General features: G+C 39.1%; 1 protein-coding gene across 1 annotated transcript; it reads left to right on the top strand.

Annotated features, from left to right (window-relative positions):
* The first annotated feature begins 43,729 nt into the window (after positions 1–43,729).
* LOC149297686 (nuclear receptor ROR-alpha-like) lies at positions 43,730–68,636 on the top strand. The gene is made up of 10 exons (XM_089488147.1): positions 43,730–43,769; positions 51,797–51,882; positions 62,629–62,770; positions 62,876–63,271; positions 63,776–63,897; positions 65,124–65,256; positions 66,042–66,149; positions 66,883–66,993; positions 67,372–67,484; positions 68,472–68,636. Exons 1-10 carry the CDS (start codon positions 43,745–43,747, stop codon positions 68,634–68,636), a joined length of 1,401 nt encoding a protein of 466 aa, XP_089344273.1. The 5' UTR covers positions 43,730–43,744.
* Positions 68,637–72,089: the final 3,453 nt, after the last annotated feature.

Genomic DNA, 72,089 nt, shown 5'->3' with positions numbered 1-72,089 from the left:
ACACATGATACATTACGATGGTAATTTACCGGAAGGGGCTTTATCTGTCTGGAGGAGCTACCCTACATGCTGATGTCCGTGGAACCCCCTTTTATCAGTCCAGCAAGAAGGGGAGAATTAATTGTGCCTTTGAATACTATACACATCACAGCAATGATGAGCAATGTATCACACACAGGTTAAATGAATTGTTTCCATTAGTGAACTTGGTGTTTGAAGGAGATTGTGTGCCTCTGAAAGTCACATGGAGGGTGGGGAACAGAGCACATTCACAGGGTGACAAGGCTGTGCATGGTCATATTTTATTGTCATCGTTAAGAACACCACAAAAAATGATGACTTACAGGAAAGCCGCTCAGTTTATAATGATAACAAGACCTCTGCCAGACAGAAAATTGCTCTGGCACATATTTACTAAGTAGCGTTTGGCCTAGAGGTCTTTTCTTATTACAAAAGGCACCATATAGATTGGAAAATACAGCCTTACCATATGTCAAACAGATACTGTAACGGAATCTGCATAAAAAAGAACTCTCTCTTGCATTCTCTTGATCACATGTGTCTTCTTACTGACTCAAACCTCCCAAAGCCAAAGAAGGACACTTTTGTTCTGGGGGTTGTAGTCACAAGTGGGCTAAGGTACAGGGATCTAATTAGATATTTTAGGTGACTTTGTAACCATTTGGGTAGGGCATTTGGACAAAGAAGAATAATGTAATCTATGTACACGATTTTTAAAATAGGTAATGATTAAAAATGTCTGTACAGTAAGTCTCCTTTATGAATGGAAGCCTGGCGTTAAAAATGAATGTGATGCGCCAACAAAAATAAAGCCAAAATGGAGAAGTCGTGTGTGAAATATATATATAATTTTTTTTTAAACATAGTTTAAAAACACTGACAAAAAGTCTCAGGTTTCTGTGGGCACAAAACACCCTCAGTAAACACCCTTACTGTAGTAGCCTCGACCACTTTTGCTGGAGGGATGTTACACTTATCTACCTCACTCTCAGTAAACTAAAACATTATTACATTACATCTATAGCATTCTTTGAAATAAACTTCCCTTTTATGAACATTTGACAACGTATGTACTATTGTATATTATGCATAAAGCTTATAGTCTAAATCAACCAATTTTTGCCATACAAACATATACCATATCTCAAACACAGGTATGTCCACAGTAGGCCCAATAAAATGTAAGACAAACTTGATTTGTTTATTCTGAACCAAAATAAATTTTAATGCTTTGAACCTGAATATAGCAGCTAACATTACATGATTTCGATGCTAATGTCAGAACAACCACATTGTTTTCCACTGAGGCATTACATTAAGCCAAACCACTCTTTGTGTAGGCTTTGGGTGATGGAAATAGGAAAATATATATATGACGATAATTCACTATTAATTATATAAGCCTGTATCTTGTGCCATAAAATGACACATACAGTACATTCACAATGTGAGAATGAAAAGCTGTATTTCAAGAATGAGAAGTGGACATCGATGTGTACAAGTCCCTTATAAATATAAATTTTACAACATAGAGTCTACTATAAGGGTAAAAAAATTGCTTGTTAAGAGAAATAGCTTCTATATTTAAACATCTTTTTAGAATTCTGGGACAAATTGCTAATTGTGACTGACTTGAATATAAAATCTAAGTGTTATAAAGGCTTATTATCACATTCAATGGGCAGTCATGCCTAGTTTTATTTCAAGCAATCTTGATCTCTGTCTCTCAGTCAAAAGTAATGCTTCATTGAGAAATCGTGTTTTTATTTTCTAAATGGCACCTCCACACTTATTCACTGAAGAAGGAGTTGTCAGGGTTTCCTCCCATAATGGATTGATGGCCCTGTATAAAGCCTCTTCACTGATTGAACAATGCATTTTGCCGGCCTAGCTCTGCTCTTCTTGCATCTGTCGGACAAAGCCATGGTGAACTGAGTTGACAACACAACTCTCACTTTAGCGAATAAACATCAGGACGCATCACTTTGACTATTGCAATACACAGAAGCAAACACAGAATATGTGACAAGCAATCATGTGCTTCAATGCATTTTCTCTTAGTATAAGGTTTCAAGCAGTGGTGTCGCTACAGGGGGGCAATTGCCCCCCCCAGGTTATTCCTTGCCCCCCCTGTTGCCCCCCCGCCGAATTTGTAACCACCCAGGACTTGCCGTCAGTAGCACTACCTTACCTTGATGGAGGTCTGTGGACCTCCATCACCACCTACCCCGGCGATCTGCCCCTCAAACTGAAGGGCATCACCGGGGCCACCCGATCCGCCCAGTGCCGTCTTGCGCAATGACGCGATGACGTCACCGCGCAACTTTATTAACAACTGACAATTGTCAGTTAAAGAGGTATGGGGGCATTCTGCTTAGATGCCTGTATCTCAGGCATCTAAGCAGCTACATACCCCCAACATATACCGTTGGAAAGGTAATCGCCTCACCTTTCCAACGGTATATAGAATGTAAAAAAAGAATAACAAATATTAAGTTAAAAAAATAAAAATTTAAAAAAAATGGATTTGGGGGTCTCTAAAGGCAGATAAAAAAAGATCAAAATTGCCTAGAGACCCCCAAATTATTTAAACATAAAGTAGTTTAACTTTAAAAAAAAAAGTTTAAGTATTCTAGCTAAATGATCACTGTGGTAGCCAATGTTACCACAGTGATCATATAGCTATAAAAAGTTACATTCCCTTTTTAAAAATGGCCGATACTAATTTTAAATCCTATTATGCCTTTGATCATGGGGTTAAATTTAGCCAACGGTAGAGGGAGGCAATTTTTGAAATCCTGATGAACTGCAAATATTATTAAAATCAGCCATTTAGCCCGTGCGGTACGTGAGTAACCATCTCATCCCTGGAGCGCCTTGCATTTTTACTGCAAAACTTATTTTTGCTGTAAAAGTGATTTTTTTTTTCTCCCTTTACCATCATTTCTTTGGGATTGTAACGGGAAAGAATGGTGTGTGCTTCTGCGAGTGAATGGAGATATGAAAGGCGTGTGAATGGTCAGTAATTAGGGTTAAAGCCTTGACGTGGCATTACTGCTCACGTAGGAAGTTAAATTATGGCACAAAAAGTACACATTTGCAAAAACGACATCCCTTGGCGCATCAAATGAGGGGCTGCATGTGTTTCTAGTACAAACCTGGAGCGCGCAAGACAAAAATGAACATGTCGCTATGGTTAGAAAAAACATATTTTCTAGCCAAAGCGACATATTCCATCATTATTTGTGCACTCAACTTTTGTCCTAGAAATACATGTAGCCCCTCGTTTGAAGCTCCAAGGGGTGTAGTTTCTTAAAATGGATGAATTGCCTGAATGAGGGAGAACATGAGTTAATATGTGGATGAGTTGTCTGAATGAGGGAGAGCATGAGTTAATGTGTTTGTGTGTATCATAGATGTATAATTGTGGAAGGGCAAAGATGGCACTAGCAGGATGTTTAAGCCTTGGGGACCAAGATGGCACAGGCAGGGTGTATATGGGACAAAGATGGCAAATCTTATGTGTGTTATCTGGGTGCTGACCAGGTTCTATGTGGGCAGCATGGTTGGGGTGTGCAACCTGTGATCTATCCCTGTAATTTAGGGGTTTTAAATATACCTTTAATGCTGTGTTTTTATGTGAATTCCAATTGATCTGTACCTGCAAAGCTGGGTTTGTGTGTTCTTCTGTAGATCCATATCTGCTATGCTATGTTTCCATACATTATTTATGTATACCTGCAAATACAGGGTTTGTATGTCTTTTTCAGTTGATTAATACCTGCAATGCTGTTTCCATGTATTTGTTTGATCTATACCTGCAATGCTACATTTCATATATTATTATTGTATACCTGCAAATACAGGATTTGTATGTCTGATTCAGTTTATTTGATATATACCTTCAGTGCTGAGATCACAAGTGAATTTCAATTGATCTATACATGCAAAGCTGGGTTTGTGTGTTAATGTGTTGATCTATACCTGCTATCGGCAGCAGGGTCTAATATTTATATATATATTTATATATATATCGACAGCAGGGACTAATATTAATATATATATTGGCAACTGGGGCTAATATTAATATATATGGGCAGCAGGGGCTAATATATATATATATCAGCAGCAGGATCTAATATTAGGCCCTGAAATCATTTAATGCAAAAGTTAAGGTATTGTGTTGTTTAAAGGATTTCAAGGATTAGTCTTACTAAATTGTGGCTTCAGGCTTCCCATGTTGAATGTACAAGTATTGTATTGGCCAATAACAAAAGTATCATTCCATAGCACATTACTTTTGGCAATATATATATATATATATATATGTGTGTGTTTTTTCAGTGGTATGATTTAATGGTGGAAATTATTAATGCCCCCCCAGTTTGACTGTGGTATCTTGTGTGCCCCCCCTATATATTGTTTCTAGAGTCGCCACTGAGTAGTCATGACTCAAGCATGTCAATGGCACAGTAGTGGGGCTTCCAAAAAAGCCACGTCAAAAGGCAGTTTAGGTAATAAAACTCAGTGGCCTTGAACATGGGCATATACAAATGAGATTGTTGTTTTCGAGGTCTTAAAGTTTATGTGCATATGTTATGCTACATCCCACTTAATGTATATGCTGGGCTTCTATGAGGTATCACACTTCTACTGACTCATTGGCGAACTATGGATGGATTTTTTTTCTTGGACTTGTAATACTCTGATTTGGCAGAGTGAACAGTTTGCACACCATATCTCTGCAAATATGTAGAGCTGTCAACATGAATGATATCACAGAGTTTGGGGTAAAGCAAACATTAAATTACTTCCAAACATCTAATCTTTGTCCATTCAAATGGCATTCATGGTTTTAAGAAATTTTAGTAGTTTTGTTGTCTTGTTCTTGAAATATATACTGATCTGTCAGTAGAAAATAGATTGATCAGGTGTTCTTCTTAAGTTGGTTTAATGTATGTCTAAAGCTTTTGGTATACAGTTTACTAGCCCCAGACTATATAGCAAGACACTGCTTTTCTCACTTGTCGCCTTTCATCAACCGGCTGGTAAACAGTTAAGTGATTTTACCTTTAGTGCTCAGAGGACTGAGTGAATCACACCAACAAGCTTGGATATGTCCAGCTTTTCTTGTCCTTGCCCCACTCTGTGATTTATGTCTCTTCATGAACATTACAGCTCCATTAACAATTTGTGAAACCAAACGCTTGAATTACTCAAAGCACTTGCAATAACAGACTCTGATTATCATTAATAGTCCCATCGTCCTACACAAGGACGCACTCACAGCAGGTCTGCTCCTGCCCATTCTCCTAAATCAATTGCCATTAATGAGACCCTTGCTCTTAAGATGACCAACTTAGTTGTCTGGGACTTTTGAAATTGAAACTATTTAATAACTGCACGGTTTAGCTATTTCAACATTTCCTGGTAATTATTTACTGGATTATTTGTTTATTGTTGAGTCAACTTTAAATTTATTTGTGCAGGTTTTTTACCCACTCACAAATAGTGTTAGACCACATTTAATGCCCACAAGGGCTTTCACTATTGCACTTTGTGATATGAAAACTGTCATGACATCTCACTACCTCTTCATTTAAGTGTGAATCTCTTGTGACTCATTCTGTGCATAGATGACAAAGTATATGATGATATTAGCCGCATGCTCATATGAAGACACCAAGGCAAACTCATGAGATTTAGTTCAGATGGGTCAGACTGCTCTCAACTGAGTTTTCATAATAGGTTTAAATGAGGGATCTGGATGTTTGTAAAGTGGAGACCAATAATGATTAAGATTTATAATCGTACACAACTGATGCATTGAATGTTAGCCTCCTATATATACACTTCATGGTGGACAACATTTTTGTACAGATTGAACAGGTGAAATGCATAGCAAACAGATCATCATCCAGAAATATGTGGACGGGAGGTTCTCATTAGCCTACCACATGATTTTTTATCGCCTGTAGATTTACTACAATTTGTAGTATTTGTAGGCTGATACATGAAATGGAAGTGAATGAGCCAGAAAGTTATGATGATGAGAAATACCCTTCCCATGACCATCCATATTGTTAGCTGCTAGCAGTTGTGCTCTGTTTTTAATGACTCCCACTAGTTTTAATTGTCTCCAAATATTAATGGTGAACCAAAATAAAAAAAAAATAGGATGCGTATTTTAAAGGAATATGTGTAGTCTGCTTGTCACCATTACCTGCATTAATGGCAATTCTGTTAACGGTGAAAGTAATGCAGTTGCCATTTCAACCAATGGAATGTTTGTCACGGTAACTCCCTGAGACTGGGGACATACTTAGACAAACCTAGAAGGACTGTGGAACTGCCGAGCAGATAGGAACTTTGCCCCTGTATGTTCGTCAATTGTTCCCACCCTGTCCTTATCCTTATTTCACATCCCTTATTTCACATCTGCTGGCGGGAAGTGCAAAACACTGCAACTTACAATTGACCAAACTGGGGTTTGGGGTTGCCCAATTAGGTTGACAGCTGATCTATTTAAGGTTAAGGTTAAATTCAATGTGTTTTCTTTTGGGGTTCTAGGACCTATGTCTTGTTAGGATTGTTAGGATTTAGTTCCAAATTAATTGGTGGTTGTATTTATTCTTTTTTTCTGCCTTATTCTCATGCAAGATCAAAGTGAAAAGAGACTGCAAGATGTACTTCTTGCAGTCCTTTTTCCCTTTGATCTCCCTTTATTCTGTCTCTTTGATTCTTGTACGGTTTCTTTTCCATCTCAGTTAATTACATTTGTGCCTCTTTTTTCTGTGTTTTTCAAATCCCTCCCCCCCTTTTAGTCTTGCTAAACTCGGCTGCATCCGGCAGTCTCATTTTCCTGCAGTCTCTTTTTCTCTTTTTCTGTCTCTTCGATTCCTTATACGAGAATTAGGCAGAAAAAAATGGCTTATAATAATACGGTACATGCAAGCTTTAAGTAATCCTAAACAGCATTTTATTTTACTGATTTATTTCATTTTTCGAGATGTGACAAAATGTTATATTTCCGCACTGATTTTTTTTATTATTCACATTTAATACTCATGTTTAAAAACTCCCAAAAGGTGATATATTAAATCATGTTAATATTTTGGTTTTGGACCTTTATAAAGTGAATAGAGTGATTCTATTATAAACACATGGTTAATTAACACATCTTTCATCAAGGGAAACTATATTGTGTCCTCCACTGTTCAAGTTGGTTTGATGTCCGCCATGAAACTTGTTTGTGCCCATCTCTGATAGTATACAACATTTGACATCTTTACCTATGCTCTTTCTAGGTCTCTCCATTACCAAGAAGACACATACATGTGAGTAACATTTTATTTTCTGTCCAAAAGTAACACTAGAGTTGAAAATGTAAGTGTCTGGCACATATCTCTCTTGCCAGGGAATTGTATGAACATTCAGAATATGTAATATAATCTTAACAAAAGTGCTTGTGAAATAAATATGGAAATTATGGTTTAGTCTCCTGTAAGATTGGGTGACCACATGTCCCAGATTGGCTGGGACAGTATCGCAATCCTACTTTAAAGTCCCAGGCAGCCTGAATCCGGGACAATGTATTGTCCTGGAATGAGAATGAAGGAGGTTTCTCAACTCTCCTGATTGGCTGAGAGTTTAGAAGCCTCCCCTGATAGGCTAAGTCCCATCTTCACACCAAGCTCAGTGTCAGATGCAGCCAGCACCAGGTATATGTATGACTGTGTTTGTCTGTGTGATGGCTGGTTATCTAAGAGTTAATTCCCTGAAACTGCTCATGTCTGGTAATGATTGTATGTACATTAAAATATAAATATATTTTTAAATCTGACTTCCTAATAATGTATGTATTTTATGTGTACGTGAATCAGTGTGATATCGATAATATATGCCGAAGTGTGTAATCTCATCCACTTCATACTGTGTCTCTGAATGGCAGAAATAAAATGTGGTCACCATACTGTAAGAGGGTAAGCGAGAAATATTTTTGGAGCAATCCACTTATGCAAGGCCTGATTAAAGAGTTTTAGGCCCTTGAGCAATTATACAGGAAGCAGTCCATGTCTAGAGTTCCAGCACTTAGCAAGCTCTTTTTTTTAACATTTTTTTCTGCTTTCGACCTCTTGTGATCTTTTTTTGCCCCCTTTTTGGCAATTTCTTTTGCAGTATCACGCCACACACATATTAATTATAAATATACTGTATACCTGATTATAAGATGGCACCCCAAAATGTGGAGAAAAAAAAAGAAAAAGCCTGAATATAAGACTACCCTATAGGCAGTGGCGACTCTAGAAACAATATATAGGGGGGCACACAAGATACCACAGTCAAACTGGGGGGGCATTAATAATTTCCACCATTAAATCATACCACTGAAAAAACACACACACACACATATATATATATATATATATATATATATATATATTGTCAAAAGTAATGTGCTATGGAATGATACTTTTGTTATTGGACAATACTTGATCATTCAACATGGGAAGCCTGAAGCTTAGTACGACTAATCCTTGAAATCCTTTAAACAACACAATACCTTAACTTTTCCACTAAATGATTTCAGGGCCTAATATTAGTCCCTGCTGCCGATATATATATAAATATATATATAAATATTAGACCCTGCTGCCGATAGCAGGTATAGATCAACACATTAACACACAAATCCAGCTTTGCATGTATAGATCAATTGAAATTCACTTGTGATCTCAGCACTGAAGATATATATCAAATAAACAGAATCAGACATACAAATCCTGTATTTGCAGGTATACAATAATAATATATGAAATGTAGCATTGCAGGTATAGATCAAATCAATACATGGAAACAGCATTGCAGGTATTAATCAACTGAACAAGACAAGACAAACCCTGTATTTGCAGGTATACATAAATAATGTATGGAAACATAGCACAGCAGATATGGATCTACAGAAGAACACACAAACCAAGCTTTGCAAGTACAGATCAATTGGAATTCACATAAAAACACGGCATTAAAGGTATATTTAAAACCCCCTAAATTACAGGGATAGATCACAGGTTGCACACCCCAATCACGCTGCCCACATAGAACCTGGCCAGCACCCAGATAACACACATAAGATTTGCCATCTTTGTCCCATATACACCCTGCCTGTGCCATCTTTTTCCCCAAGGCTCAAACATCCTGCTAGTGCCATCTTTGCCCTTCCACAATTATACATCTATGATACACACAATCACATTAACTCATGCTCTCCCTCATTCAGACAAATCATCCACATATTAACTCATGCTCTCCCTCATTCAGACAATTCATCCATTTTAAGAAACTACACCCCTTGGAGCTTCAAATGAGGGGCTACATGTATTTCTAGGACAAAAGTTGAGTGCACAAATAATGATGGAATATGTCGCTTTGGCTTGAAAATATGTTTTTTCTAACCATAACGACATGTTCATTTGTGTCTTGCGCACTCCAGGTTTGTACTAGAAACACATGCAGCCCCTCATTTGATGCGCCAAGGGATGTCGTTTTTGCAAATGTGTACTTTTTGTGCCATAATTTAACTTCCCACGTGAGCAGTAATGCCACGTCAAGGCTTCAACCCTAATTACTGATCATTCACACGCCTTTCATATCTCCATTCACTCACAGAAGCACACGCCATTCTTTCCATACATTTACTCACAGTAGCACACACCATTCTTTTCCCTTACAATCCCAAAGAAATGATGGTAAAGGGAGAAAAAAAAAATCACTTTTACAGCAAAAATAAGTTTTGCAGTAAAAATGCAAGGCGCTCCAGGGATGAGATGGTTACTCACGTACCGCACAGGCTAAATGGCTGATTTTAATAATATTTGCAGTTCATCAGGATTTCAAAAATTGCCTCCCTCTACCGTTGGCTAAATTTAACCCCATGATCAAAGGGATCATAGGATTAAAAATTAGTATCGGCCATTTTTAAAAAGGGAATGTGACTTTTTATAGCTATATGATCGCTGTGGTAACATTGGCTACCACAGTGATCATTTAGCTAGAATACTTAAACTTTTTTTTTTTTTTTAAAGTTAAAGTAGTTTATGTTTAAATAATTTAATTTGGGGGTCTCTAGGCAATTTTGATCTTTTTTTATCTGCCTTTAGAGACGCCCAAATCCACAGACCTCCATCAAGGTAAGATAGTGCTAGTGACGGCATGGTGCCGTCGTTAGCACCTGACTGGGACTGCTAGCGACGGCACCATGCCGTCGTTAGCAGTCAAGAACTGTCCTGGGTGATTACAAATTTGGCGGGGGGGCAAGGAATAACCTAGGGGGGGCAATTGCCCCCCCTTGCCCCCCTGTAGCGACGCCACTGCCTATAGGAAAAAAGTTTTACTAGTAAAGATGAATTCACATGTAAACTATTTTTTCATATTTAATAAAAACTATGATTGAAAAAAAATATTTTTTTATTTTTATTTCCTTTTATTTGCCAACCTGCCCCCAGTTATGCACATCTACCCACCAGATATGCCTTATATGCCACTCTGCCTCCCGGATATGCCTTATACACCCATATATGCCACTCTGCCTCTCTGACATGCATTTTAACCCATATTTGCCTTCCCCCCTAGGTATGCCTTATATCTCCTATCTGCCACTCTGCCTCCCTGATATGCCTTTTAACCCCCTATATGCCACTCTCCCTCCAGAAAACCCTTGAACACCCCGTGACACTCTTAACCCCCCTCTCCGACTTACCAGTGCATCCCTTTACTTGTGACCCGCGCTTCAGACTCCCTGGTGTCATATCAGTCTTTGCACTTGTGGCAAAGCCCAAGAGATCTCCAAAGGGTGAAATGCCATACAGAAAGAATATGGACAGACAGCTGCTTCATAGCCTGCCCTACGGTGCTTCCACACTTGGGAACGTCTTAAATTTTAGCTCTCTTGTGTCATTACAGAGGAAAAATCTTTATCTACATATCAGTCTTATCCCACCCAATAGGGCAGTCCAGAACCGAAGTGAGAGGAAAATGCCATCTGCACAAGGAAACTAACAACTCCAGACATACATTCTAGCTTTTGTTGCCCTTGTCAGTGGAGTATGGTTGGTATCCCTTTAAGCACAAGAGAGCAAGCAGGTCAATGTCTGCACTCACCTTTACACTTGGGGTGAACCCCTAGAGGTCTCCGAAGGGTGAAATGCCATACAAAAAGATTATGAGATGCTAACCAAGAACAGCTGCTTCATAGCTTGCCCTACGGTGCTTCCACGCTTTCAGCATCTAACATTTTAGCTCTCTTGTGCCATTACAGAGGAAAAATCTCCATCTACATATCAGTCTTCTCCCACCCAAATGGGGAGTCTAGAACCAAAGTGAGAGGCAAATGTCCTGTGCACAAGGGAACCAACAACCCAAGACGTACGCTTTTGCCTTTGTTGGTCTCGTCAGTGGGGTACAGTTGGTATCCGTTTAGGCACAAGAGAGCAAGGAACACCTAGCCAACCCTGGATCCCAGTGATATGCATGTACAATCAACTACACCCCAGAATCTAATCTCCAAAACATTAACCGCCTCAGTGCCCTGCTCTGCTAATAATTAACAACTCTTGTTGTCCTCCACAGACTGCAAGGATAAATTCATACCTACATACCTGCCTTAACTCGCTTGGGAGAACTGTCAGAAGATGCCACTGGGGTGCAAAATGAAGGTTTACATATAGTCTCACAATTAATCCTTCACCTGTGGGCCAGCATTCACTGACAGAGACTTACCCAATTACAATGGGTCAGAGTAGGAAACTGCAAGTGCAAAAAGTCAGATCAAAAGGAAGCCACTGCCTAATTCCCATCCCAAACCAAATCAAAGCCGTATGAAAGTCAGAACTCTCCAGACAGCCCTATCAGAAATGTCCTATACAATGCAAGATCAATAAGGAACAAAACTTTTAATTGCCGACCTCATTAGGTCAGTAGATCTTGTTTGTATTACTGAAGCATGCCTATAAAAATGCAGGCACCATCTTGGAAGTAGCTGTTCCAAGCATTTATTCAGTGCACCACTGTTCTAGACCCAACCACAAGGGAGGAGTAGCAATCTGCATCAAATAATTTTTAAATTAATATACCAAGATATTTTAAATGCATAACTGCCATCATTTCCACAGTCAAAGTTTTCATAAAGGTCTGGTGACCTGGAGCACCAAAGACGGCTAATTCTGGTTGACGTCATTGCCCGGATTGATAACACCCTTTCACAACTTGTCCATTGCCTACTCTGCTTGATGGGCACTGTCACCTCTGCCACTCACAAAAGAGGCCACACACTCGACCTAGTGCCCTAACAGAATGTTGAAGAAAAAAAGGCTGTAAGCTTTAAATAAGATGGCGTAAAACACATAATTTACATGGAAAACCTAGCTTAATAGAGCAAATCACTGATTACCAACCCACAATAACTAAGAAAAAATCTACATTCCTGTGTCGTGAAATCAACCTTGCACAAAGCAGTGTCATGTTGCTTGCATACTGTACAAACAGTCCAAATGTGAAGTTTTTGCAGCTGTCTTCTCTGATAAGGTAGCCTACATCTGGACCTCTATTACAAGAGGCATTGAAACAGCCCTGGTTCATATTCTTATTTATCTCTTGTTGGTAAGAGACAAGGGTGATTATTCAGTCCTAATTCTTCTAGATCTGTAGCTGCATTTGACACCATTGATCATTAGATTCTAACCGAGCGCTTGGTTTAAATGATTCTTCACAAGCAGGTCACAGAGAGTATAATCAGGAATGTAGTCTTTAGCTTCCACACCACTAACATGTGGCGTACCACAGGATCTACAGTAATTTATCTCCTGCTCTATCTGCCATATACATGCTATGTGGATGATGTGCAACTTCATCTTTCCTTTGCACCAGGAAATATGATCCAACATCTGCACTTAACAGATACTTAGGATATCTCCTACAATGGATGGAAACTAGCTGGTTAAAGGTATACCTAATCCCACCAGAGGATATCCCCACCCTAATCCATGCGTTTTTTGCCTCCATCACTGCAATGTACTGTACCTTTACCTGCCAGAAAAAAGAACTTCATCACCTTTAGATGGCTCAAAATGCAGCAATCTATTAAAAAATATTTATACAAGATTTTGGAGTGTTTCTGTGGGAATTTCTGCACATTCATCTAGTAGATCATTCCATTTCATCCCAAAGGTGTTCGACGGGGTTGAGGTCAGGGCTCTCCAGTCAAGTTCTTCCACACCAAACTCATCCAACCACGTCTTTATGGAGCTTGCTTTGTGTACTGTGGCACATTCATGCTGGAATAGAAAAAGGCCTTCCCCAGACTTTTCCCACAAAGTTTGAAGCATAGCATTCCGATTTCCCTTCACTGGAAGTAAGGTGCCCAACCCCTGAAAAACAGCCTCATACCATTATCCCTCCTCCACCAAACTTTACAGTAGGCACAGCGCAGTCAGGCAGGTAACGTTCTCCTGGCAACCACCAAACTCAGACTAGCCCATCAGACTGCTAAACAGAGAAGTGTGATTCCTAACTCCAAAAACATGTTTCAATTGCTCATGAGTCCAGTGGTGGCTTCCCTTACACCACTCGATCCAGCGCTTGGCATTGTATTTATTGATGCGAGGCATGTATGCAACTGCTCGCCTTGAAAACCCATTCCATGAAGCTCCCGTCACACAGTTTTGGTGAGGATATTAGTGGCAGTGGAAATTTTGGAATGTTCTTTTTTCTATAACTAGCCTGTAAAAGCACATTTACAAGGATCAATGTTATTATCCAATCTAAAGAATAAAATGTCTGACTTTGCGTTAAAAAAAGATAAATGTAAATTTCAATAATGTTTACAAAGTTATGTACAAATAATGTGATTTAATGAACATGTATGTATAGTATAAAGCATATTACTTCAAAATCAGTTTTATCAGAAAATGGATGCTCCATGTAAATTGTTTTTGCCTTTGACAAATACACATATGAGACTTCAGTTGCTGAAATTATAACTTAGGTTGGTGAGGGCTGAGGAGATAATGGGATAGAATATAACGCAAACAAAGCTGCAGCTGAATAAACTATTAAAATGGAGACAAATGAAATACCAGGAGAGCAGAACACAAAATGCCATTATTTTAAGGTGCATACTGGTTTGTACTTTGCCCATAGCTCATGAGTGGGCCTGGGGCTTATTAGGTGGTAAAAATGAATATTTTATGCAAATGGTTGATGGGCAGATTGGATGTATTGGTAAAAAAAAATTGTTAATGGTATCCACTAAACATAATACAAAAGAGAATCAGAAATCGGCCGTAATGTTGACTTGAATTGTAATTGGCTCTTTTGCTACAAAATAGATTCAATATAATGGTTTGCATGTATTCAGTATTGCACACTTGTGTCTTTTAATGTTAAAAATATTATAATTATTTAAAGGGACTCTTTGTTAATTACACATCCTTACTTGACTAAAGTTTTATGGCTTTAAAAGAGAAGCACACACTGGTGTCAAAGGCAAACCAAGGCTGCAGTGATGTGTGGTGTCAGCTGGAAGCAAGAAGAGAAAATCAGTCAGGATATAGTACTGTGTGGTGGCAGATCTGTAAGATGTGTGGTTGCTCAGATGTGACAGGGAAGTGAAAACCTGCTCAGGAATAAACATCCTTTAGTGATATCTGTTAGTGGCCAACATGTTTACTGGACAAGATGTTTTGTCACTTAATTAGACACCCAAAGCAGGAAATATTGTAAAAAAAAATGCATATCAAAGATCTCCCCTGTAACCGGCCCACTGAGCAATGGGATGCTAGAGGGCCTGATCGCCCAAGTCATCTTAAGCCAGAATATGTCATTGCTAGTAATTATGTTTTATGTTGTCCTGAACAAAACTATGTATAATCTGAGAGGGTAAATCATGATGATTTATGACATATGTTAAAAAAACAAAACTAAAAAATAATAACATAAATAGTACAAAATAATAATCTCTAGGGTATAAAAACCCCAGTTCTGAAAGGGTTAATGATTTGGATTATTACAATAGGAAGGTTTCCGTAAATATCGCTACTACAAAAATATTTTCTTGAGCACCGCAGACTTCCAAATCTTATATCAAGATATAGTTTTCCTACGGAAAGAAATCAAGTAAAGACTAAGTGTGAGTGGTATTGTCCTTGAAGAACATAGATTATTGAAGATTAACTATTTCATTTCCAAAGGAGTGATATGGGTCCTAAACTGTTTTACACAATATAGAAAAGCATATCACTAAGCAAATAGAAAATATGACAGTCATAGTCACGAGAGTCAGTTGATTTTTATTTAATAAGCTTACAGCAGGTACAATGATTTCCAGCAAGCAGATCAGGCCTCCAGTAACAAATAACATCTCCTAAGAAATCATTTTGGCATACTTTTTTATGTTGTAGAATCGCCAACACTGCCTACCTTTGTTGGCTCAGAAGAACGATTTCCTGGTGGAAGGCAAATGCCGGTTACCTATTAAAATGAAAAATCTGCTCACTGTAGTAGCTAGGCAGTTCCCATTAATTCCCATTAATAGTTTAATTGTCTCTGAGATTTCAGTGGTTTGTGATACTTTTGTCATTTGACATCATATATGTAGAGTCACATAACACATTAGATTAGATCTTAAGAGAGGATACCTAATACCTTTAATGTATATGGGTATCTTGTTATGTTAATATGTTAATCCATTAAAAAACATAAGCAAACAACAAAGAACACTGCTCTGGTTAATAGGCTGTTGCTTATAATAGATGCACATCCTAAGTGTTTAATGACAACAAACAATAAAAAGCAGCATTATCTCTTAAATACATCTACTGCTGACAACAGACAAGGTACACCACACCTTTTCTAAACCACACTTGAATGTTTTTCATTAGTAGGCCCAGCGACTGGTGAGCTTGAGATGGGTTCTTCTATCTTGGCTTTAGTGACAGTTGAAGAATTACAGGAAGTGGCCACAAACAGTATCCTGAGACATGTCGCCTTCTCCCCACAACTACTGTGCAAGAGAAAGGTAGACTGGGCTAGGACTTTGCACCCAGTACACGACAGTTGTAGACCAAAGTAGAAGCCTTGAGACCTTTAAGAAGCCATTGGAAACCATGCACTTTTGCATTTTTTATAGAAACATTACTCATATTACTACTACTTACTAGATAGTAAAGCCAACACCTCGTGAGACAGACCTTTGTTCCTTTGCAAATGAGAGCCTGTGCTTCCATTTCGTGTGTCTTTATGAACTGATTGGCTTTAACAGAAAACATTTTATGATTATTGTAAGGGAACTTGTCCGGGGCATAGCCGAACTCATCCTTCAAAATGTTTGGGCCAAAGTGGAAACTGGATCCCAACCTTCCTCTTCTGAGGCTGCACATCAGCCCCTTCCTTCTTCCCTCCCTGGCTGGAGCCTAAGGGACAATCAAATCTTCTAGGTCCCATCAGAGACATAGGTCCACTGTGTTTTTACAGTGCAAAAATAAAAACTGATTCCATATGAAAATAATATCACAAGTGCAAACTAAATTGGAAAAAGGTGAAGAAGGTATTATTCCATACCAGGACCCAACCCATGGCTGGTGTTAGAAGAAATCTTAGTCCTATCTCATCAACCATAGGCTAGGTCAGTGAGGTATATCACTTAAACATTATATATATATATATATATATATATATATATATATATATATATATTATATCAATACATATACACACGCAGCTTTCACAAGCATTATATACGTCCTACACTCCACTATACGCTCCACTACCCTCCACAAACAAACATGCAGTGAGTTAAAATTAAGCTTTCCATAAACACAGCCTGATAGGTGTTATCTTTTGACTGTTGAAATCGTATTACGCTATAAGAATTGATTTCTGAGCTTTGAAGCTTTCTATGATAAACATGGGAATTCATCCTTCTTAGACCCACCTCCTTTCATTGAAGGATCCCTGTGAAGGAGTGCTGGGTAGCAGAATATTCAGAAAAATAACTTTGTTTTTTTGGTAGCTTTTTGGGAGAAATGAGACATTTTCTATTTTATCTTCAGTGTTACATATCTATCCTAGATAGTTTTTTTAATTATATGTTTGTTTTTCAATTCTGCATTAGACGCTGTTCATTTTCAGAAGCACATATTACGGTAATGCCACCGATGAGGCTCGTGAGAAAGACATACCGTATTTACTCGATTATAAGACGACCCCCCAAAATCTGAGTATTAACTTAGGAAAAAAAGAAAAAGCCTGAATATAAGACGACCCTAAAGGAAAAAAGTTTTACCAGTAAATGTTAATTCATCTAAACTATTTTTTTAAATAAAAGCTATGATTGAGTTACGCACATCTGCCCCCAGGCTTGCCACACCAATATGGCACTGTGGCCCATGATATGCCTTTTAACCCTCTATATGCCACTGTGCCCCATGGCATGCCTTTTGACCCCCTATGTGCCACTCTGCCTCCAGAAATGCCTTATACCCCTATATCCCATTCTGGCATTTAGGGGGTTAAAAGGCATATTATGGGGCAGAGTGGCATATAGGGAGGTATAAGGCATTTCAGGAGGCAGAGTGCTCTATTAAATGCCCCCTTAACGCCACTCTGCCTCCTGAAATGCCTTATACCTCCCTATATGCCACTCTGCCCCATAATATGCATTTTAACCCCCTAAGTGCCAGAGTGGCATATAGGCGTATAAGGCATTCCAGAAATGCCCTATGCCCCCATTTAACACACACACACGCACACACACACACTTCTTGGTGCTTCCAATTTTCTTGCTGTATTGCCGGGGCAACGGGTTGACGTCTCCTTCCGCTGCAGCCGGAAGGAGGTGGAGTTGGCAGCGGGGGTTTGTCTGCGTCCGTCGCGCATACCTTCCCCGGCTGTCAGAGATCAGAGTTCCCCGCACCGGTGCGGTATGCACGACGGACGCAGACAACCCCCGCTGCTAGCCACACCTCCTTCCGGCTGCAGCGGACGTTGTCTACGCGGATCGCGTAGACGTCAACCCGCTGCCCCGGCAATACAGCAGGAAGCACCGGTAAGTGTGTGTGGGGGGGTGTTAAATGGGGGGGGGGGACAGGAGGATCCAGGTCCCCTGCAGCGGTGCGGGGGATCTGGATCTTAGTCTCATAATCAGACCTCTATTTGAGGTCTGATTAGAAGACGACCCCGATTAGAAGACGAGGGGTATTTTTCAGAGCATTTGCTCTGAAAAAAACCTCGTCTTATAATCGAGCAAATACGGTATTACTCCTATTGATGATTAATATGTAAGAAATAGACATTTTGATTATTTTGTCCTCCACACTGGACATAGCAGAATCCTTTCTTCCTTTGTGGCTTTATGATACTATCCTTGTATCATTAGCCTTCAGTACATAGTTTCTAATTTAGCCGAACAATACACTAGAATTGATATCCTCCCAATTGCTTAAAGCAAATGCATTACAATTTAACCTCTGTGTTGCCAAAAGAATTAACAATGTCCTTAATATTGGCACAGCCACTTCTAAGATTCCACACTTCCTTCTCAAGGACAACCAAGGGAGAACTCACAGCTTTATTATAGAATCATTTTTAATAAGCCTTTTTAAAGCCGCAGAGAGAAAGGAAAAGTAATTTGGCAGTTGGAAAAAGCTCCACGAGGGATCCCAAGGCTGCCCAGTTAAGACATTTATGAAGCAATACTGTTGGGACCTCCACTGCTATTTTTCCTGGGCCTCAGGGAGGGGGATGGAGAAACGAAGCTAAGCTTCAGAATATACTCTGGAGGAATCTGATTATTTCTGCTGTCTATTAGCCCCACTCCATGTGAGCCGAAATAACAGGCAGGGAGTATGTTAGTATAGTCTCAAAGTGTCTGGTTGAGAAGGCTGCCTCACTCAGATGATGGAGAAAGAACCACACATGTGACATATACTCCTATGTATTCATTGTGGTCTCTACAATGATTAGTTGTTTAGTACTGTTACTGTTTCTTTTATGATAAAAAAATTATTTTTTTTAGATTGGTTCGGGTAATGTATGAATCAGGATCTCCTTTGTTCTGCACATTAAGTGTGTTTTATATTGCCCAAATGTGACAAACAATGCCTATGTCAAACACACACATAGAGGCAGACGTTCAGTGAGGTTGTTACGTGACCCACAGTAATAGCACAACACTCACACTACGCGTGAGCGGTCAAGGTAATGGTGTGAGGTGAGTGAGATGTGAAGTGATAGAGTGAGTGTTTAGTGTGAGCATGGATAAATTAGAGTAAGTATGTATGTGTGTATGAATGTGTATCAGTGTGTGTTGGAGTGACTGTGTAAGTGTGTCTTAATGCTATACTAAGCTATTCTAGTATAGCCGTAGCAACCACATTTTGCATGACAGATTGCATTGTGGGTTTTGTAGGAATAATGTCCCGTGTTATGTGTTGATCTCTCACATGTAGCCATAGCAATGTAAGGCATAAATTACTGTATGGAGATATCCAGCATATAAAGGTGAGGGCATGGCAAGTGGATATAAGGACAAACATTATTCATAGGCTTTGTTTGGTTTGAATGGAGAGTCTTAATTAAACCAGTTTCTTAATCTTGTTTAAACTTACAGTTTATTTACACCTGGAGGAAGCTGCTGAAAAGTATCCAGCTTTGGTCTAAATTGCAGATTTTGTTATTCATCTATACCAAGTAACATAGTGTGGGCTGAAATAAAAATAGAAAAAAATGACTGATTTGCATTGACATGTGCCTATATAATGAACATGATCAACACAAATGAAAAAATGTTTGGTCATTTTGCAATGCAGATCACATGAAACAGAGCCAACTCGACAATGATATCCTGATATAGCAATATACAGGCTGTAGCAAAAGGTTTAATGTTACAATGATAAAATAAAAGATGTATGATTGAGTATAATAAAAGGATTCAGCCATGATGTGCACTATAATGCATAGCTGACCCATGATGAGGCTCAATGAGTGCATCCTGTTGGACTCTACATTTTGGAAGATGCCAAAGTGGCACTGTACTATAGATCTTTTTCATACATCAAAGGTTCCCTAGGTCCAGTAATTTTAGGCAGAGAAATACACACTTACCAAGAGGTACATTAAGCTGGAGGTCTCTTTTGCCCTCAAATTTTTGCAACCACAAAAGGCCTCACTTTGCGGTATTACAAGACCTTGTTATAGCATCTCATGGCTACATTCAACTCAGTTTTCGAAAAGGGAGCCATTCCACCTGCAAATGCTTTAAGCAACCATGTGCCTCCCAATAAAGGGAAGGATAGAGTAATTGCCCAATCTAACTGCTTTATATGTGCTAAAGATGTAGCTCTATGTCTGCACAGAGTGCTACTGGAGGCAGTTAAAAACAAACCATATATACACAGCTACGTGAACCAGAATAATTTTTAGTTCACCATGTTCTCAGCCAATACTTCTTAATGTTTAAAATCACAGTGATTTAGTAAAACACATGTCACTGGCTTAAGACTCTTCTTCATAGATGTCCGTATGAACAATACCACTTTGCAGAAGAACTGCTCTCTGTATGGATGGTTGTAGTTATATTATTGCGCATTATGGGTGCAATAGTTACAATATTAAAATGAATCCATATGGCAGTGAGAAATATACTTTATGGAATACCTAGTTGTGCACCAATCAAAGATAAAATCTTAGTAAAGGACTGGAACTTTCAAACAAATGCTACCACCCATGTATCAAGATACAGCCTCTAACTCAACTCTAGTGCAGATAATGACAGTTCTCTTGTTTTTTTTCTTGTTCTTCTGTCTTCTTTTTTAGTCCACTTCTCCCTGGTATCAGTTCTATTATCCACTACGTCAGCACAAAAAGCAGAGTCTCCATGGACTCCCTTGTCTTTGATTAGAGGAACAGGAGAGAGGATGTCCCTGTGGTGCACTTTGTGGTTCCAACCTTCAGTAGAAGTACTCCAAGGAGCCAGAAAATTGCAGATGGATTTGGGGAGAAAGAGAAGCATTTCTGCACCTCTCTTTCTCTGGAAAGCTGCTTCCATTATTCTGACCCCTAAGAGTACTTCCATAAAAGGGCGGAGTCATGGGAAAAAGCCTCTCCCCTTTCCTCCAATCGGGGGAGAGGATATGCCAGGAGTCTCTGCCTATTTGCAGAAGTGCTCCAAGAGCCGTGATTTATGGAGAAGCAAACAAATACCAAAGGGACAAGGAATGCAACAGTTTTTGTAATTAAATTGAGGACCCCTGAAACATAAGTAATTTGTGTTACTAAATATTTATTCAGGTCAGCCAATTCCCAAAGTTTCCTCTTTGGCACACAATTAAATAAAAGCCACTTGTGTGCCATCCACCACCCCTGAATGCTTACACCTATAAGTTTTTTCTCTGCTGTACATGTGATATCTGTATTGATCATATCAATTCTGTGTAGCCATGATAAACAACAAGCATGATTTCCACTAACGTGTAAGCAAATTAAGCAGCTGCATACTGGAGGTCTTCATTTATCTTAGGGCCACTAGATTACTAGAAGGCCAGGGGTGATACAGATATACAGTATCTCATCATGCTACATGACTATAATGTATTTATGGAAATACAAGACCAGGGTTGTCTTAATATCTAATGAGGCCTAGGTAAAGCTTTCCTCATGAGTCCCTTCCGTACCTAATGGTGAGGTTTAAGTCTATACAGCTGCCAGCACAAACCTTTCCAAAACACTATCTTGTTCACAATGTGTGCAACCTCCTGCCAGGTGCTGGGCCAGATTGAGGATGACTAAGCGAGCCTGACACTTTAAGCACAGCAGCCACCAAATGGCCTACGTGTGCGTGCCAGGTGGATATATACTTTTATACTCACACAATATGTGGCCATATGTATCCAGCCAGTGGCTTCACCCTGCAGGAGCTGATCTGCCACTGGAGCATTTGCCAGGTCCGTCAGATGACCACTCTGGTCATCTATGATGCCATGTCCCAGGGCTACAGACTATGGGTCTTAAGATAAGACTTGGCCCAAAGCAGCCACCCATTTCATCCAATGTTAAAGTTGACCCTACACCAGAGAGAGAGAATGTTAAAATGAAGTAATTTACTTATCCATGGCAGCCCATTTTAGCTGCAAAGTTAATTATCTCCATTCTCATTGTTTAATCATACCATACGGCTACTCAGTGGTGCTCTATGACATCTACTACAACCTTAGTACACCTTCTTTTCCATATGTAGACTAGTACCTCAGAAAGAAGGAGCTAGTCGAAATCACAAATGTGACCTGTCTTTTTTTGCCCTCTAGAGGCAAGTTAAACTATGGGTTGTTTTCTAACCCTATATCTTCAAGCAAGAATCCACGTATAGCTCTAAAAATAATGTTAACCTAAACATAGGAATAACAAGGAATAGATAAGGTGTCAGGGCTTCCTCAGAAAGGAGCAGGCTAGAGTAGGCTAAGAAGACACATTTTATCTTACCGAGAAGGAACTAAGTGAAATGCACTAAAGTGTCTTTTACGCAATCTAAATTAGGTGGCACAAAGTACCAAACCCCTACTTTTATATTAACCAGTACAGCCAATGTCATTCTATTTAGAAATCAAGAGAAGGGTTTAAAGCCTTTAATTTTGAGCTTTCTAAATAAAATAACAAAGGAGTAGGTAGGTGAACTTGGTAAAGTAACAATAAACATATTAATTGCATCTGGTTAGACTGGTTTGAAAAGAACATTATGTAACAGATTAATTAAACTATAAAACATAGAGCACAGAGGAGCATTGCTTAACATGTTTTCACACCTCCTGTAAGTTCTCTGCTCCTTTTTCTTATCACATCATAATATCATGGTCATTTTTCAGGAAATCAGATTGGGGTGCCTAGATTCTACATCAGGGTACTGTTTATAACGGAAAAGGGCAAAACATTTGCCCACTATTCCCTTCACCCACTGTATACCTAGGCATGTTTTCCTGCACTTGATGTGCAAATATTTAGGGAAGGATCAATCTTGCATGACCAAAAGTGTACAGTAACTGCTCAACATGGAGCTGAAACAGATTTGTCATTAAATGGGTTTGTTTACATTTTTTTCTAGTTTTTGTATAATATAATGTTTTATATGACAGCAGCATATTAGTCATGTAATCTAGTTGTGTTTTCCCAGGGATGGGAAACCTGTTTTCTGCCAAGGGCCATTTGGATATGTATAACATCATTTGTGGGCCATACAAAATTATCAGCTTTGCCCCACAAATTAGCCCCACATTGTATATTTATCCCACATACAGCCCTCCCTTTAGTATTGATTTATGTGATGCCCCCAGCCAGCCCCCTTGTGAATTAATGCCCCCACACCATTGCATATTTCCCCCTGCCAGCCCTAAACTTGCTAACCTTCAGATATCTATACAGAACTGTATTTTATGCTCAATTAGAAAAATATTTTCTCATATAATGTTATATCAATGCTAATGGAATATAGAATAAATTAGATTTATTTAGTACTTTGAGAAAAATGTCTAATAAAATTCCTCCATCTTGTGTTACAATTGCAACCAAGTAGTTGAATTATTATAACTATTTTTATATTCTTGTCTGTAAACTACTTTAATGTAAATGTACCTGTGGGCTTACAGTTATCCTGCAGGAAAAGGAGCAATGGCCCCCATGGTGTGCCCAGTGGTAAGCTCATTCATGGATACTTGGCTAGATGACTTGACTTGGAGCAGCAGAAAAATTAGTCGTCAAGTTACAAAGGCTAAGACACAGTCCTATGAATTTTGTGTAAATTAGAACTATTGCAGATGTAGATTGCTAGCAGCAATTTACCATATTAGCTAAAGGGTATTATCAAAACTGATCATGCCAAATTGTGCAACATAGATGTGCCCTATGAGATTTCCATTGGCATCAATACCATATTGTGGTCATTGTTGCTTTGTCTTTTTCATTTATAATGAATGAGGTTGCATAATTTATTCTTCTCACTTTACAGAAAAAAACATTTTTGGATACCTGAGGCCAGTCTAGATCAGTTTGTTTAATGGAGACAGCCCTGATTGTGGACATAGGTAGCTTGAAATCTGTCAAATCTGTCAAATTATGGCCAGTTATAGTTTCTTTATTTTGGGTATTCTGTTCTACCGGGATAACAACAAACTGAAATATACCTTTCAAACGGCAACAATTACCTATAACTATATTACATCTTTATGAACCCTCCAACTTTAGGGCTTCTAACCGCCCCGATTCCACCTCTGGAACAATACACTCAATTCAAACTGGGTTTGGGATACAGACAGTATGTTTGTGAATATATCATTTTAATAGCTTCACTGTTTCCTTTCCAGTACTTTCCTGTTGCCAGGTGGTTATGCCTGGGGCCCAAACTAAATCTTTTAGGTAAGGGAAAAAATTATTTGGCAGTTGTGGCTGAGGAACATCATCTCTGTAGACCAAAGGATCTATGGAGAGTTAAAGTACACTTGCAAAAAAATAGATTTGTGATATTTATAGAGATAGAAGTTTTATTCATGCATATGTATATATATGTATATATTTATTTAAATGTAATATAAAGTGTTCTGTCTGCTGAAGGCATGTGGATAAACTCGTAATAATCACAATAAGATTGTTTAATCTTGGCCCCTCCATCACAGCATGTTTATGGTTCGTTAGAGGTGAAGATAGACAATCTGTCTTTCAAAGTGCACCATCCCTTAATGTTGATATGCTCTTAATTGTGGGTGCTCTTTTCGTGATAGGAATTTGATGTGGTCACCCTAATTTAACATTATTGGAATTTAAAAATAAATGTGTATATTTATGTATATGTTTCATAGTTTGTTATCTTCATTAATCATTGTATCATACTCCACGTGGAATGGGACTGGATGTGTGTCTGTGCACCACATACATGACTGAGATCACCTGCAGCCTCTGTGCAAAACACATGCAAAATACATAAATCCCATGAGCCAGGTACTGTATATATATATATGAGATGCCTTTTTCATATTCCAGAGGCTCCCTATATATATGTTGCTGTGATTTAGTGGCATTGTTTCTATATTGGTTGCTACCTAGTGTGGATTACCATTTTTAAAGTATCCCTCATTTCACTCGTTGCTACCATATGTTAAATATGGGTTTTAATCCAAATGTTTCTGGCCTAGTCCTCAGAATCAGAATGCCAGCACAGTGCTTCTGTTTTTGCTGCTTTAACGGAGGTTTTCAGCCTCACGTGGTTTTGTGATGTGGCAAGTTCTAATAACTAATATGAGTGTATTAGAAATCTCCGTAAGTTGCGTGCCAAAGAGAAGAATCATCTTTCCAACTTGTCATGTGATTTCTTGAATTAGACATCCATTTATACATTTGCTAAGCATTTGATGGGACAGTGTATATTTACTCATACTACTCTTTTGTGAGGGAAAAGTCCATTTTAATGGTCTTAGTCTTATGTTTTTTAAAGCCTGGTGCACAGCTGGCATTCCACATGAGAATCCTGAAATTTATCCTGAAATGTATCCTGAAATACATTCAATTATTGCATCTCCATATATTTCCAAGAAGTGACATGGATGGTATAATAATGTGTATGTATGAAACTTTGCACCCTTCCCTAAACAGGGCGTCTTCCATCCACTTTGTTTTCTGTTCTGAAAGTACTCATTAATAAGTTGCATTCTTACAAAGCTAATAATAACTCATATTTAATTTCTTCATTATCCTCGGTTTTCTAGGGCATGATCCCTTTCTTTCAAAACATCACGTGTTCATTTTATGTGAATATTGTAAAACTTAGACGGATTTCAGTCTGGGGTTACTTTCTGTTCGTCATTCTTGTCTTTGCTTACTTTTCAACACTTTAAGTAGCCAACGAAGAACACTTTTAGTGGATTTGGCTAGATCTGTGACTACAGGGCAGGGCTTTACTTATGTGACTTTGCGACCTACTGATTTTTTAGTATGCATTTTTTCACATTTTAATTTACCAAAAATAACATTTGTATAGATTTTTTGCACACTCAGGCTTAAAAGAAACTGTGTTAGCACTCATAACCACCAAACATTAGAAGAGAAAGACATCAGGGGAGAAAAGCGGGACGGAGAGATTTAGGCCTTACCAAGGGGGTGTCCTTCCTAAACTGGGACATTGTTGGAGTCCCAGTAATGAGAGGTATAACCAGGAATAATTTTTTCTTATTCTTCTATTAAACATAATTTTATTTTATGAATTGTCACTGTATTGTAAAAAGATTTGTATTATTATTATTATTAGTAGTAGTAGTAGTATATATAGACTGGTTAATTTTATAGTTTAAAATTAAGTCAGCTGCATGAAGCAGACAATGATATAACACATATCATTTTAGTGCCAGACTGTGCTGTATGTCTTGTGCTAGATTTAATGTTTAATTAATAAAACACAGACCCTATATTTGCTTAATGGTTCTTTACACCAGCATTGACTGATTGTCTAGAACAATGCCACTTCCTTTCCTGTCCTGTGCAGTGATATGAAGAATATGTCCACGCAGATATTGTGTGGAGGTTGCCAAGCTGCCTGTGTATTCTTGTGTTTAGTTGCCAACTATTCTAAAGAGTTCCTTACATAAGATCTCTACCGCCTCCTCTTTGCGCTGCTACACCCAGTCTTCATTCCTATCACCTGGATCCATGCCACAGCAGTGATTCAGACAGACTCACCAGACAGACACTCACCCATGAACTAATTATCTCAGTGTACATATGGGATGTTCAGATATATTTTCTATAACCAAAGTATTGGTGACCGACTTTACCAACCAAGGTTCAAAATGGTTATTTCAATTAAACATGTACTTATTAGAAATATACGACATATATTTGGCTTTGGAGGAGATATGTATATAAATGTTTGTAATTAGTGTAATATATGAAAATGTATCATAAACATATTCACAATTTTATATATCACATATTATAATAGTCTGTGAGGCTGTATACCTTCATTATCTGATAATCATCAGGTGCCACCTGGGGGGTAACTGTGATCCAGAGCAGGAGATCCCCATATTAGACTACACCTTTTTCCTCCTTCTAATTATGTAACTCCTCACCTTTTACACTAACTACTTCAACACCCCCTTCTAAGCACCCAGGGGAATCACCTCCTAGGCATTTCCCAGACTGACCTAAATTCACCGTTCTTATTAGATACCTCCATCTAACTCTGCTATGACTTCAACAGTGTGATACTTGCCTTATAAGAGTTACGCTTAATATTTCACAGGGTAGTAGTTGAATTCTGTGTTCGCGTTCCCAATTCTTCCACCCAGGGTCAGACTGGCCAGCCATATACCTGTATCTGTTTTAGATTCAAATCCTTCTGTCCCTATCTGCTCCCCTTAAGCTTAGTAGTAGTTCAGAGTTTTTGCCTGGTATGAGCGCATCACAATGTTCTCCAGCCTTAAAAGTCAAGATTATGTGTAATTGGTTGATACATTAAATATGAAAATGTGTAAATAAAATCTCTTTGTAAAGTACCGTCCTCTAGCTACACTTCTAATGCCCCTCTTTGGACATTTCAAAAGTGTGCAGCTGGGAAATTGCAGAAGGCTGCTTGCCCTGAGACCAGTCCAGAAGACAACCAACCCATTTGCAGCCAGCGTCTCCAGAGATCAATCCAGAGACTCTGGTGCTGAACTATACACAAAAGCACACAAGTTGTAAAGATTGATACAGTGAAGAAATCTAAACATGCATTCGATGTATAGTAACGGAGTAAGGTTTGAGTTTTTATATAATTGAAAGGTAAACTTCTATGTATCCATGTTCAAGTAATAAAGGAGGAATCTATGAATAATGTATGCTTTACAATGAGTAAGTAAGTGTACTGTACAATTTGGGAATTGTATTTTATGTAGATTGTTTCCTTAACCCTTCAGTCAGTCAAGCATTGGCAAGAGGGGCAGTTACTGCATGGGCTACTCTGATTTAAAATCTGATTTGAGATACTGCCTTAAGCATTTTTTTAAATTCCACACAGCAGTTTGTCTAATGTTACAAGGATTAAAGGCAACATTTAAACCCTGACTGGATCCTATCTGTGATTCATGCAGGTGGTTTCTGTATAGTCCTTTAAAGTGAATGCGTGTAGAATAGTGCCCATTAAGCATGTTGTTTGCCTAACATTGTTTGAGAGATTACATTACTAGGCCACTCAGCTGGACTTGCCCCCCCCCCAATGCTGAATTGGCACATGTATATGTATTCATGTTCATACAGTTCATAATAACCATTGTACTGTTTCCAAGGATAATTATGAAAAAAATACATCACTCCTGTAATTGACCTTTTCCGTGGAAAATAATGTGCATCACTGTCTAGCGAGATTAATGCTTTGTAACACACAATCATCATGACACATTACATGAAACTTGATTTTGATCCATTTCACACATGCTGTTCTAAAAATCAAATTTAGTACCATATACAGATTAGTGTATAAAACACCAATATTTTGTCACGAATATACTAGGTCCACTGCCGTGCAGAGATGCTCTAAATGGAAATTGTGAATTACACAAGATGAAATGGCCGGACATCCCCTCATCGATCATTCTCTATGGGAGGTCTTCCGTACACATGGCTCTACCTGATCCCACAGATCCCCCATGGGGGATTCTGTTCTCGCTCAGAAAGGTCGGCTCTGCCTTTCTTATCCTGGAATAATGAGCTGCTACTTTCACTAAATTATACTGCTCCTGCACTTGGGCTGAAGACTAATGTACTCTGTGCCAGGTCTGAGTAATTAGAAATATTGTGCTTGTTTGATGCAGCACAAAGATGTCACCTATTTTATTTTTGGCCATGTTTACCAAATCGTGCTGGCCATGAGTGCCTATATTTAAGTGGAGTGTATCCTAATTAGATATTTCCACCTTATTGTCAGTGTCAAAAGAAGATGGGGAGGTTTACCTTTTTGAGAAGGTCAATGATGACCACAACTTGAAGAGGTTTGTAATACAGGAAAATAGGTACCAAAATTAGAACGAGAGTAGCACAAAAAGGCTTTGTTAAATAGTCTGCATCTCTCAGCACACTTGTGGAATGTAACAGTTGTGTGTAAAGCATTTATGGAGGTTCATGGGACAACAGGTAATGCGCTTCACTAAAGGTACACAGAAGCATGGGACATCCTTTGTCCTTTACTATGCATTTTAGTCATCAGTAGATGCTGTGTGGGTATCTGAACCTGGCACATGCCTGTAACTCAAGAGGAGAGATGAACAGTCAACTAATCAGCAAGTAGCTGAAAACCATGGACCAAGCTGCTCTTTAAAACTAACCAACAAGCCATCCCTCCAACCCCACCTTGGCAAAACAACCCAGTCTGTTTCCCAACAATGAAAATATAATAAACCAGTGCTAAAATGGAACTGGGAAAACAAATGTATTCCCTCCTGTCTACTTTCATGTAAGAACAGGCTCTTCCCCTAATGCCCTGTAAATAGGGGATATTAGTACTCAGGTTTGGACTTGCCATCTACAGGTGCTATAGTTTGCAGGACCTGCTGGATATGGCAGCATTCTACATGGGCATAAAAGGTACTAAAGTGCCAGGGCTGCCTCGGTGTCCTCAGTGTGTCCCTGTTAGTACTGGAGAACAACTTTCACCACATGTCAGAGTGATGGTTAACTGGATGTAGGTGATTGCCAGAAGGCAGCGAGAATTGTTACACATAACATGCCAATGGACCTTTTCTGAGTATTGATCTGTCATTGGGTGATTGGATTCTGCTCTCTAAATAATTCTTGAATTATATACATACACACAGAGCGATTTATACAAAGTTTAAAGTTGCATTATGAAGGTCCACTTGCTTTTAGGAGATAATGTCCTCAACTCTCCTTTTGTTATCACACTACAGTAACAATGTACCTGTCAGAAGAAAATTGGTAAAGGTTTATACAGTCATTCTCCTCCCCCGAGGATGTGAAAAAGCAGGTTAATGCTTAATGGAAACCTTTTTTTGCCAGAGGGGTTTATGAATGATTACAGTGGTGCAAGGCTGAACTGGCCTACCGAGATACCATTGTATTTGCTGGTAGGACTCATGCCCTGGGCCTGCTCTGGAGGCTGTCACCTTCTTGATGTGGCCCAGGGAGCAGTCCAGCAAAATGAGACTTGCGGGGCAGATGACTGCTCTGGGAGATGGGGGTTCCCTGGAGCTACGTAATGTGACCCCACACGTAATGTGACCCCACACACATTGTGAGAGGGACCTGGAGTGAGGCATTTTAGAAACCATAAGCTGTTTGCATTTGTGTGTGCGACTGAGTCTGGATTGTGTGGCTATGTGGTATGTACATGAGAGAGGTAAGCTCATTGCGTGTGTGGCTGGGTGTGGTGTGTCTTTGAAGCTCAGTTCACAGAACTCTAGGAGATAAGAACTCAGCTTCTTCACTAGAAATTAATACCATCTATGGTTACAATAATGTGACTTATATCATAATATGTGCACAATTTCCCATCAGTTTCTTGTTTAAAGTGAACCTTTGAGATTGTTGCTTCTATGGAATACACATACAGTGAGTTTTTAATGTAACCTAATAGGCTGCATTTTCTCCTTACATTTTCTCTTTCTTGAAAAAATAATTTCTCATTTGATGCGCCAAGGGGTGTCGTTTTTGCAAATGTGTACTTTTTGTGCCATAATTTAACTTCCTACGTGAGCAGTAATGCCACGTCAAGGCTTCAACCCTAATTACTGATCATTCACACACCTTTCATATCTCATTCACTCGCAGAAGCACACACCATACTTTCCATACATTCACTCACAGAAGCACACACACCATTCTTTCCCCTTACAATCCCAAAGAAATGAGGGTAAAGGGAGAAAAAAAAATCACTTTTACAGCAAAAATAAGTTTTGCAGTAAAAATGCAAGGCGCTCCAGGGATGAGATGGTTACTCACGTACCGCACGGGCTAAATGGCTGATTTTAATAATATTTGCAGTTCATCAGAATTTCTAAAATTGCCTCCCTCTACCGTTCATAGGATTAAAAATTAGTATCGGCCATTGTTAAAAAGGGAATGTAACTTTTTATAGCTATATGATCACTGTGGTAACATTGGCTACATTCAGCTAGAATACTTAAACTTTCTTTTTTTTTTTTTAAAGTTAAACTACTTTATGTTTAAATAATTTAATTTGGGGGTCTCTAGGCAATTTTGATCTTTTTTTATCTGCCTTTAGAGACCCCCAAATCATTTTTTTAAAAAATTTTTTAACTTAATATTTTTTATTCTTTAAAGGTGATTACCTTTCCAACGGTATATGTTGGGGGTCTGTAGCTGCTTAGATGCCTGAGATACAGGCATCTAAGCAGAATGCCCCCATACCTCTTTAACTGACAATTGTCAATTGTCAATTAATAAAGTTGCGCGGTGACGTCATCGCGTCATTACGCGAGACGTCACCAGGCGGATCGGGTGGCCCCGGTGATGCCCTTCAGTTTGAGAGGCAGATTGCCGGGGTAGGTGGTGATGGAGGTCCACAGACCTCCATCAAGGTAGGGTAGTGCTAGTGACGGCATGGTGCCGTCGTTAGCACCTGACTGGGACTGCTAGTGACGGCACCATGCCGTCGTTAGCAGTCAAGGGGTTAAAGTCCCATTGCGGGACTGTCCTGGGTGGTTCCAAATTCGGCGGGGGGGCAAAAGGGGGGGCAAGGAATAACCTGGGGGGGCAATTTCACAGAATATGTTTCACTAAAATTGTGGGTTCACAAGGGAACTATCCATATTTATGACCATTTTTTTTGTTTTATCATAATGTCCCACCCTACGTGACACATTCCTCTCATATTTCATAAATTTGTAAGCTACATTGTTAGCTGTAAAGATATTGATTGCACATCACTTGAAACAAATACAGGCTACCAGTGTGGAATACATAATGGTTATATTTATGGGGCATCAAGCAGATGCAGTATGTTACCAACTCTTTAATAATTAGTCGGTTTAGAACAAACCGTGGTGGTGTCATCTCATCTTGCACACATCTACAGCTCTACAGAATCTTTGAATCCTTTCTTAATTTGGGTATTCTCTCTATGTATTGTGATTGACATAACATACTTAGAATTCTAATGCTATTGATTGTATTTCAATCTGTTCACTTCTTAGCAAATTATTTTGGCAGTCTGATTTTTTATTATACGCATTAAGGTTAAATCCCAACATATCTGTAATAGTACTTTCTTATTGTGTTTTTTTTGTTTATTCTATATGTCTCTTACTTATGGAGGTGAATCTTAATGTTATTTGGTCTAATAAACGTGTTTCTTTGGGGGGGGTTAATCTATTTCTTAATGCTAATGCTGTTGAAATAAAACTAAAAGATAAAGTTACTTTACTGCAGTATGTTTAGCAAATCATCACATTTACCTCCTATAGGGATCATGACACAACTACTCAGGCCCAATCTAAATCGCCCTCCACAGTTGGCAGGTGCTCCTCTCCTCAGTGTCCTTGTGGCATGTTTGCAAAAGTATACACATACACTTCATTTGTGCCCAATATTGGTATAGTAATGACAAGTTCCATTGATCTAGGGGTGGACACTGCCACATAGTGGGCCAGCACTATATCTAGAATTGATGTCTTATAGACCACTATATGATCTGTGCAGTTGTCACTGATGTATTGATGATATAGCCCCTGTGCTCTCATTGTTGTCATTACAGTCACCTATATATGACGTATTGCTGTATCAGTTTGTGTGAACATGCGTTAATTTTATAGTCAAATTGTATATTTTCAACTTTAATGTTATTGGTAGATTTATATTGAATCTACAATGCAATGCAAAAAATTTTCATCTTTTAAAGGTACTAGTAATTGTTGACTTGGTCATTCATATATTATATTTAAGTACAGGAACTCTATCCGAAACTACATGTGCTGTTTACTATTCACATTACTGAAATCTGTTTACGATTAACATCCTTAGAATGTAACCTTTCAATTTATATGTTTTTATTACTTTTTGCCACTTGTAGCCATCTTACTAAAACATGTTTCTTGTGTTTTCGTACATTGAATGCGTCTGCTTTATTAGTTGCCATTCACGGCTATGTATCCAGTCCCAGTTGTACTGTTACTCTTGTTTTAATTTCTACATCATTTCTGAAGCTGCTAAGCAGATAAACAGAATCAGCTGGCCTAATCAAACTCGCTTCCTGCTGCATTTCAACATCATGATGGTTATTTATTAGTTATTGCGAGAAACCAATTGTAACACTTTCGCTGCCTTTAGGCAAAATCTCTAAATGTGCCATCTTGTCTTACACCTTGATGACACATGTCAGTGAATATGTGCGATGGAGATGCATGCTAAAAAGAGGATTAATGTCTTTAAAGATAGAGGGGGAAAAGGTGACCTTGGGAAAAGCACTCAGGCAGCTCTAAGGTGTATTCTGAGTGAGTCTGCAGGGATAGCTTTCTGCCAACCCAAGCTTTGTCCTTTAGGTTAATCACGTCTGCAAAATGGAAGGTGACAGACCCAAATGTCCACATAGTCTTTTAAACATCATATAGATAGTGTAGGACAATCAAAAAAGAGATGTCCCACTGAATGTTTGTTTTTTTCTAAGCAGCAAAGGTCACACATCGATACCGAGAAATGCCTGGTATGAGCTATGAAGGGGTATGAAGTTAGTCACTGCCAAAGATTTGAAGAAATGAACCATGGATGATAACCCAATTGATCCAATGGTTTTTTGTGATTGTAGCAAAGATACAAGTCAAACCGTCTTTAAATTTGTGTAACATTGGCTAATTGTGATCGGTGTGTAGATGATGACACCAGACTTTTCTATTCTACCAAACACTTACAGATGAAGTAAATGTATCTTATTCCTATACACCCATTTTGGTGATTTTTTCTTGAAACTGCCTTCCCAAACTTTTCCTGTTTAGGAACCATAGGTATTTTAAGTAAACTGCACTGGCAAGCTACTGCATTCTACAGTCTATAGCCCTTAGGCAAAATAAAGGCCATAGAAAGCATCTCGTTTATACACGTATGTAAAAACTATAATAGGTTCCCTCTGCCTGAACACACCTTAAAAATACAGTACAGGTATTAAAAATACACATATTCAGAGCTTTATTTGAAAGCATTGATGAAGTTTTATTTGTAGCCAGTGAATACTGGTTGAGTAAGTTTGCTGCATCCCATAATCAGATATTGTATTTTTCTTAGTAGAAGACAGGTCCCCAGTATCCTTCTCTGATAGATGTTATGGTATAATTTTACTAACCAAGCCTCATAGGTAAACTTTTGTATCTAGAATAAAATGGAATTCCTTAGCATAGTAGAGTAGTACACCAAATTGTGGGATTTTTTATTCCCCCAAAGAACATGTGTCTCCAGAGGTTGGCTAGATGAACCCTTGGGTGGTGGTGCTAGTAAGCGGTGGAACTTGGTGATGGAGATTCAAACCTTTTATGAGACCTTATGCCAGGAGAATCAGTGACTCCTCTGAACACTAAATGTCTCAGGGGCACACCAAATCCAAACCTCTCAACTCATTGAACAAGTGCCTAACTTGAGATTCAGTTACAAAATACTGTTAAAAAAAACCTAAGATAAAACATCCCAAAGAGTGGCTTTTGGATATAACCTTGTGTAAACAGGAATATCTGTGATTATCATACCTGGGAACTTCCCAGTCTAAGCTGCTAAGAGTTCTCCCTCTTCTGAGAAATTGGCTTCATGAAGGGGTGGCTCAAGCCTTTAGTTGTGGCAGTGGTGTAACAAAAAATACCAGGTTACTCACAAACACTAACACATTGTAACATATTTACACACGCTAACATTCTTACACACATTAACATATTTATACACACACAGTATCATATTAACATACATACTAACAAATACAGTAACATATTACACATACTAAGACACACAACATACGTACACACATACATTAACATATGTACACACACAGTAATATACCTACACCCACGCTAACACACACACTAACATAGTTACACTCAGTAATATACTAACAGACAAACACAGTAACATATTTACACACACTAACACTCACTTGCATACTTAAACACACACATGCAGTAACACAATCAATTAAACTCATACACTCACATACTTACTTAACCTCACACTAATATACTTACTTAAACACACACTAACATACAGTGCGGTCAGAAAGTATTTGTTCCGTCTCGATTTCTTCTATTTTTTTCTGTTTGTCATATTTAAATGTTTCAGATCACCCAACTAATTTTAATAAAAGACAAAGACAACACGATTAAACACAAAATGCTGCTTTTAAATGGTCATTAAATTTATTGAAGGCAAAGAATTAATCAAAACCTACATCACCCATGTGAAATAGTAATTGTCCACCTAAACCTAAAACTATTTGTGCCACTAACATACTAAACATAGTTACTTAAACAAACATTTACACATTAACATACTTACACACACACTAGCATACTTAAAGACACACACCCTCTCCTACTTTTGTCCACCAGTTGGTGAGAGCCCCTCTGCTCCCTTGCAGTACTCAAACGCCGCCTAAGCCTGAGAGCCAGAAAGTTACATCAGAGTCATCAGCGTGCTGAAACTGGGGGAGCATGACTTTGTGGAGCAGCAGTATGCATTGGGTGGGTTTTGCTGGGTTGTGCTGGCTTTGGGGGACCCCTGGACAGGAGGCTTTGAGGCCTCTGTTACACCAGTGGTTGGTGTGGGCTTCACCTAGAGGCTCCAGGCCAAGCCCAGAGAGTTCCCAGATACATTACTTTAGTGAACATTCAGGTAGGTCTCAGAAGAAAATAATTTTTAAAATATTTAAAAACATGACCAAGAGTTATAAAATTAATTAAACCAAATTTCAAGATTAGCCTTCCCTGACAAAGTCGTTCAGATAAAGTAAAAATAGAATAGTTGGGGGATTTAATTCCCATTGTCTGTGACCCACTCAGAAGTGGGGGACTATGGCATTTAGTTCTTGGTTAAAGAACACCCTATAAGGCTATTTATTCCTGTGTTCTGGCTGTTGAAATGCCTAAATATTTGCTGTAAACAGTCACACATTGTAAACAATCTCCATCCACAGTTGACTCTTATACTGCCAAGAAGCTCATATCTAAAACACTTCCAGTTTCATTTTATTTGTGATGATTCTGTGATTATAAACTGTAGGTGTTTCCTCATATTTTAATCTTGACATAATTTCAATATGCTGTAAATTAATTGTTATTTTAACTTACCTAAAATAGCATCTTAAATGTTTGCTTTTTTGATTACATACTATTTTGTTGCTCCATCTATAAATTCCTATCCTATATTTGTTAATGATATTAGAATATTCCCAGGCAACCTGATCCTTCACTAGTTTTGTTCTCCCACTTAATAGCCTTCTACGATAAACTACCATATGTTGGTAGATTTTTACAGAGGTGGAAGAAAACATTTTCTTGTATTCTGAAAATGGAGTTCCCATGTCCATTTACTTCATGTACATCATGTCAAGACACATGCAGTGTTTCAGGGAGTAACTAGAGTAGTCAAGAACATCATGGCAAGCAGATATTTAATGTTTCCGCACTATATATATAGGTTTTCGTGTTCCTAATAGCGTTTTTGTGCTCACAAGTAGCTTTCTGATGGTTTTCTAATAATTTTTTCCATGCCCAATGTGTTGTATGCATGAGCCTCAAATGTATAAGCATGCTCATCATCAATGTGTAGCCTCTTACACTGTATCACATAAGATCCCTGTGATCAATATTGAATATCAGATTGTTGATCAAGCCAGGATACAATCATCAATCAGATTCATGATCTCCCTTACCTTTGTCCATAAAAAGTCAAGGTTTCTAGATACTCAGAAGCATACGCCTATGTATTATTTTAACTCAAAACACCTCACCGTGTTATAAAATACTTATGTTTTAACATTAATGAACACTCTACTGAGTTTATTATTCAATCAGGAGTCTTCATTAAGAAACACTATTCATAAAATAAATGTTATAGCAATGGGTGTGCCTTGCATCAAGCATTATGCACTAGCGCTGTTGCACAGTGTCAGGGTCACAGGGTCACTGGCAATGTACATAGAATAAAATATAAATAGTCTTATAGGTTTAGATGATGGTACAATAGGGCCCACTAAGATATTTTCTGTGCAAGCCTTAATAGCCTTCTTAATATTGAATGAAACATAATTATACACAACCCCCCGCCGTCAGTAGGCGCAGGAGTTGATGCTTTCAATTACTTGATCAAGACATACACTATATACAAGTAAACTATAAATGATATAAAAGGTCCACTGTAAATAAAATAAAAAATCAACCAGATTATATAGGTCAAAAGCCATTAGCCCTTAATTAATTCCTATTCTTAACAGGGCGCCATTAAATCACAAATGTCACCTTCAAGGCTTTTCGCATACCTACATTTCTAAAACTATGTATTTTATATTTTTCAACCTCTTCACAACAATCTCCAAGTTCCATGCCATTATGATTCTAGAGTTACATTACATCCACCAAGACAACATGGAACAACATCATGGATGCTATGAAGGGATTAGAATGAATAATTGCTTTGGAGATATTTAACAATAAAGGAGAGGTAACAATTGGGTAGAATAATGATAAAGATGCAAATGCAAGATGAAGATGGCTCCAGCGCACACCTGACAACTCTCAAGGTCTGGCCATAGGTCTCGGGGTTTCTACCCCTGTCTCAGGGTTAAAGAGCATATTCTCATGGTCACATAATCTGGAACTGACTCCTTCCTAGTCTACACTGCTGTGATTGAAGGAATGAGAGAGAGAGGGATGTTTGGGGATGTTTAAATGATCACCCTGTCGGAGCTGAGTGAAGACAAATGAGAAAATGAATGATCTCTCCGGGAAACTCTTGAAGCTGTGGAAATGCAACGCAAAATTCATCTTTATTTGCGTTTGTGAGGTGGAGTAAAATTCCCATGAAAACCTGTTTGTCCTACTAGCATAGATGCTTAGGTGTTTTTCACATCTGTTTTGCCTGCCCATTATCCTTTTCTCAAACCAAAAGTGATTTCATAATAAATGAAAATATAAAAAAATCTATTTATCCTAATATGTTGCATTTTTCAGTTTTCTCTTACTATTAATCAAAAACGTAACAGGCGCTGAATGTACGTCACTTAGTGGCCGCAGGTCTTTTCATCTCATGTCCAGCCCTGGATACAATGTTCAAAGTGACTGCACTACCATGTAAGCAGACTTAGCAGCTGTTTATGGCCCCTAATTGTCAAAAGGGGGCAATGAGAGGGCATGGGAGGGATGAGGCACAGATCCCTGTTAAATTTATATTGCTATAATACATCTTGATCATTAGCAAACTTTGATCAAAAATATGAAGTCTCCCAAGTGGTGCTTTTGCTACTGGTATCCTAAACATTTAATTAAACGTATCTTTAAGTAAAGGCAAATCAATGTCCTTTGGTTAACACATTTGGTGGCACCATAGGATTTTGAAGGGTTAATATTTGAAGAGTCTTAGGGTCACCCGGTATGCTGCTCCCATATATATAGATAGCTTAGTTTCATCTGTGAGCCGAGTTACATAGCTTTGTTCTTATGAAATGTGGGACTGGGTATCACAGCCACTTATTTGTTACAAGTGAAAGAATAAGTACCTGTACATTTCTGCTAACTAGATGAGAATCGCACCCATGCAAAGGAGCAACGGGTTTATAAGCAGCCTGCCGTCTCCTCCCTGTACATCGCCTTTCTCCTCTGCCCTTGCCCTCTCTAACACCTGTACACGTTGTGGTCGGTCTCTGTCTCCGTTTCTCTTGCTGTCACACGTAAGCCACGTGTAAGGTGGGGCTGGAGTCGGGTGGGAGGGACTCGTCTCTCAATCTGCTGAAGGTCATTGGAGGGTCTGGTGGTGCGGGGCGTTCCCGCTGTCAGATTTGGGGGTGTGTTTCGGTTCGGTCACATGGACTCTCATATGGCAGCTCCGGGCGGGGGATGCGGCAGAGCGGAGCTGGCTGCTGATGCGGGTGCTGTGTGCTGGGGGCACAGCGGGGTTACCATGTATTATGTGATCGCGGCCATGAAAGGTAAGAGCTCAGGGGAGACCCCGTGGGGAAAGTAGGTACCATTACCTTGGCAGGGGCTGAAGGGTGCTCTGAGGGGCACAAGCGCTAGTAGGGCAGCGGATTTAAGCGGGCAATTCAGTTGCTGTATTGAGAAAAGGCCGGGCAGGTGTATGCCAATGCAAGTGAACAGGAGGGCTATACGTATGTCATGCTTCTGGGTAGGTGAGGAGCAAACTATTGGACACTAGAGAGTGGCAGAACCTGCCTATCTCTGGAGCTTGGAGCAGACTGAGATAAGGCCAGCATGGAAGAAGAAACGGTGTGACTGAGGCACCGGGGCCATGACCGGGCATCCTGAGGGGCAAAGGGAGAGTAAGGCAGGCGGGGGACGGCAGAGGGGGTCTAGGGCATTGAATATGGCAGACGGGCAACTGTGTTACAGAGAGAGAGAGACGCCGAGGCAGTAGGGGTTCAAGAAGTCAAGGACAATGTGCCAAAGCGGCGACCGTAAGCGGGGCATCGCACGAGGAGCAGGGACGCCCAGAGCACTTCCCACGGGCAGTAACCATCTAACAGAATGCACCCCGAAGTAGGGGGACCGCTCCGGCTCGTACCTACCGTTCCTTTAGCTGTTGTTAAGTGCACTGAATATTGTTTCATTGTGTTGATTAACACAACACTGTTAGCACACAGTGCCCGGGCTGTACACTGTGTGTGATCTGTCCTGGGTTATTTGTTTGTTTTCCTTTTAATCTGTAACAGCGTGTTGAATATAAAAGGCTGTGTGCTATATACTTTATTAAAGGATGAAAACGAAATGACTCATAATAGTGGCCTTGTTGACTAAAATGTTACAATTTCTCTTTGTAACTATTCAATACAATCGGCATTAATGGCTCTCCTCACATGGAGATCTCGCAGTAAACTTCATGTTTCTTACACCTATGCATTCTCTATATTTTAACGTTAATGTCTTTATACGTCTCCGCGTTATATTTGTCCGTCTGCTCTGGATTGTCTTCTGGCCTTTATAATGTATTGTCTTTTGCTAATCACAGTTGCGCCTGGCTCCAAAGCCCCAGGAGAATGTTAAGGTGACTCATATAGATAAACAGAAGCCGCATGTATTCAGTGATCCCGCAGAAAAGTAACTTAGAAAAGTCAAATCCAACTCCAGCACGTCAGTGTGGTGTAGGACATGCCGCACAGGACCTACGCTATCTATGTTACCAGCTGCCGGCTTGTGCGTGTATAGCTACAAGAGAGCTGTGGTTTGTCTGTGTGTCTATACACAAATCATTGTTATGAACACACATGCTTATTATGTATTTCATAATATTCAAATCGGGCTGCTTTGTATGCAGCTTACATCCCTTAAAAAAAATTTCAACCTTAGGGACTATCTGCCCCACACAAGTTATTCATTATATATATCGCTGTTGTATTAGGTGTGACCTGGGTAATATAGTCTCATAGATGTATTATTGTTATATATTTGATTGACATAGGCTTGCATAGATATCTATAGGTATTCTAGTGTGAAAGGTAATTAGTGAATGTAGTCAATTGAAAATAAGCAAATGGTAGAAGATACGTGAATTTTTAAACATTTAACCTGAACATATGTGTAACTCCGGTGTACACAGCACCTAAAGAAATATCATAATGTCCCGCATCATAGTACCGTCAGGATTCACAAGGTAGCGTTCAAACCTGCTTTTGTTGTGATTTAGGGTATAAGGCAGCAATAGCATTAGTCGCATGTGTAATCTTTTTGTGTTGACACAATCAGGAGGGCAAGAAAGAACAAAGTTCCGCAAAAGGAGTAATGCCACCGCACTCACACATATATGAGCAAAAGTTTTATCCGCATGAGCGGAAAGTTTTATCCACCCCGTAAAATGTTGGGGTCCCCTGCCCTAATGATCTTTATGCTAGATTTTCTAAATGCTTGGGGGATGCATATGAACTCATCTTAAATATACATTTAGGACTTAAAGGGCAAGAACATCTTTGGAACATTTACCACTTCTCATAGCATAAGCCTATTTGTATTTTCCTTGTTGCTAATCGCACTGTGATGTTATGTCCCATTTTTATATAAAATTAACTACATTCTCTATTCCTTCAGTGCTGGGTAGATCTCAGGTAGCCATGGCTCCTCTAATTTTACTAGTGGCAAGTGATTTGTTATATTTGTATATTTCCTTCTGGCATGCCTATATGATTGGATTTTTATTATGTAATGCACACAGGTCAGCCAGACTTAAAGGCATTTATTGGAAGACTATGTTGGCATGCGTGTGTGTATGTATGTATATATATATATATATATATATATATATATAATTTTTATTTTTTTTCAAAGTAGGACATTTTTAGTGAAAAATCTGGGGGGAAAAACTTCTGTATAGGAAACACTGGGTACCCTGATTCTTTTCTGTGGTAGAAAATGCAAACACTAAAAAGTGGGTTTTGTTTCTGTAATTTAAATATACATACTGTAAAGTCTTTAGTTTAATAGCTACCCATTTCTAAAATGTATTTAAAAACAAAATAATCCCAATTTTCTAAATAGTAGCTGCTATAATGTATTTTATTATTCTGTGTTCAGTTAATCGTTGAGATGGATTTTGTGTGTCACCAGCGTATCTCTGGAAGTATGATGAGATGCCTTGTGCAGAAAACACATAGGTTACTTATTTGCATTTAACTAAATACAGCTAAATGCTGAATAAGGTATATCATTAACCTACCGCACATTTTCATCTCCTTTTCTGATTGGGTTTCATGTTGATGTTGATTGCGATGCTCTAACTGCCTGTGATATACATTACATTATATTTATTTATATGGCACCAGCAGATTCCGTAGCGCTGTTACTATCAGTGCGATAATTTAAAGTCACACATAATAACAAAATGGCACGAAAGTAGAAGAGGGCCTTGCTCTTGTGAGCTTACAATCTAGTTGGTGGTTGAGGGGGAAGTGAAATAGGACTGCTTGGACAGGGATGATCTGTAGAGGTTGTTGGTCCTTCAGATGGCTTGAGTAGGATGATGGCTGAGAGTGTTAGGAGGAAAGGTTGTACGCTTCTCGAAAAAGGTGGGTTTTCAGAGAGCTTTTGAAAGTCGCGTACGGGGGAGAAAGTCTGACGGAACGGGGAAGGGAATTCCACAGGAGGGGTGCAGCACTGGTGAAATACAGATGAAAACAAGTGGTATGTCGAAGTATCTTTCTGTATTTTCAAATTAATTAGTTAATAATTTGCTGTATTTACTATTATTACTATTGTAGAAATCTTGTAAAAATTGTACAAAACATACAGTTGGTTAAAAACAGTACAGTAAAATGTGATGCTTCATATAATAGAGTGTTTCTATTATAAAAAAATGGCACTTACCTAACTGGCTATGTTAAAGTTAATTTAGAAAGTTTGGTTTTGTGGTTTGATGCTTTTTTGAACTAGATATTCTAGATATAAACCCTCTTAAATTCAGTAAAGTATTTGCTAATGCACGCAAGTGGTTTTATATATATATATATATATATATATATATATATATATATATATATATATATATATATATATATATAAAATGTGTGTGTTTGTGTGTATATATATATATATATATATATATATATATATATATTACATTTATACCCAGCTATTGTGATGATAATTGTTTTGGTGATTATTTCTTGTCATATTAACATAAGCTTTAGTTAAAGGTTATTTAATCCAGGGCCCTGTCTACCGATGTTTTATCAGCATAAATATAATAATTATATCTATAATATATAGATTTAGCGAGGGCTTGTATAGTTATGTATTAGAGTTCTGCCAAGTCTGGAAGATAAAGAGTGAATTAGGTTTTTCTTAATTTTGCTTTTGTTTTGTTTTCTGCAACTTTGATTTATTTATTTTTAGTTTGCTATGTCCAAAGAACTGAATAAGAATTAAATTGTTACTTGGATAAGCAAACAGCAGTTAAATGAATGAAATGGTTGTTGGGTTAGCACAATGCATTAGAGATGTACTAGAAAGTTTTGTTACCCACATACTTTTAAGGGTTAAATTAGATCAAGACTAATGAAAATGTTAGCAATACTATTCCCACTACTCTAAAAACTTCCGCAGTAGCTTTCCATGAAAGGGTGCGTTACTTACAGTGCAAAAACACCAGAGCCAAAATACATAGGACCTTTAAACAATTGTCATTTTGTCTTCTTTGCATTTGAGAGATTTGTTTACCTATTAAACAATTTAGGTATTTTGCTTGCTGTTTTTGTAGTGTAGCAGTGAGGTTTGTGGTAGAAGGGGCGGAAATAGACTTGCAAACTCAATCAGATGTAGGGGTCAGTTCCAAGAACACTGCGTTTGACAATTCAGCTAATAAGTTGTACGAATCTAAACCTTAGTGCATAATCTTGCTCGTTTGGGTATAAATATAAATGATATTGATAATACATTTTTTATCGCATAACGACACTTACAGTCATTCGGAAACAGAAACAATGTGTTAAAAGCAGATGAGGACTGGCAAGGAGTATAGTTGTCCTTTAGGATAGTGTGAGTTAAAGAGTTTGGGCCACTGCTTAATTCTTTTCTAGGTGTTTTTTAGGTGTTACAAGTATATTCACTGAGATGTAGAAAGTAAGAAGGGCTTTAGATTACATTTCTGTGATGAATACATCAGTTACCGCACCTCTTATAGGTTTTCTACACATTCTTTTCCTGTAAATGTATTTTGGACATAACTTGCTAGTGTAAAAGCTTGTTGTGTGCCAGAGTGTTTTGGATCACTTCATTATTGGACCACTTCACTAGATTTGCCCCTGGCCTGAATGTTGTCAGTCCTGCCCTAGTTAAAAGCATAATTAATATTACCTGTTTTTTCTTTTTTTCAGCCCTTGGGTGGGACACATTGCAGTTCTATGGCAGAAATGAATCTCAGTGCAGATGCTTTTGTCTTATTAAAACATGAGGATGGGCTCAGTATAGAGATACTACTTCTAATATTAGAGGTTAACGTAGAAAATGAAAGTCGCATAAGGAGCACGCATGACCTTTTTTACAACAACAATTCCCTTCATGCATTTGCAGTGGGAAAAGTATTAATTCAAAGGTGAAACTCAACTACCATATGAATTATGGTGCATATCATAGCACTTTTATACCCCTTTGACTCTGCAAACAAAGGTTACCAAAAATAAAACGCCATTTTCTTGTAATCTCCTGAGAGTTTTCTGTCAGTATAGGGGTATTCTAGAGTTTGCCAGCACACAGCCTTCATCTACAGCAAGAACTGCATTCACGCAGAAGCTGTTGTAAGACCCAGGGAAATGGTGTGCGTCATCACAAGTGTACATCTAAACTTTATGCCAAAGTAGTGAGCAACACACCAGCTTGGCACAAGAAAGGTTTAAAACCAGTATGTTATGTTAGGTAATAATAAACAAAATAGAAAATGTGATGTGTAAGGTACCAGTGGCATTACTCTGCACTAAAACTGGGAACAACTTAACACTTGAATTGGTACATTTGCCTTCCATATCTTAAGCCGTGTAAAGCTGTCACCCAAACAAAATCCCTGCTGTCTTTAGAAAGATAATAACGTCTGAATGAGGTAGATTTCATGTCCGCACTTTTTAATGTCATTTCACAATATGTCTGTTATTTGGTGGTAGAATCCTTTCTTTGAGGGCATGCAATCTTCCTACAGTGGTGTATTTTAGGTGTAAGGGTTGTGAAACCCTCAAATACAGGAGTCACTTTCCAGAAAGTAATAGTTTCACTCAAAATATTGTCAATTACAGAATTGTGAGATGAAGTTTGATTTATAATATGCCATCCCATGTGAATTGTGATTGAATCTTTAAAATTAAACATGCCACAGCTCTGGGTCCATAAAGGTGCATCTGTTGGACTTTTCATTTCCTTCATAGATGGAGCTTTAATCCACATGGGGCACCCTTTAGTGCTGGGGTCCCCAAACTGTGACCCTCCAGCTGTTGCAAGACTACATCTCCCATACCTTTCTGCCACCCTCTTAGCATTATGAGAGATGTAGTCCTGCAACAGCTGGAGGGCCAGTTTGAAGACCTCTGCTTTAGTGTGACTTAGCTTCATTTACATCTGTTTTCCTAAATCATTTAATAGTGATACCTTGAAATAATTACAAGCATGTTTAATATGCACTTCATAAAAGTATTATATCATAACCATTATGCTGGCACCCAGTGACCAAAATTTACGAGGCCTGGCAAACACAAGACACATTCAGAGAAGTGATCAGGCTGTTTGTACCATTTCCAGAGAGCTACTGAACCTGTGAGGTAGAACTGAGGAGAACTATGCTTTTCATAGCATGGCTTAGCACGATTCAGCATGTCTTTAAAGAACCTTAGAGTTACCACTTTTTAACAAAGTAAAGTTAACAAATTGGCAACCTAGGAACATTCTTAGGGTACATTCTGATGTGTCGATTGCAGGAACATAAGAAAACAAACTTTATTTACTAAAGGGAGCTTTGTGAAAAGAAGTGCTGTGGTTTCTGCTTGTTCACTTCACTACACATTTTGAAGTGCCAACCCTAGTGAGCTTTTGCTGCAGGAAGAGCTCAGCTGACCCGGTGTATTATACATAGTTAAATCAGCAAGATTTGTTGCTTACACATTGAATTAAGCTGGGCCAGCTCAACCATTCTAGCAGAAGAAACTTGCCAGTGTTGACCCTTCTTAATGAATAGGCAGGTGAAGGAATTAGAACCTCAGCTCCCCTGCAAATGGCCCTGCCAACGCTAAACTTGTGAATAGACCACAACGTCTGTAGTTCTGTAATGAATTATGAAGGAGGTGGTCTACAGAGTGTATGTATGTGCCCTTGCTGCCCCATATAATTTTGCAGTCCGTACGGTATAATGGGCGTCAGTTTTTCTGTTCCTTACCCATCTCACATAAGTCTACAAAGCTTTTTGAAACATTATTTTTGACATTTATAAATACAAATCCTGCGCAATGGAATTTCTTGCATATTTAACACCCAGATATTAATCTCTCAGTAAAACTGAAAAAAATTGGCAAGAACAGTAGAATTATGTAATGTACTTCTATCTGCTTCAGTAAGCTGGGTCTGTATAGTACACGTATAATTATGTGTACAGTACATACACACCCTGTGGTTCTTATACACACCAGATTCTCTCTGTCCGGCGATGAAAAGAGACACACCTCCCTCTATTTTACTTGCTGCGTCCCCCCTCTCTCACTCAAGTCTTCCCTCTATTTTGTTAATTTTCTCTGTCTCTCACTTGCTATTTTTCCTCTATCTCAATGTATATTGCTGTTGTTTCCTTCTTTGGTTCTAGATATCACTGTAGACCCCTCTGTTTCTATTTCGGTAATCTACGTCTGATGTTATCAGTTACTTATGTAGCCATTTCAGTTCACTTATCTCATTTTGTTCCAATAAACTGAGACCCTGGAGGTTGCCATTATTATCAGTTATGTAATATTTGGGAGAGTTTCTCTCCTCAAACACCACACTCAGCTGATTCTTTATGGCAATGCTAGTGAAGTCCGTTCTTCTGTAGACTTTCCTGCTCTGTGAGCCATTTCCTTGTTTATCATAAGGCAGTATGAAAAGTCAGAGCGTTTATCTTGGCCTACTCTACTAAACAACAGAGCTACAACACATACAGATGCAGAAATCAGGAATGCTCCTCAATTCTACATACATTTGGAAACCATTGTTCCACTGTGAGACATGGTTCTGAGCCATCTTACCAGCTTGATTTAAGTGTAAATCCATTTTTTGTCCTTAAGTCATAAGAAGGATATGTACATAAAGCACACTATTCATTCATAAAGACATATTATACTACTATAGTATAATAGAAATGAACATATTCTGTGAGTACTTTAATATGCATTCTTCAAAAAAAAAATAAAAAGAATATACACTTGCCTGACACAGAAGTCATAGCCATGCTGTCTTCAATAGGAAGACTTTACATATGTACACTGGGGTCATTTTTACCTGGTTACACTCGTAAGTACTTTTCTGTCCTGGCGAATAGTGCATGCACACATGGTCAGTTTCCCCGATGGTGATCACCATGACTTAAAATCTCATGCATTTTCCTCATTCCTTGGCTGGCAGGAGATGCATTAAGCTGAACACCTTTCCTGTTTGCCAGTGCATTCACAATTTCCACTAGCCTCGTGAATGCATCAACAATGGTGTGTTGCAGATTCTTTTAAAAGTGTTTGTCCTTTTTTTCAGCTTAAGTATGCATGTTGCAGTACTTACAAAGTCAAAGTACTTTGATCTGCGTTATTTGTTGGTGGTGTGGCATGAGGCACTGGAGTGTCCCCTTAATAACTAATTCTTGTGTTTGGTGTACGGCAAAGCAGAAGACATGGATGTCATCAATTAAGCAAATCTCAGCCCTGCCAAGGTTTCAAGCCTTAACTATTAAACTAGATATGTCTTAAACCATTCCACTAATTGAACAAACTATAGGCTTTAATCAATATATTTTTGATGCCAAAACTTTGTAAATGACAGGCCCCAGATAGTTAAACAATAAACAACTTGGATAAGAAATGAAAAGCTGTCAATTGCCAAGACGATTTGAGAAAAAATAATATCTATAGGACACTGGTAAAGGGATCTCAAAGCAGCTCTCTTATCCTCTTATCACATGTTCTTCCTTGCAGAAGTATTCCAAAATTTAATGATCAGTCTCTGCACAGCAATATCAAGGGCAAAATTATCAGGTTGGCTCAGTCCTATGTAACAAATGTAAATTATTGCCAGAATAATTTTCTTGCCAGTCAAGTCCGACAGAGAGACTGGAATTACATCATCATTCTGGACCTTATCCTTACTGAGTAGAATGCTTGGGAATCTTGTTAGACTAGGCATCTGGAAGATTTAGATTAATATCAATTTGGTGTCATCATATGAGGGTGCGGCCAGATAATCTATGTGATCCATATAAGAAACAGCATATGGCAGAAAGGAGCAGAGACATAGCATGGGGATTAGTTAAACAATGTGTATTGGCAAATGGGAACCTTTGGCAAGAAAATAGACCACTATAGCAAATACCTAAAGGACCCTTTTTAAGGGAATTTTCAAATGATTAAGTATGAGAAATCTGACACTTTATTTTAAATGTATATGAAAAGCATGCACATAATAGAGCTTAACACCTGTATCCTTATCTATAAACGTTACCATGATTGCTCTTCTCAAATGTCTTCTTAGACTGTGTACTTGAAGACCTGGTAACGTTAAAGAGAACCTATAGTGTAAATAAATGTGGAATATTTGCCAAATTGTCTGGGCGGAGAACTTTGAGGAACTCCTGAACACGCCATCACCACCAGATCAGCCAGACATCTACCCAGCCAGCGACTACCTCCCGATCAACCGCTACAAGCCAACCAGAGATGAGATTAACAAAGGATTGCTGGATCTGACAACATCCCGCCAGACCTAGATGCTTCATTGAAGAAGAGTAGATTCCAGCAGGCTGGAAGGAGGGATACCTCATCAAGAGCCCCAAGGAAGTGGACCCTTAGCAACTTTGCCAACTACAGAGGAATAATACTCCTGTCAGTGTCAGGGAAGGTCTTCCAGGTCCTCCTAGAGAGAATGGAGGACGCCTTCGATCCACAGCTACGAGATGAGCAGGCAGACTTGTAGCAGAAAAGATAATGCATGGAACCAGATAGCATGACTGCATTTCTGGGCAGTCCTTGAAGTGAAGCTTCTCATTGTACAAGAACTATGTCGACTATGAGCAGGCGTTTGACAGTGTGGATTGAAAGACCTTTTGGAAGCTCCTTCGACACTATGGCATCCCAGCTAAGCTGGTCAAGAAGTCCCATGACGGAGTGAGTCAGACAAGGATGCTAGCTGTCCATCCATCATTGGATTCCAAACTGAATCACATTGTGGACCCAGCTCAATGGCCTTGAGTTTGCTGATGAACTTGCACTGCTTTTGCACAGCAAACAGAAGAGAAAACCAGCGTATTGACAGCCACATCATTAAAGGTTGGTCTGAACGGCAACAAAGGCAAAACCAAGATCCTCATGATAAATTCCATCAGCAATGACCCAGTCACACATAATGGAAGCCCCCTGGAAGAAATGCAGTCCTTCAACTCCCTTACTTGCTAGACCTTGCTGTGCGAGCGCAAAAAACTTTAACTGCCCTAGATGGTATGTCTCCTATAAAATTGGAAAAAGTTAGCAAGAGTTCGAATGACATGCAGCACAGCCAGTGGGAGAAGCTACCTCTGCCGTGTTTGTCACGTTGGTTAAAATGTGTATTTTCATATAGGTATTGAAACTATGCTTTATATTAATCACCACACTTTTAATGTATCTGTAATAAAGTACATAAACAGATAACAATTATCAGGTTTTTTTTTTATTGGTGTTGGTTGTGTGCATTTGTGGAAGAGAATGATGCAAGAAGTTCCAGCGGAAAATGTGAAGTGTTAAAGATGTGATTCACGTATACATTGCATTCATTCTGGGTCTATTCACGGCAAAACTGGGTAAAGTTTTCTTTCGAACTAAAGTTGCAGGAAAACTTTGTCTACTTAATTTCATGTATGTGTATAAAATACACTCCTGGATATGAATAAGGAAATTTACTTATATGTAAGATCATACAATGATCAATACAGAAGGCAACATGAAACGTATCATTGCTTTTAATTATGTGCAGAATTATGAAACATATGTTTATTATTATTTTGTAGATACTGAAATGTTCATTATGGGTAGCACACATTTCAGTATCTGCACGATGATCTGAAACAGAGTAGAGAACAATGTGCTTATTATGCATTTCCAGACACTCCAAATCATAACAAACTCAATTCACATGTTTGTGATGACTTTCCAGATACAGATCTGTTTCGTTATGTGCCTTGCACTCTCTGCTGCCCTTTGCTATCCTAAATACCGTATTTTTCGCTCTATAAGACGCACCTGCTGATAAGACGCACCTAGATTTTAGAGGAGAAAAAAAAGGAAAAAATATTTTGAGCTAAAAAATGGGCTAAAATATTTATTACAATAACTGAATAAGCTATGAACACAGTAAGACACACACAGTAAGACACACACAGACACAGTAAGACACACACAGACACAGTGAGACACACACACACACACACACACACACACACACACACACACACACACAGTAAGACACACACACACAGTAAGACACACACACACACAGTAAGACACACACACACACAGTAAGACACACACACAGTAAGACACACAAACACAGTAAGACACACACAGTAAGACCTCCCTCCCTAACCCCCCTTCTCAGTATCTCCCCTCTAACTCCCTAACCCCCCCTTCTCAGGATCTCCCCTCTAACTCCCTAACCCCCCCTTCTCAGGATCTCCCCCCCCCCGCCCCGGTCACTTACCTTAAACTCCTGTGTTGGAAGCGTGAGGCGTTTGTCTCGGGTGCCGGCGCTTCACTGCTGAGCGCCGGCGTCTGACGTCATATGCCGGCGCCCAGCGTAAAGCGCCGGCACCCGAGACAAACGCTTCCAACACAGGAGTTGAAGCGCTGAGGCAGGCGGCGGTGGTGGTGGCGGTGGCGGCGGCGGCGGCGGCTGCCGCCAGCAAAGGATTCCTGTATATCTGTCAGGCAGAGGGGCCCGAGAGTTGCCGAGCGGTTGTCTTCAGCAACCGCTCGGCACCCCTTGGGCCCCCCTGACTGGCAGAAATCCAGGACTCCTCTGCTGGCGGCCGCCGCCGCCTGCCTCAGTTGCGACCCCGGATTTATCGGCGTATAACACGCAGGTAGGGTTTAAGCTCCGGATTTTAGTTAAAAAAGTGCGTGTTATACGCCGATAAATACGGTATATCGTTGCCCCCCTCCCTGCCTGCCTGCCTGCCTGCCTGCCTGCCTGCCTGCATGCATCTTCGCTCCATAAGACGCGGCTGATTTTTCATCCTACTTTGGGAGGAAAAAAACTGCGTCTTATGGAGCGAAAAATACGGTAAATCCTCTTTATAATATGTGTACCTCTGGGTAAATGGTCTGCTAGGGATCAGAGGCTTGAATTCATCCCTGCTCTGCATCATATCGCTGTCCTCTGCAGTAGTTTTCCAGACAAGTCAACCTTCCATATATCCCTGTAGCTGTACAGTTGTGGAGTCATTTCAGTATCCCTTTTAAATTGTTATAGAAAGCACGGGAAAGCACCCCCTTTAATAAACTTTGCGCGCACACATGTATTTTAATCAATTATAAAAGAAATATGTATGAGACTCTTTGCATATATTGCTTTCTGGCATTTACGTAAATAATGAGTGTGACAAGAAGACACAAGCACACATGTTGTAACACTTTATATGACCTATTTGAATTACCCAAAATTCTTCAGATAATGAACAGCTACAATTTTAGATGCGCGCCCTAAGGGAAGTGGGATAGCATCCCTGCCTGAATATTTTGTACGGGTTCACCTCAACCATTTCTTAATATGGAACATAATTAACTCTGCTCTTTCCTCTTGTTCTTCAGCTCAAATCGAAATAATTCCGTGCAAAATCTGTGGGGACAAATCATCAGGGATCCATTACGGGGTCATCACGTGCGAAGGCTGCAAGGTACAGTATATTACAGAAAATGATCACTGTTTTTTTTATGTTAAACTCCTTTCAAAGAAAAGGCTGGTTCCTAAGAGAAATGCTACACTAATGCATGTATGTGTAAACACAAGGTAGACTATTAGTAACATTGACAACAGGATGGGTATTTCCTAATGACTGACAATTAAGGGATGGTCCATATGTGCCTTAAAGCAGGAATAGCTTAATTGGTAACTGCTTGCACTGTGACATTGAATCAGAAATAGGGGACCCCGCAATAGCTTCATGTCGCTTGCAATGACCTTTGGCAAATCATTATGCCACGTGCCCTAGGCAGAAAAATGCAATTATATACTCCATGGTTATTGGGCTAGATTTTTATGCCCTAAAACATGTACCATAACTTTTTAATGCTCTTCAGTGAAACATGCCCTTTCTGTTACTCAGAGGTGAGATGGCATACATGGGTACTGTGTGCTTCTGATGGTATTATTCAGACTTTTAAAGTATGTAAAACATCTCTGAGAGTATTGTAATTTAAAAAACAAAATGTGAATTTACTTTACTAAATTAGCCCTCCCTACCTAAAAAGTACAATGATTATACAAGTATCCTCTTAATCCAGATCCAAATCAATTTATGTGGTGAATAACTTAATGTAAGAGAATTAGTAAAAATGTTTTTCTCCAATGCATACTGGCAGGATTTTGAAATATAGATTGCATATGTGAGGATTTGACGTTCATTTTATAATCTTATATAGTAATCCAAACAAGTCAGCCTATCCTCAAAGTACAGTATTTAAAAAAAAAATAAAAAAAAAAAATGACCATTTTTAGAAATAAGGGATAGTCAGATAGGTGGGTTTTTAACCCCTTCGAGACAAAGGCTGATTTAACTTTTTGTACCCTTTGTGACAATGGCCTTTTTAACATTTCTGCGCTGCTTGTGTTTAGCTGTAATTTTCTTCTTTCCCGTTTACTGAACCCACACACATTAGATATTGTTTTTTTCAGGACAAGAAGGGCTTTCTTTAGATGACATTGTTTTGATTGTATCATATTATTTACTATTAAAAAAATTATAAAATATGGTGAAAAATTTAGAAAAAAATGACTGTTTCTAACTTTTAGTTGAAAAATCTTTTACTCATCTATAAAAGGTAATGAAAAAACCTGCTAAATAGATTCTACTATTTGTCCTGAGTTTAGAAATACCCAATGTTTTTATGTTTTTTTGCTTTTTTTCTACCCATTATGGGTAGCGTTTTGCTATTTCAAAGCCATTTTTTCCAAATCTGGTAATTCTTCCCCCCATGTGCCATTTCGGGTATCTTTGAACCCGGCCAATGCAATTTACCCCATCAAGTCATATATTTTTGAAAACTAGACAGCCCAGGGTATTCCAAATGCTAGTATTTTAACTCTTTCCATGCACCATATCTACCACCAGTCTTTGTCAAACTTTATGGTAGTCATTTTTTTGCATTTGTTTTGTCATACACATTTTACTTCAGGTATGAATTAAAATGTTCTAGTTTATGTCACTATCACAAAACACCCCAATATGTGTTCAGCAACATCTCCTGAGCGCAGCGATACCCCACATGAATGATTTTGCCTGGCTGTTTGGGGGCAAAAGGGCCACATTTGGGGCATGCGCATTTTTCAATGTTGAACTTTGGCATTTGGGGATCCACTGCCCATGCCCTATTTGGTACATCTTTGAGCCGAGCCATTTCAGTGTGCCCAATAAACCCATATATTTTTGAAAACTAGACACCCCAGGGTATTTCAAATGCTAGTATTTTAACTCTTTCCATGCACCATATCTACCACCAGTCTTTGTCAAACTTTGTGGTAGTCATTTTTTTGCATTTGGTTTTCCACACACATTTTAATTCAGGTATGAATTAAAATGTTCTCGTATATGTCACTATCACAAAACACCCCAATATGTGTTCAGCAACATCTCCTGAGTACAGCGATACCTCACATGAATGATTTTGCCTGGCTGTTTTGGGGCAAAAGGGCCACATTTGGGGCATGCGCTTTTTTCAATGTTGAACTTTGGCATTTGGGATCCACTGCCCATGCCCTATTTGGTACATCTTTGAGCCAGGCCATTTCAGTGTGCCCAACAAAACCATATATTTTTCAAAACTAGACACCACAGGGTATTTTAAATGCTGGTATTTTAACTCTTTGCATGCACATATTTTACCACCAGCATTTTTTCAAAGTTTGCAGTAATATTTTTGTGTGTGTATTTTTCCCACACACACCTACTTTATGTATGAATTTACAGCTCCTGGTATATGCCGCTGTCACACGACACCCCATAATGTGTTCAGCAACATCTCCTGAGTGCAGTGATACCCCACATGCATGGGTGTGTCATTTTTTGGGGGAACTAAAAGGCCACATTTGGTACGTGTGCATTTTTCTAATTGGAAATTAGATGTGTGGCCATCCTTCCCCCCGTGTTAATTGGGACGTTGTTGAACCTGGCCCATTCAATTTACCCCATCAAATCATACATTTTTTTAAAGTAGACACCCCACGGGCATTTAATATGCCAGTATTTTAACTTTTTCCATGCGAGAATTGTTTTAAGCTGATATGCTAATTTTAGGACTTGCTCACAAAAATATATTTTTTATATATATATATATTTTTTTTTTATTATTTTAAAAAAAAAAAAATTTAACATTTTTTTTCAACTTGGAGGTTCCCCTGATAGTGACATCAGTGGGAAATGATTTTTTACATTTTACTGTTTTTTACTATTTTTTTCTAATTATTATTAATTTTATTTTATTTTTTAATTTATTTTTACTAATCACACTGTGATTAGAAAGCTGGGCTCCATTGACTTGCATGGTGAATGCAGTACCTGTATTCAACCTGCAAGTGGAGCCAAAGTTCTCTAGATGGTCTGGACCATCTAGCGAACTTTTAAAATTTGTGGTTCCTGTTACAGGACGGCGGCCATCTTCCTTGATGGCGAAGATTGCCGGCAGCTGCGGCTGTGACCGCTCTCCGGAGCGGTCACAGCCCATCAAAAGGTTAGTGTTTGGTGTCGCTGGATGCCTCCTGATCGAGGCATTCCAGCGACACCATTTAAGTTTAGGAGGCGATCGTCGATCGCCTCCTAAACGCTTTTAAAACGGGCGTCCGCCGCCATACAAAGTATGGCGGATGTTGACGCCCCGTGGAGGGGCCAGAGATGGCCCCTTCGTGCCGATCGCGGCGTTGCTGAATGCCTCGAGGTCGAGGCATTCAGCAACGCTTTTTGGGTGCAGAAAGCGATAGTAGATCGCTTTCTGCACCCGTTTAAAGACGTGCCGGTCCTGGCACGTCAATTGTCGTAAAGCACATGCTTTTCCGTGCCGTGCCAGGACCGGCAATTGTCATTAAGGGGTTAAAGGTAATTTGTGTGTTATCTGTGTTATTCTGTGTTGTGTTTTATGTCATAGCTGCAATCTTGCTGTCACGTTTCTACTTTGGCCTAAAATATAAAGTTTTATAATATAATGTAATGATAGCTTTATTGATAAGTTGTAAAGTTGATACAGTGTATGTTTGTTAAGAAAAAAAACAACAAAGACCACGGAGATTTTTGGAGATGGAGGGAGATGTTGTGAAACATATTCTTAATAACATAAGAACAGAACCTTAAAAAAAGACTATGTTTGGTTCTTACAATACATACAGTCGTTTGACAAAGAAAGTACACCGTCTTTGAATTCTATGGTATTAAATATCAGGACATAACAAGTATACGTTCCTTAGTAGGTCTAAATATTAGGTAAATACAACCTTAAATGAACAACAACACATGACATACACCATGTCATAATTTATTCAACAAAAAAAAAGCCAGAATGAAAAAGCCATGTGTGAAAAACTAAGTACACCTTATGATTCGATAGCTTGTAGAACCACCTTTAGCAGTTATAATTGAAGTAATCATTTTTTGTATGACTTTATCGATCTCTCACATTGTTGTGGAGGAATTTTGGCCCATTCTTCTTTACAAGGTTGCTTCAGTTCATTGAGGTTTGCGGGCAATTGTTTATGCACAGCTCTCTTAAGGTCTCGCCGCAGCATTTAAATCTGGTTGAGTTCTGGACTTTGACTGGGCCATTGCAACACGTTGATTCTTTCCTTTTGCAGCCATTATGTTGTGGTATTTCTGGTGTGCTTGGAATCATTGTCATGTTGCATGACCCAATTGTGGCCAAGTTTTAGCTGTTGCACAGATGGCCTCACATTTGACTCTAGAATACTTGGGTATACAGAGGAGCTCATGGTCAACTCAATGACTGCAAGGTCCCCAGGTCCTAGACCTGCTAAGGAACAGATGATTGTCATGTTCTGATATGTTAAACCATAACCATTCAAAGAGTGTCTACTTTTTTTTTTCACACGTATTTTCATTGTTTATCCAATGGTATGACAAAACTAATACTTATAAACGAAGGCAATCCGAATTAGGTAAAGAAGGCCCTGCTCACAAGCATTGTTCCAGAATCTCATAGTAAACATTTGATTTTAGTGTGCCAAAAAATTTGTTTTTTGGAAGTATTAGTTTAATTTCATATGCTTCAGTTAGGGTTCAAGTAGGGTCCTTCTGTTTTTTTCACATTACAGGGTGCTTAGGTAGAAAGATGTGTAGGTGGGTTCTATATGACCCAAAGTTTTATTGCCCTACACTGCATGCAGGGTGGGGAGAGGTGTGGGCAATCTTCAGACCTATAAAAAAAACATAATATGTGACCAAAAATCTGCTCTTTCAACCGGAACTTGTAGTAAAAACATTAAGTTCTCACTTATGTTGTCCGTGTTTGCCATGCTGCACGTGTAGGCTGCACTTCACTAAATGTATTAAAGGAAAACCACATGATAGCACTTTTGCATGTTATTGAGCATGTGATATTACTTGGAGGGGTGTATCTAAAGCTTTGTCTGAATTAGCATGACTAGACCAGCAAGTTTTAAACTATTGCCTGGCACACTCTTCTAACCACCTTAGCCTTAGAGTAAAGACATTCTGATTTTGCAACACAATTACCAACCAATTAATATTTTTAGACAATGTATTCAGTTATTACCATACTTTTTTCTCGTAGGGATCATTATGTTTATATAAGTAAATATGGTTAAATTGTTAATACTACAAAGCTCTTCATGCGATGTAGGTATAAACTACTTTTCTTTTCTGAGCTTTCTATTATATTTGGAGATACGTTTAGGATTGAAGCACCTAATCGACTAAATTGATAATAATCAATATCGAAAATAGTTATCAACTAGTTGGTTTGGGTAGAGCACGCACATCAGACAGATGCTACTTCGGAGTGCCAGACTGCAGGCTGCTATAAGGTATTAACTTCCTCCCTTCCACCCTTCAGTTAGAGCAGGTCCCCAGTCTCTCTCTCTCTTATCCCATCATTAACTCCCCGGTCCCCTCATTAACCCCTTCCCACCCTCCAATCTACAAATAAAATAAACTCCTTCCCTCCTACCCTTCGATCTGATCCTGAGGATTTTATTATTATTATTATTATTGGTTCTCTATTTCATGCACCGGAGATTTGGTGGTCAGAATACACAAGGCTTCATAGTATCATGGTAGAGGTAGCCAGGTGGTTGTAAGAACAGCCAGTGGTCAGTATATATGAAGTCTGGCAAGATCATAGTCTTGATATATATATCAAGCTATAACGGCTTCCACTCTTCTGGGAACGACTTCCACAAGATTTTGGAGTTTCTGTGGGGATTTTTGCAGCCATGCCTTTATGGACCTTGTTGTGTACACTGGGGCACAGTCATGATGGAATAGAAATGGACCTTCCCCAAAACTGTTCCCACAAAGTTAGAAGCATAGTGTTGTCCAAAACGTCTTGGTATATCACCTTCAACTCATAAAATGTTCTACTAGATGAATGGGAGAAAATTCCCACAGAAACTCACAAAAAAAGACAAATCTTACAACCACAGATGGACCCCACTGGACACGGCCACAGAGACTACTATGATGTACTGAAGGAACCATCTAAGACTCCTAACACGTCATGCACACAGGAACATATCCACACGCTTAAACAGTTGAATAAGATACACACGCATGCGCACACTAACATACACACACACAATGGGTTAAACATGTGTTACAGGAAATCATTATCTTCCCTTTAAGTACGACATGCCTGCTCATACACACATATGCACTGCTCTTACGCATGCCTGCCCACAAAAACACACATATACGCTGCAATTGCCTGCAGATACACACTTGCCAGTACTCACACAAATGCACTACCCTTATACACGGTTGCCCAAACATACATAAACTGCTCACACACACACACACACATGCCTCCCCATAAATATACACTGCCCTTGCACATACTTACACAGACGTATACACTATAAGACAAATACACTCCTTATATACACACATATACACTGCCCATACAGACGTACACATATACACTGCCCATACAGACGTACACATATACACTGCCTATACAGACGTACACATATACACTGCCTATACAGACGTACACATATACACAGCCCATACACACGTATGCACATACACGCACATATACACAGCTGCCCTATACACACACACACATATGCCTGCCCAAGTGCCCATACACATGCCTCACCATATGTATATGCACACACAAATCTACCATCAGACCCCCCACCTTCGTTCTCCACATCAGACCCCCCCACCTTCGTTCTCCACATTAGACCCCCCCACAACCTTCGTTCTCCACATCAGACCCCCCTCCACCCACCTTCATTCTCCACATCAGACCCCCCACCCCAACCCACCTTCGTTCTCCACATTAGACCCCACCCACCTTCGTTCTCCACATCAGACCCCCCCACCTTCGTTCTCCACATCAGACCCCACCTACCCACCTTCGTTTTCCACATCTCTTACCTTTCTCTTCCTCCTTTCTGATTTCTGTTCCAACTTTCCTTCTGGTTTGCCGCTCGCAGTCTGTGCAGTGCGGCTGTGCACAGCTGTTTATGCTGAGCGCCGGGGCTGGATATAAACGTCATATCCCGTCACCCGGCGCTCAGTTACAGACAGCACGCTGGTGAGTGTGACCTTAATGCAGCTGCAGCCTGCAGGACTGGTTGGGGAGATCACGGATTTCCCTAACCAGTCCTGCAGGCTGCAGCTGCCGATCGGGCTGTACCCGAGTGCACTCGCCTCATGTACAGCCCTGGGGGGATTTCTATATTATCGGTCCCCCCCGCATGATTTCCTGGGGGGGATCCGTCCCCCCCGGTTCCTACACCCGTGGCCAAACCAGCAGATTGAGATCCACACATTATAACTGAACCCCAATTGATAATATATGAAATGTAGCATAGCAGGTATAGATCAAATAAATACATGGAAACAGCATTGCAGGTATTAATCAACTGAACAAGACATACAAACCCTGTATTTGCAGGTATACATAAATAATGTATGGAAACATAGCATAGCAGATATGGATCTAGAGAATAACACAGAAACCCAGCTTTGCAGGTACAGATCAATTGGAATTCACATAAAAACACACCATTAAAGGTATATTTAAAACCCCCTAAATTACAGGCATAGATCACAGGTTGCATACCCCAAAGCAAGCGCTGGCGTCCACACTGTCCACATAGAACCTGGCCAGCACCCAGATAACACACATACGATTTGCCATCTTTGTCCCATATACACCCGGCCTGTGCCATCTCGGTCCCCAAGGGTCAAACATCCTGCTAGTGCCATCTTTGCCCTTCCACAATTATACATCTATGATACACACAAACACATTAACGCATGCTCTCCCTCATTCAGACAATTCATCCATTTTAAGAAACTACGCCCCTAGCCATAGCGACATGTTCATTTGTGTCTAGCGCACTCCAGGTTTGTACTAGAAACACATACAGCCCCTCATTTGATGCGCCAAGGGATGTAGTTCTTGCAAATGTGTACTTTTTGTGCCATAATTTAACTTCCTACGTGAGTAGGAATGCCACGTCAAGGCTTCAACCCTAATTACTGATCATTCACACGCCTTTCATATCTCCATTCACTCGCAGAAGCACACACCATACTTTCCATACATTCACTCACAGAACCACACACACCATTCTTTCCCCTTACAATCCCAAAGAAATGATGGTAAAGGGAGAAAAAAAAATCACTTTTACAGCAAAAATAAGTTTTGCAGTAAAAATGCAAGGAGCTCCAGGGATGAGATGGTTACTCACGTACCGCACAGGCTAAATGGCTTATTTTAATAATATTTGCAGTTCATCAGGATTTCAAAAATTTCCTCCCTCTACCGTTGGCTAAATTTAACCCCATGATCAAAGGGATCATGGGATTAAAAATTAGTATCGGCCATTTTTAAAAAGGGAATGTGACTTTTTATAGCTATATGATCACTGTGGTAACATTGGCTACCACAGTGATCATTTAGCTAGAATACTTAAACTTTTTTATTTTTTTAAAGTTTAACTACTTTATGTTTAAATCATTTTTTTTACAAGCTATATACCGTTGGAAAGGTGAGATAATTACCTTCCCAACAGTATATGTTGGGGGTCTGTAGCTGCTTAGATGCCTGAGATACCGGCATCTAAGTAGCATGCCCCCATACCGCTTTAACTGACAATTGTCAGTTATTAATAAAGTTGCGCGGTGACGTCATCGCGTCATCGCGCGTGCCGTCACCGGCCGGATCAGGTGGCCCCGGTGTTGCCCTTCAGTGTGAGGGGCAGATCGCCGGGGTAGGTGGTGATGGGGGTCCACAGACCTGACCTGACTGACTGGGACCTGACTGGGACTGCTAGCGACGGCACCATGCCGTCGTTAGCAGTCAAGGGGACTGTCCTGGGTGGCTCCAAATTCGGCGGGGGGGCAACAGGGGGGGCAAGGAATATCCTGGGGGGGGCAGTTGGAAAGGTGAGATAATTACCTTTCCAACAGTATATGTTGGGGGTCTGTAGCTGCTTAGATGCCTGAGATACAGGCATCTAAGTAGAATGCCCCCAAAGAAAAAGGGGACCTGGTGTCCACTATGGCCGTCTGACATGTTTGGCACTTTGTTCACCTTTCTCTTTTTTAACACCTTGAAACTTCAATAAAAAAGTGGTAGTTTTCCAGCTATCACAGACCCACAGCTTCCATAATGCACTATTGATGAACAGCCAGTTAATGTATCATGGGATGTATAGTTTGACAACAGCTGCTTGCTAGCTATTGCCTTTACGGAGTGATCATATTTCATTTTGCTGTTCAGAGATAATTACATTATTATTACATTTTTTATGGAGCACCAGTAGATTACATTCATGTTAAAATGAACAATAACTTGACAATATACAAAATTAATGATACATTAAACACACAAAAGACATACAGGTACAGGTAAAGAGTCTGTTTTAGACACTTAAAGACTTAAAGAAGTAGTTTATGTTTCCAGTAACAAACGATAAAATCAAATCTTATAGTAATAATAAAAATGTGAGGATTATCATTTTTGGAATAGCTGTAAAAAAGACTGATAAATATAAAATTAAAACATACCCACTATGGAGATAGCACTCGATTGTGCACTGATGGAAAAGATTTTATTGTACACAGCGTAATACAATTAAAATGTAAATATAATATTTTCCCCTAATGTTTTAGTTACTGGATAACATTTATTTGCAATGTATACTTCTTTTCAAGTAATTGATTAATTTGCATGTCTCCCAGTTCTATGAGGGAAAGATTTCCATCTCCGCCCGTCTCTCAAAACATATGTAAATGCCCTGACTCTTACACTACCCCTTGCCCAGAGAGATGTACATATTACATAACACATACACTGACGGGGTTAATATATAAGCAAGAGTCCCTCATACTGATCTATATCTGCATCTGTAACCATACAGAATATATAGGTTTCGTCTTCATAGCTGTAAGAGGTAAAGAAACATGTCAAAAACAAACCTACATTTTAATTGCAGGCCTTATTTGAGAGATTAATGAGCCAGAGGATCCTGCCGCAGCCAGCCATAAATCACATAGCTTTCAGAGAGTCTCCTTGTCACCTGCTGGAGCGGAGACTTCTCAGCGTGGCCGCCGGTACAGAGAGGCCTGGCAGCTGGCAGCTGCTTCCTTGTAATTAAACAGCCAATGAGCAGCTAATTAAGACATGTGTATACAGGAGTGGAAGTGGTAATGAACTGTAGGAATCCATTTATAAGGTGGGAATTGTCAAAAGATAGTGGAGAGAGTAGCTTTAGCCACTACCTGTGTCTTGTAATTTCATGTAGATTGGGCTGCTCAGGTAGTTGTAGATACAGGGTAAGTAAAGGTGTTCAAACACAGAGTACAGTAACAGTAATGGAGGAAGAAGACTTTCTGATAATGGGCTGGATAATATTCCCATTGTTTATTATTAAATAATATGTAAATTTACCTTTTATATATTATAAATATATTAATGAGGGACGAGTAGTTACTACTGGTAACAGATTTGTAGACTATTTACAGTCTGGGTTCTTTGCTTTGGAGAGAGGTGGAGAAAAAAAACATGTCAAAGGTGGATAGAAAGACAATTTAACTAGACATAAGATGAACAGTATTTAACAACAAAATATGTAGATGGATACTGCAGCCTTTGAACTGATGGTCCATACTTTGGTCCATATACTTTTTTGGTAACAGGAGTCACTTTTTCCTTCTTCTTAGGGGTTCTTCCGACGGAGCCAGCAGAGTAACGCCACATATTCATGTCCACGCCAGAAGAACTGTTTGATAGACAGGACAAGTCGGAACCGATGCCAGCACTGCCGGCTGCAGAAATGCCTTGCAGTGGGCATGTCACGTGACGGTGAGTGTTGCTGGCCATAAAGTTATATCCATCATAATTGGGAAAATTTATTCTCCTAAAATGCAGTGGTCACCACTGGTTGAACCCTTCTCTATACCTTTCCAGCTGTAAAATTTGGCCGCATGTCCAAGAAACAGAGGGACAGTCTGTATGCCGAGGTACAGAAACATCGCATGCAGCAACAGAGAGACCACCAGCAGCAGCCAGGAGAGGCAGAACCACTAACTCCTTCAGGGTACAGTCTAACTCCCAATGGGCTCACAGAGCTGCGTGATGACATGGGTGGTTACATAGAAGGGCACACACCAGAGGAGGGAAAAACGGAATCTGCTGTGAGCAGCTTCTACCTTGACATTCAGCCATCTCCTGACCAGTCTGGTTTGGACGTCAACGGCATCAAACCTGAGCCGCTATGCGACTACACACCAGCCTCTTCCTTCTTCCCATACTGCTCATTCACCAATGGAGAGACCTCTCCAACAGTTTCAATGGCAGAACTTGGTGAGTTACGTTGGCTGCTCCTAGACTTTACCATTCGTATAATTTAATGGATTAACAGTAATCTTTAATATGTTGGCTCCCAGAGGTTTGGCACTAATTTTATTGTAGCATCAGATCAAGACATTTTGCTTACAGCTCTAGTATTCTGTTAACAAAGTAAGAGATTTGTGTTTCTAACGGGATACGAGAAGTGGTGAGAAAAGGTTAAAAATCAGTTATGGGATTGAACAAAGACTCAGAGGGGAAAACATGTTTGGGTTCTATAAGGACACAAATTGCTATGGGTTAGGTCAACAGCCACTGGCTGATGGGCAGCTGAAGTTTTAGTAGTTAGAGTTTTAGTAGAGATGACCAGGTGGAGAGATTTCATATGTCTGCTGGTGTGTATGACCAGAATAGTTTTGGGATGGACCCTAGACTGAGGAGGTGGGTGGTCTGTTTACTATTTTACAAATGAAGATGCAACCCCTTTTTTTCACTTTGAACTTTTATACTTGTTCGCAGAACATCTTGCTCAGAACATCTCCAAGTCCCACATGGAAACATGCCAGTATTTACGGGAGGAGCTGCAGCAGATAACATGGCAAACCTTCCTCCAGGAAGAGATTGAAAGCTATCAGAGCAAGGTATCATACTACTCTTATGTTGGCTTGACCCAGGTCATTACCCCAGCACTACCTCTGTGCTCCCATTTTTTTCTAATGAGCACCTGGATGTGACATCAAATGTCGCATTCAGCTCAAAAGGAAGTGTGGCACTGGGTTACGGCACAATCTGTGGAGGCTTTGAAAACTAGGCTTAGTCTTCCATAGTGTAAGTGGGCAAGTTGGGGAGATCAGAGATCTCCCATGTAATTGGCCCATTGATCAGTGGTGTACAGGGAAGCCTGAGCACCCGATAGGAAGTTATGCCTAGTTTTCTCTTTTTTTTTTTTTGCAGCAGCAGCAGCACAGGGCTGTCTTTCCCTTGATCTGCCACCATGGGTGTAGGAATTAGGTCAGAATATGTAATCAGGTAAAAGTGGGCAGTTGGTGCAGATGCTCAATTTTGAAATGCACAAACATTCATATGTAATTATTTACAGATGAAGATAAACCACACAGAGCAGTTCTATAAAGATGAGGACTCAAGAGCCAGATGTAATCCACAATATTACCTGGCAACAAAAAAGCATTGAATCATTAATTTATAATAGGCTATAATTTTCATCACTCTGTACACAAATGCATACATGATAAATAATGCAAACAATATTTTAGAGGCAATGTTTTGAAAGGATGACGTGTTAGGGGTTTACATTGGGTTTATGTGATATCACGTAACATCAGCCACATCCACTTGTTGCCCTTTTAGCAGTGCTTTGAGAGTGATTTACTAGTGACCAAGAGCCTGCTCTGAAAGCAGTGGTCCTATTAGGAGAGGAAGCAGTGGATGAGAGGGGCAAATAGCCTGAAGATTCTTCATATGTACAAGAAATCTTAACATTCTCTCAAGGTTCTGTTAAGCATAGATCTATTATTATTAGGTGTCATTGTGTCCCTATCAGGGTATATGGAATCATTTAAATAGCCATGGCTCATAAAAAGTCCTTTAAATGAAGTGATGATGTAGTAGGAAGATTTTTTTACATTTTTTTATTTATCTGAAACAAAGTCATGGGTTATAATAATTGTATGTGGGTTGTGGATTGAAATGGCTTTGATTGCAGCAATGCAACAGTATCTTGTTTTTAACCAGTGCTATTAAGATGCACATATAGAGTATATGCATAGATAAGATTCGTAAACCGATCATGTGATGTCTGTACAGATTGGAGCTTTAACCTGAATCATGCCTGTGTTCTTCTATACAGCAACGAGAGGTGATGTGGCAGCTATGTGCAGTAAAGATCACAGAGGCCATACAGTACGTGGTGGAGTTTGCCAAACGCATTGATGGATTTATGGAGCTCTGTCAGAACGACCAGATAGTGCTGCTGAAAGCAGGTACGCAAACAAAAATACTTGTTGTGAGTGATAAAATATAAGAACTGTGATCTTTTAGGAAATATATGTAAATGGCGGGATTCTTGCTTACCATATTAAGGGACAGTCATAACTTTTTCTTTTAATTCAGAAAAGTTTGAGTGTGAATAGAGCGGCTTTTTAATGCAAAATGCTGCTTGGTCATTAGTAAATTGGGACATCATTAGTACAAGAATCTGCTTGTTCATTAGTATCAGTTAATGTGCTTTTCACATTATCATTTACACAGTGTGGGTTCTGTACACGCTTTCAAGTAATTTTGTCCATGGATCAACTTTCAGAAATAAACCCAAAGTTGCCTTGTTTGTACCACTGACAAAGTCCGAGAATCCAAGCATTAACACATTGAAAGTGCCTAGCAGGTTTTATTGTGCTTCCCACAGAGCAGTGAAAAGACAATTAAACGTGTCCTTGTCATGTATATTTGCCTGCATCCATATCTGTGTTAGAAAAAACAGCTCTGTTCCTGTCAAGCATTTTGGCAACACTCACAATGAGAACTCCCTTACACTTACTGATGTATGGCCCATGTAAAATATTCTGTTTATGGCTCTGGAAAATATTGATCTGTATGTAGAATTATAGTAATGTGTGACAGTACATATGGACACCCAGGGATTGTGATGTAGGATGGGCAGTAAACAGTCACGTCTATACAGAAAGGCAGTGATCTGATGCGCTCCTCAGGTTGGCTACACAACAAAACGGGCACACTATGTGAACTGTCATCTTTTGTGTTTTTGCAGGCTCTTTAGAAGTCGTATTTATCCGAATGTGTCGTGCCTTCGATTCACAGAACAACACAGTCTATTTTGATGGCAAATATGCTGGCATAGAAGTGTTTAAATCCCTAGGTAAGTGTTAGTGTTAATTCTCGTACTACCCCCAACCACTTTGTATAGTTCACATATAATGAAACAACACAACACAAGTAAAACTCTGTATTTTGAATAGTTTGTTCTAGTTCTCAGTGTTGTTCATATTTACTAAGCTGTGATAGAGACACAACATAAAACAACAGACAGTCTACCTGTGGTCTCTTGGAGTGGTAGGATCACAGAAGAGCAATATTTGCAACAATCAGGAATTTGCCTGTAGAATTTATCTGGAATGGCCAGGTACCATTTTGAATTGTCCAAAATAAATAGAGAATACTTTGTTTTCCTTGTGATTGCTCTGACACACCAAATTACAAGTTATTGTGTCTATTTTAACATATAACTAATTGTTCTTTATGGCTGCTATACCATTAACGTTCTGTTAATAATCAGGACTTTTGACTAAATCATGGTTATGATTTACTCAAAAGTCCTGACTAAATCAGGTAATATATTTTGGTCTATAGTCAAAATCTATGTTTGTGTGATAGATATCTATCACATTTATGTTAATTTGGACCTGGTAATGAATTAATCAATAAGTTCAAATTCCAATTCATTGGAACTGCTACATGATGATAGTGTGCAACCACTGTGTTTTTTAGGGATAGCAAAAAACACACTTGCTCATTATGTTCACCTGTTTATTCTTGTTATACCTTCCATTGATGTTGCATTTCACGGTATCACATTTGCCTTTCATCTGTAGGGTGTGAAGACTTCATAAGCTTTGTATTTGAGTTTGGGAAGAGTTTGTGCTCCCTGCACCTGACAGAGGATGAGATTGCGCTGTTCTCTGCCTTTGTGTTAATGTCAGGAGGTAAGGAAGAGCCTCATTCCATCATGCAAGATTGGAGAATTCCAAATTATAGCTATATAGCTCAACAGCTTCCATTGCTAATATGCTGTTTGCCTGCAGATAAAAACCCAGTGTCCTCTAACATACTGAACACAAATTACGTTTTGCAATATTCAGCATTATGTTAATCAAAATCATATGCGGGTTGATTTGTTATATCAGCTGGCAATTAGTGAGTTCATGCATGTCATATAATTCTGCACATTATTCTGATGAATTTGTCACTAATTATTGAATAGACTCATAGTTCCTAGTGCTACTACTGCTATTGCTACTGTTTAGTAGGTAAAATCTATGACAATTACCATTTTTTTATTAAAAGGCGTAACTTATTTTCAGATCGATCTTGGCTTCAGGAAAAGCTGAAGATTGAGAAGCTCCAACAGAGGATCCAACTCACGCTCCAACATGTTCTTCAGAAAAACCACCGTGAGGATGGGATCCTAACCAAGGTAAATGTTGCAGTAAAATATATCTATTAGGTCTAAGTCTGTCCTAAAATGAGGAAGAACAAACTGTATACCAGGCTAAACCACACTAGACACCAATGTAGCCGGAGTCACTTTTCACGAAGAGCAGCAACATATAGGGATATTTGTCCCTTATCGGCTATAAGGTTAGCAGAGGCTGTATTTGATTTACTCCTTCTCAAGCTGTTTATCTTTTCTGAAAGAAACATCTTCCACAATTAAATCATCTGGAAAGGCAATCACCAATTTTTCCATTGGGATACTATTGAACATTTTACTAGTAACAAAACAGCATATTCTTTCTTTTGACTATCCGTGGCAATGTAGCGTAGTCTTGACTCAGGGTACAAATTTACAGAAGAATTACATCTTATATGTCAGAATGTACTTGTAGTAAGTGAGGTGGCCTGTTGGGCTAGCATGACCCTGAGCTCAGCATGTTGAGCTGCACTCCTCTCCACATAATATTTGTCAAGCAAAAGCAAGAGGGGATGTTTGACCCTGCTTTGCTTTGGCTCTTATTCTACTCTTGAAGCACCAGGTCAAACCAATTGTTCAACTGAAGCTCATCCAGTTATAGAATGTAAATGTTTGTGTATGTATAGATGCTCAGCATGTTTAAACCGATTGTTTATGTAGTCATGTGCTATTCATATGCATATCTATGCCGTAGTAGTCAAGGATTGTGCACATACACTCTAACATGCAAATGTTTGCATCCCTGTAGCCAAGTTGTAAAATTATATTTCCTTCAGTTAATTGTTTTAAGGTCAGTAGAAGAGAGTTTTAAAAGTATTTGCCCCAAATGTAACAGGAGTTGCCTCATATTTGAGTCATTAGCTGTTAAAGGAGGTAATACACAAGAAGGTCATGTGCCAAAAGGGATGTGCATATTACACAACTTTAAAACACACTAGAGAATGCCATTTTTCTAAGGATAATTTAAAAAAAAATCCTTTTTTTCCCCAGTTAATATGCAAAGTCTCAACCCTGCGTGCGTTGTGTGGACGTCACGCAGAGAAACTCATGGCGTTCAAAGCAATATATCCGGACATTGTCAGACATCACTTTCCACCCCTCTATAAGGAACTTTTTACCTCTGAATACGAGCCAGCCATGCAACTTGAGGGATAGAAGAAACTTCTGATGACGGCTGGAACACCCACTGCTTCAGGAGAGAATATTCAGAATCTACTGCACACACAAGTGTGAACATAGAGAAGAGGAACCAAGACACTTTACGCAAACCTGGATGCCAGAGGAGAGGGCGAGGGGTGACATGATCAGACTTTTGTCCTTAACCTCTCACTCCCCAGGGTTATTGTTTACAAGAGGTTAAGGAGAGAGCTTATGGACCAATCGATGGGCAGGCTGGTAAGGTAGAACCACACCTGCATTTTTAACCGTGAGACTACAGAAGTCTCTAGCAATACAAGCAAAATATTATTTATATATAAATATATGTATTACAGGGTACATGGGCATGAACATTTATGTGGCTAAAGAGATAGCATATAAAGTGTAGGGACCAGATGTAGATTTCGTCGGTCTGATTCAATATGGCACTTTTTTGTTTCATTTTGCACCTTTTTTTCCCTGCCGCTGTTTTCTCTTTGTTTAGTGGTTTGTGGTTGTTTTTTTTTTTTATTCGTAGTTCTTGTGCACACATCACGCATTGAGATATAGTGCAAAAGCAATAGATATTTCAACAAAGGTGTTGGAGGGGTAATTGCTGCTGTTTCATGAGTGTTTTGTTTGTTTGTTGGGGAAGCAGGTATGGCTGGTTCTGGTAAATTGTTTACTATCCCTCTGTGTGTGTGTGCTGAAGGGGTTTTTAGACTCGCCCCTTAACCACAGTCTTGGGCTTCATGACCAGCTAGATCTTTGGATGCTCGAAGGAACAACCGGTCTATGTCAGTTGTCATGTCCTTATCGTGTTTGTTTCACCATGCTTCTTTGTGTTGGGAGATAAAGATTAGAAATTTGTAGAGTATATAATTTTCAGGTTTATACACAAGTACCATCAGTATACATGGTATACTTCACAACAGAAATAAAGAACTGCAGATAAAAGCCATTCGAGCCTATGTAGTCTGCCAATTCTTCCTGATACAGGGGATCAGACCTTAATCAGTCCTTGGTCTTGTCGTAGATTCAGGATACCCTTATGCCTATCCAATGCATGTTTAAATTGCCTCACTTCCCTCTACCGCATATAATGGAAGGTTGATCCATTTATCTAATACCCTCTCTGTAAAGTATGAGTAGGAATTACTTTTGTAGCCCTGCTTACGGATTTTCAGGAAGCGTCCCAGTAAAAAGTGAAATAGTAATATTAAACCCGAAATAGATGAAGTACCCACACTACATTTGAGGGAGACAGCACAGAATGTAGTGAATCTCATATTCATATAAGCCCTCAATCTGCATATACAAGCTGTGCAGGCACACAGACATAATAGGCAGGATTATACACCTAACATATATATACATTGAAGGGGGAAAAAACGGTACCTGCCTCCACCCAATGATTCCATTCGTATCTGCAACAGTCTCTGCCCAGGCGTGTTTTGTGTGGGCTTGGGCTTTTTTTGTTGAGCTAGTTGAGTGGGGAGGGAACAAGATGATAATGTTTCATGAAAATTAATCTTGAACCGCTTCAGGAAACAAAATTATATATTTTATTTTTAAAAGTGCATCTATTTTTTTTCAACAGTCAACTCTCATGCATTGGATATATTGCCAGATATATGATATCCTATCAGAACATTTGGGGTCTCCTACAGACCCTACATTTATGCATAGTTTTGGCTCTAAGTTCAGTATTTTAGAATTCCATAATGCCTGCAGTAAGGGAAACCAGTTTTAAAGGAAGAGGAAAGGGGATAATACAATTTATTAAACCACATTTTAGGACCAAAATAACTGCTTGAGACTACTGATCTAAGGCACCATATTAGCCGTATGCATCAAATAAAAACAGTCTATTAACCATTAGTTAAATTAATTTCCATATCCCCGTGTTAAGTCCCTACCTACTACAATTTTTAGTTTTTGCTAAATCTTTTTATTAAGATTTTTCCAATCAAAGTATAGTTACGTACTTACAGCCAGTTTCCTTGACAAGATACATTGTGTTCCATATCAATCCTACCAACATCTCAAACGGAACAAAAATTGGCCCTATAAAACAATCAAAACTCAAATTGCAAGGAAACCACATTCCATTATAGAGCGTTTTACATCCCTCCTTTTTCTGATCCACACTTAAGCAAAAACAAAACAGAAGAAAAAAACAAATATACAATCTGCTATGAACCCAGTCTGCAAAAGTATGAATGTATCTTACTGTGTGCTAACTGCATTTCTTTTAACTAAAAATGGAAATGTCTGTAAGAATCACATTGGTTGTCTATGCCAGTTCGGTGCCATCCACCACGGTGCCCAAGGTAGCGACCAGAATTATGCTCTACCTCTGTCTGTCCAAGACTTTACTGTTCAACCTCAAAAAGTGCTTCTAACAATGGTGAAACTAATCGGCAGATTACGTTAAAACTATATCCTTAAACATAAATAGATAAACCAACTGTACAGTAGCCAGAAGCACTATGAGTGCCAAACTGAACAGCCCTGTGTCCACCTTGGGTAGTTCTGCCCATGTTTTGCAATTTCTGCCAAAGTGAATTTCTCCTGCACATGCACGGGTCTCACTTTTACCTCCCATTATGCCACTATTAACTTTATTATATTTCCTTCATTAGCCATTAGTACGTCTGCTATTGTGAATATGTATTCAAGTCATTGATTATGCTTTATGTAGTATACATGGTGCAATCAGCCATTGTACTTTTTACTCCTGTGGGCACCCCATTGACAGCACAATATATAGACACTGAAAATTAATGAAATGACCATGGCATTGAAACACCCTACTAAATATTACATAATGCTTTTAATAATAAAAAGAGTTAGACCTTCCTGTTACTTAAAATATTTTTACATTTACAATATCATAAATGCTACACTGTCTCTGTAGAGGCATGCCAAATTAAACAAAATGGCGGCTCCCTTTTCTCTCCTTTTTGCCAGATTGTGTAAGGTAATACAATGAATGTGCCCGGTGTATAAACTCACCATCACGTAATTTCTTAGCACAAGAGATGTCTCCCACATGAGGTATTATAACAGTATTCAGTAGTCATAAACCTTTGTGTAGGACTTGGTGGCACAATGACATTGAGTGGGGTCTTCATGACCCAGAACTCACGGTTGTTCCTTTGCATGGTCTACATCCAAATAAACATTGTGTGTGTGTATGTTTCTGAGTGCTTTAAGTGTTAAGCTGCATATAATTAAAGTGGGGAAGGGAGAAAATGACAATATTTAATACAAAGCCTGGACCACTTTAGAAAATAAAATAATGAAAAAAGTCTATTTTTTTAACCCTTGTATAAATATTTAACAGCACTTGAAATATTCCTGCAATAAAAAAATGTGATTTGTTTAGCGGAAGTAATGATAAAAAGATTTTTGTAATGTGAAAAAAAAAATACGATCTAAATGACTATTGTAAACATTTTCTAAAGA

The sequence above is a fragment of the Sceloporus occidentalis genome, unplaced genomic scaffold (assembly GCF_023333645.1).
Source record: "Sceloporus occidentalis isolate IW3139 unplaced genomic scaffold, rSceOcc1.0.p SCAF_37, whole genome shotgun sequence".
Lineage (NCBI taxonomy): Eukaryota > Metazoa > Chordata > Lepidosauria > Squamata > Phrynosomatidae > Sceloporus > Sceloporus occidentalis.
The sequence above is the reverse complement of the archived record's forward strand: the minus strand, read 5'-3'. Positions and strand labels throughout refer to the sequence as shown.

Coding starts and splice junctions, on each gene's coding strand:
- LOC149297686 (XM_089488147.1), top strand. CDS start 43,745: ATGAGGACTGGCAAGGAGTATAGTT. Junction 51,883..62,628: donor TCACGTGCGAAGGCTGCAAG/GTACAGTATATT, acceptor CCTTCTTCTTAG/GGGTTCTTCCGACGGAGCCA. Junction 63,272..63,775: donor AGTTTCAATGGCAGAACTTG/GTGAGTTACGTT, acceptor ACTTGTTCGCAG/AACATCTTGCTCAGAACATC.